The sequence below is a fragment of the Rosa chinensis genome, chromosome 5, assembly GCF_002994745.2.
Source record: "Rosa chinensis cultivar Old Blush chromosome 5, RchiOBHm-V2, whole genome shotgun sequence".
Classification (NCBI taxonomy): Eukaryota; Viridiplantae; Streptophyta; class Magnoliopsida; order Rosales; family Rosaceae; genus Rosa; species Rosa chinensis.
Window position 1 is genome coordinate 87,576,911 of NC_037092.1, and position 72,089 is coordinate 87,648,999.

Genomic DNA, 72,089 nt, shown 5'->3' on the forward strand with positions numbered 1-72,089 from the left:
TGGAAAAGAAAATGAAATTGCACTTACATATATCAACTGAATTGTTGTGGGTGAGATGGAAACCAATAAATGAAGGAAAAACAATTACCTCCAATGGGGGTGCCTTCACTGCTATGTTGAGTTAGGGCGGCGGCCATATCGTTGCGATTACACTTAGTAATGCCCTGCCGACGAGGGCGACAATGAATAGAAATCCGGTTTGAGGAATGAGGAGATGACTGCAGACCAAGTGAGTTGCGTTGAAATTGGTTGGATGCGTATGCATGAAGAATATTATTAGAAGATAAAAAGGAAGAGAAGAAGATCAGGAAGAGACAGAAGCTGCCATGAGCCATCACCATGTCTCCTTTAAGTTTAGAATGATTTCTCAACTAGTATTGCAGGCTATTTATGTATTCACATACAATGGAGGATAAGTTAAATAAGGATTTGAAGCATTTGAGTCAATAGAAAAAGCAATAATATATCTCTGCAGTCCAAATTATATTACGCCAATTGACGTGCATGCGTACCACTGCACGACCAGCAAGTCCATAACCCAATCTGACCGGCATTATATCTTTCGTATTAGTAAAGAGAGATTATATGACCTTCGAACCAATTAAACGAAAATGAAGTATTATGACCATTTGTATATATGTACGTTAAATACCGACTAGCTAGTATGGTCTATGTGAGCATCTTTAGTAATGCTAGCCATTTTTTAGTCAAATTTTAGCCAAAATAGCTCAAAAGTTATTTTGGCTAGCGTCTACATCAATGCTATCTATTTTAGCTAATTTTGAATTTATATTATTTTTTAAATGAAGATTAAATAGTTTAAATATATTTATAAATTACATAAAATAACTTTAAAATGAATGTTTTAAATTATAGAGAGTCTCATCTCGCTCTCTATATTTAGGAGCGAGATAGCTAAAAGTTGTAATGGAGAGCCACTTAAGAGTTTGGTGCAGCTGCTAATATAGATAAAAGACTAAACATGCTCTCTAAAATAGCTCAGGAGCCAAAATAGAAAGTCGGCTAAAGATGCTCTGACTCGCTATCAATTAGTGCATTTGAATGGCCTATTTTAGGAGGAATAGAAAGTTACATCAAGGAATAGAAGCATAGGTTTGCCTTCGTCAAAAACTTTGACCGTCCGAATAAACACTCTTTGACTTGGGGGAAAAGAGTATCTAAATCTATACCAGAAAAACCATTCGGTGTAATCACACCTGTTTTGTTTCTCTTTCATTTGTGCGTTGTTCTTCTTCTTTAGGAGAGGTTTTGGTTGGAGTCTCTCTCCCTTCTTGTATTTTCTTCTTCTTTATCTAAAAAAAAAAAAAAAAAAAACAACAACAACAACGGCGGCACATACCTACAACAAATAATTTTGGAATGATCAAGCTGTTGAGCATCCATGCTCTCCTTGATCGATCTCTTCAACAGAGAATCGGGGTCTAGCTTTTGTGAGAAAACCACGAACTTATTGAGAAAGATGGCATATAAATTGGTTACAACATTAGTGTGACGGTGTGACCTCACCACAGAAGGAAGTAGCAACTAATTTCCACATTGGGGAACTTATCAATCTGGTGATATAGTCGGTAATAAAGCGATGGGCGGGTAACTCAACTAACTACAATAGGTAAGATAGATAAGGAAAACTGCAACAATGAAGTGGTACATGGGGTGCTAAAATTGTAAAGGTAAAATAGATAAGGGAAACTGCAACAATGAAGTGGTAGTGTGGTACATGGAGTGCTAAATTCATTTTTGTACTTCCCTTGAGCACTATTTATATAGCATCAATTCTCATATCTAACAATGAAGTACTATATAGCGGTGTTATTTTCATTGTATGCTGTTATTTGGAAATAATGAGTATAATATTGTCAAAATTTTTATTAATAATACGCTAATTGATTAAATAGAGGAAAAAAATAGAATTTATATCAAAATATATCCTCATCTCTCACAAAGTTGCCACATCCTCTAGCACTGAGGCTCAACTCCCATGAAAGCATTGTTGGAGAGCCTAAGTCCTATTTGGGTCTCACTATAATATAGTCAAATATTTTATTAATAAAATACTAATGTATTAAATAAAGAATTTTTTTTTTAATCCAAATATATCCTCAACTCTCGCAACACATCCTCTAGCATGAAGGCTGAACACCCATCAAAATTCTAACGGAGCCCAAGTGCTATTTAGGTCTCAAACCCCCCCCCCCCCCTTCTATTGTTGAAGTTGCCTTAAGTGGCACCCTAAGAAGTGATTGGAATTAATGAACGATATCCTCATATTTTAAATTCCTCACTAATTCACACAATACTGATGTCCTCAGATTCCAAAACCTAACCACCTTTGTTATTAAACGTGACATTTTATCTCAAAAGGCTTCCATAAAATAAGAAAAAAATTAATAAAAAGCTAATAACATGGAGATTCAAAACCAACAGCTAAAACCCTAGACTAGTAGTACGCGCTGCATGCGCTACAAGTTTTCTTCTTGATCAATTCTCCATCGAGCGGCGCGTCTCAGGATGTTGTCGCTGGACTGGTTATTCAGGGCGGCGTAACCCGACGAGGTCGCTCAACTTGGACGAGGGTGTGGCCACAGTGGGGTACGGTCGGACTCTTTTGATCCATATCGGATCCAATTAGGTTCCTGGGAGTCAAGAAGGACAACAGCATTCAGTGTTGCCGATGGTTGCACGTGGAGTGGCTGCAAGATCCGATCAATGGCGGGGGGAATCTGATACGGGTGTATCCTCCAACTTAGAGGAAGGAAGGCCCAAGAGGACAACTCAAGGACAACCTCCTGCTTATTTGCATGATTACATTAGGAAATAATCATCCTAGTTTCATTATGATTCTTTTCCTTAAAGACGCTTTGTATCAAACATTTAAGTCTCATATCTTTTATTATTACTTTCCAGATTAGGCTAGGTTTTCATCACTATTTATGTTGCTGCTTGTAAGAATTTGGATTATTGAGTTATATGATATAAGAAAACGTGGCTTTGGCTGCAAATACGTGTGAGTTCTTTAAGCATCTTGTTTCTGGTGTCAAGTGGTAGAGTTAGAGATCTGTGTCTGACTTAATTTCCCATTAATCTGGTATCAGAGCCCGAATTCTGTTTGGTGGGATCGATAGTCGGTTTCCATGGCTAACAGACGTGGTAGGGGAGGTTTTCGGATGGAGGGTCGTGGCAATACCAACGACATGGAGGAAATCAAGGGGTTGATTGAACAACTTAGTGAACGCCTTGCTCGCATCGAAACTCAAGGCCGTGATGATGGTGAGAGTTCCGATGGGGAGGAGAGTGTTCATTCTCATGGTGATAGGAGGCATGGTAATAACCATGATCACCATTCTTTAAACTTGAAGGACCTCCCTGAGTTTGAAGGAAGAATGCGACCAGATGAATTCATTGATTGGCTTAACACCATTGAAAGAATTTTTGATTACAAGCACACTCCTGATGAAAGAAAGGTGAAGATGGTGGCGATCAAATTGACACACAAGGCCTCTGCTTGGTGGGAATCCTTGCGATCTCGCCGTGAACGCCTAGGAAAGCCGAAGATCAAGAATTGGGAAAAGATGAAGAAAGAATTACGAAAAAGATTTTTACCAGAAAACTATACTCAAAACAACTTTATGAAGCTTCACAACATAAGGCAGGGGTCGAGAACAGTTGATGAGTTCACAGAGGAGTTCGATCTCTTGACTACAAGATGTGGAGTGATAGAGGAAGAGGAGCAGTTAATTGCAAGATATCTTGGAGGGTTGCGAAAAGAAATTCATGATGTGGTGGTTTTACAACAATATTGGAGTTACAATGATGTTTATAAATTGGCTAGTGAGGTGGAGAAACAATTAAAAGTACGTCAGAAGTGGCCTAGCAATGAGGACTCCTACCACAAAAAAATTGCTGCCAAGTGGGTTGCACCATCTGAGACTGATAAAAACGGAGAACAAAAGATTGAATTCCAGAACAACCGCACCAATCTCAAGGAGGGTGGCAAGCCTAAGAAGTGTTTCAAGTGTTCGGGGTTGGGACATATAGCATCTGAATGTCCTAATCGACGGGTGGTGAACTTGGTTGAGGAAATAGGAGAAACAAGTAAAGCAAGACATGGTGAACTAATGATATCTGATGATTGTCATTATTATAATGACGAAGAAGTTACCTGGAGTGATCAAGGTGAGTCACTTGTGATAAGAAGAACCATGAATGCATCAAAAATAGAAGAGCACCCAGATTGGAGAAGACATAATATATTTCATACAAAGTGCACTTCCAATGGTAAGGTGTGTCAAGTTATCATTGATGGGGGGAGTTGTGAAAACATTGTGGCACAAGAGATGGTAGACAAGTTGAACTTGCAAACAGAAAGGAAGCCAATATCCTATAAGCTGCAGTGGTTCAAAAAAGGTAGTGATGTAGTAGTCAACCAACGTTGTTTGGTATCATTCTCTATTGGAAAAAACTACCAAGACTCACAATGGTGTGATGTAGCACCAATGGATGCTTGCCATCTCTTATTAGGCCGTCCTTGGCAATTTGATAGGAGAGCTCACCATGACGGGTACCAGAACACCTACTCTTTCTTGCAGGATGGAAAGAAAATTATTTTGGGTCCATCTAGAGCAGACTACAAACCAAAATCATCCAAAGCAGAGAGCTGCAGTTTTCTCTCCACAAAGAAGTTTTTAACTGAATCCAAAGAGAGTGGGGAATTGTATATGTTGATGGTGAAAGAAGTGGGCACTGATGATTTTAGTTATTCCAAGGTGTTAGCACCTTTGCTGGAGGAATATAGTGAAGTCATTCCTGAAGAGTTACCTTCTGGGCTACTGACTTGATACACATTTACGCAAGCGTACTTATCATTGTCAAGATAGGGAAATATTATGCCCAAAGTTTATCGTACCACTGGGATTAGTGGCTAACCCACAATCCTTGGGTAATCGGAAATAAAGACACTTAGCAAACAACAAAAAGAAAAAGAAAATAAATAAAAATGTTAATCTAAGGCACCAAGCCTTAGCAATGCTCGGCTTTGATTTTCACCAAAGCCTAATCAAAACTAAGAGCCTAGTGGTGGATATGCACAAATGAGTGGAAGAGTTTAATGTTTGGGGGTTGATTTTAACTTAACAAATAATAATGAAATGTAAAGCAATAAAAAATAAAAATGAAATGTAAACAATAAAAATGAGAATGTCGGGTGTTAGGGAGTTTTCTTCACCCAAATCTCATGTGTCGGAAGCTAATCTAATATAAATGCATATTTCCTATTTTGGCGGTAGTAGTATCCAAGGCGGTTCAAGGCTCAAGGACCTAAATTCCCTTTCATGGTATTCCTACTCCGGTTCAAGGGCCGTAGGGACTCACTTTGCATGAATTAGAGCCGGTTCAAGGGTCACTAATTCACATCAAGAGGTGTAGAGATCGAGGAATTAGACTACTAAGCGACCCGCCCGCGCAATCACGCAACGGGTGTAAATCACCATGCTTATAACCCCTCGAATACGAAATTGAAGGTTTCTAGCTTAGGAATTAGAGGGAGTCAAGCCCCTAACTCCATCCTAGACATGCTCAAAATACACACCCTAGAGTTGACTAGGCTCCTAGACATGCATTTTAACCCAACAAAAATAGATATAAGCATCCATCATATGAAAATTGCATCATTACATTAAATTAAACATCTTTTACACAAAATTTGGGTTAGGGACACAACCCTAAAACCCAACAAAGAAATTACTCACAACCCATAACTATGAACATCAAAGATACAAAATTCAAAGAGAAAAGATTATAGAAGTGTAGGAGAACACAAAGGTAGCCACAATTAGCTAAGGAGCTAATATGATTTCCCTTGAATTACAACTCCCACAAATACCTAAAGCTTGAATCTTGTAGCTTTTGATGACTCCTTGGAGCTTGTGTGAGTAAATCCTTGAAATCTCTAAAATAAAACTAAAGAAAAGAGAAAAAATGGAGGAGAAGGAGGAGAGAGAGAGAGCAGCCCAAAGGGCTGCCTCTGTTTGGTATGTGCGGCAACTGTTGAGTGTCTCCTCGTAGATGAGATATGAGGATAAATATATGTGGTGGCTGTCTGGGTCTTCGTAAAGGACAGAGAGTAGTGTGAGTAAATGGATGGATGGATGATTGCCAGAGGGAGAAGAAACGGAATCGTGGCTGTTCAAAAAGAAGGAGAGGAATTAAATGGCACGTGGTGGTCTGTGAGGTAGAATGGATTAGGCTCAATCATGATTAATCAAACCATTGATTAATTTATGGTTTAATTAATCATCATGCTGTTGATTCCCATTGCTTTCTCACGTGCCCACCATTGTTAATTAAACATTTTGTTTAATTAACACTTCTTTGCTTCTTTTATTTTATTATTTTTTTCTTTTCTCCTTCTTCTTCTCTCTTCTAAATGCATTTCCGCATATATTATCAGAGGTAATTGGATTCCGCTCCTTTGATAGCGTTGACTACGGTTGACCCGCATTGACTATTTCGTCTCTTTCTCGGAAGCTCCAACTAGCTCCAATTTTACATCATTTCCTCACATTTCCGCAATTCCGCTTATTTCCTACACAATAAATAAAAATGGATTAATTACATATTAATTGACACGGGGATTAACTTATTTATAGTGTTTTAGATATAATTACACTCATATAAATGCGTATAATCAGCTACCACCTATGCGTGACATACAACACCACATTGATCTCGTACCAGGTTCAAGTTTGCCAAACAGGCCTCACTACCGCATGAGTCCACAAGAATATGAAGAGCTCAATAGGCAAGTGACTGAGTTGCTACAGAAAGGAGTGATCCGGGAAAGTATGAGTCCGTGTGCAGTACCAGCATTACTCACACCTAAGAAGGATGGGACTTGGCGTATGTGTATTGACAGTAGAGCAATAAATAAGATAACAGTAAAGTATAGGTTTCCAATCCCACGCTTGGATGATATGCTTGACCACTTATCTGGAGCTAAGGTATTTTCAAAAATTGATTTACGAAGTGGGTACCATCAGATAAGGATAAGGCCTGGAGATGAATGGAAGACTACTTTCAAGACCCGTGATGGTCTGTTTGAGTGGCTTGTAATGCCGTTCGGATTAACGAATGCCCCTAGCACATTCATGCGACTCATGAATCAGGTATTTCGCCCTTTTATTGGAAAATTCGTGGTTGTTTATTTCGACGATATTCTTGTGTATAGTCTTAATGAAGCAGAACACTTGAAGCACCTACGAGAGATTTTTGAAGTATTGAGGGTGCAGAAGCTATATGCCAATTTGAAGAAGTGTGAGTTTTTAACTGAAAGCTTAGTTTTCTTGGGATATGTTATTTCTGCTAAAGGAATCAAAGTGGACTCAAACAAAATTGCAGCAATTTTAGAGTGGCCAACACCAAAATCCATCCATGATATTAGAAGCTTTCACGGCCTAGCTTCTTTTTATCGGCGGTTTATTCGCAATTTTAGCTCCATTATTGCTCCAATGACTGATTGTCTGCGTTCTAATGTATTCAAATGGACTGAAGAGGCTAATAAGAGTTTCCATGCAATAAAAGAAGCTATGACCAAAGCCCCTGTCTTGGCTTTACCTGATTATGATAAGGTTTTTGAGGTTGATTGTGATGCGTCCAAGAATGGTATTGGAGCTGTCTTGAGCCAAGAAGGAAAGCCCATAGCTTTCTTCAGTGAGAAATTAAATGACACCAGGCAGAGATATTCCACATATGACGTTGAATTTTATGCCATTGTTCAATCTCTTCGGTATTGGAGGCAATATCTTATATTCAAAGAATTTGTTCTCTACTCTGATCATGAAGCCCTCAAGTTCCTCAATGGACAACAAAAACTTAATAGGCGCCATGCCAGATGGGTCGAAGAGCTACAAGAATACAACTTTGTGATCAAGCATAAAGCTGGGGTGCAAAATAGGGTGGCTGATGCCTTGAGTAGGCGTGGAGCACTTCTATCTGTGATGGAGGTATGAGTTGACAGCTTTGATTACTTAAAGACGTTATATCAAGAAGATGTAGATTTTTGTGAGACATGGAATGAGTGCAAGGAGAAGAACTCTATTAAAGATTTCCATATTCAAGATGGTTTCTTATTCAAGAGTAGCGGGTTATGTGTCCCTAACTGTTCACTACGGCTCTGGATCATTGAAGAAGTGCATGGAGGTGGTCTTGGTGGACATTTTGGGAAGACTAAAACTCTGTCATTAATTGAGAAGAAATTCTTTTGGCCCAGGTTGCAAAGAGATGTACTGAGGTATGTACAACGTTGTCGTATATGCCACCTAGCTAAAAGTAGAAGTCAAAACACAGGGTTGTACACACCCCTCCCACAACCAAAAGCTCCCTGGGAAGAAGTTAGCATGGATTTTGTGGTAGGATTACCAAGGACAAAACAAGGGTTTGATTCTATTTTTGTAGTGGTGGATAGGTTTTCCAAAATGGCACATTTTATACCTTGCAAAAAGACAATGGATGCTAGTAATATTGCCAATATCTACTTTCGTGACATTGTAAGGCTGCATGGAGTTCCTCGTACTATCACATCTGATAGAAATAGCAAGTTTGTGGGACACTTTTGGCGAACCTTGTGGAGAAAGTTGGGTACAAAGCTTCAGTTTAGTACTGCTCATCACCCTCAAACCGACGGGCAGACAGAAGTGGTGAATCGAAGCTTGGGAAACTTATTGAGAGCACTAGTTTGGCATAACAAAGCAAGTTGGGTTGAGCTCCTTCCGCAAGCTGAATTTGCTTACAATAGCTCCAAGCACAGTACTACGAATATCAGTCCTTTCGAAGCTGTATACGGTAGCAACCCCAATGGGCCTTTGGATTTAATTCCATTACCTGTCACGGACCGATTCAGCGGTGATGCCAAAGATATGGCAGACCATATTAAGGAGTTACATGAATAAGTGTGGAGAAGACTTGTTGAGAGTAATCAGAAATACAAGGAGGTTGCTGACAAGCATCGTCGTTATGTTGAGTTCAAAGAGGGTGACCTGGTTTGGATAAACTTGAGCAAGGAGAGGTTTCCACGTGGGAAGTGTGGTAAACTACATGACAGAGGAGGGGGACCATACAAGGTTCTCAAACGAGCTGGTAACAATGCTTATGTTCTTGAACTCCCTGATGATATTGGAGTGTCTCCTACTTTTAATGTTGCTAATTTGCAAGTCTATCATGGTGAGAATGAATCTACTGCTGTGGACTCGAGGGCGAGTCCTGTCCAACCCGGGGTGCCTGATACGGGTGTATCCTCCAACTTAGAGGAAGGAAGGCCCAAGAGGACAACTCAAGGACAACCTCCTGCTTATTTGCATGATTACATTAGGAAATAATCATCCTAGTTTCATTATGATTCTTTTCCTTAAAGACGCTTTGTATCAAACATTTAAGTCTCATATCTTTTATTATTACTTTCCAGATTAGGCTAGGTTTTCATCACTATTTATGTTGCTGCTCTTGTAAGACTTTGGATTATTGAGTTATATGATATAAGAAAACGTGGCTTTGGCTGCAAATACGTGTGAGTTCTTTAAGCATCTTGTTTCTGGTGTCAAGTGGTAGAGTTAGAGATCTGTGTCTGACTTAATTTCCCATTAGAATCTAAATGAGGGTGGTCGGGTTGGCAGTTGGGTTCCCCAGATATCTACTGGATCCGAATTGGTAGAGGGGTGAACAGTCTGCTTTGGCTGGGACAGTGACGGTGGTGCGTTGGCGGGGTGGCCACTACGTTGTTTCAACAGCGGCGGCGGCTTCAAAGTTTGTCAAAGCTTTTGGTGGTGTGGCTACGGTGTCGCGAAGCTGGTGTTCGATCTTCGTCAGTGCACAGTGCACTGATGTCCCTTGTGGTTGGGCCATGTCTTTGGGTCAGCTCAATAGGCCTAATTGGACTGGGTCTTTCATTGATTTGAAGCTGTTTGTTATTGTTGAGTTCATTTATTTTCAAAACGTCTCAATAGGGATGGCAAAAATCCCCAGCGGGGCGGAGCTCCATTGGATATCCTCCCCTAATGGGGGGAGAATTCGGGGACAAATGGGGAATGGGGATGGGGATCCCCAATCCCCGCTATCTAAGATTGGAGATGGGGCGGGGATGGTATTGTCATCCTCATCCCCAAACCCGCCCCAATAATATATACATATATTTAATTTAACTTATTTTTTTTTTTTAATTTTTTTTTTATAATATAAATCACAAATATATACATTTACCACTTTACTTTAATGGCTACACTTTTACTTTAATGGTGTTTTGACTTTTGCACTCTCTAAATTATGATTTATGAATTTAATCATATTTTAAATTTATTTGTTGTAGATTTTGATTTAAAAAAAAGCAATATGAGAAAAAATTATTTTATTTATTAAATTCTTATTGGGGATTTGGGGCGGGTTTGAAGGTTTAGTCCCCAATGGGGATGGGGACGGAGAATCCCCAATATATTTTTATTGGGGATTGGGGCGGGGATGGGGGTAGAAAATGACCCCAGAGATGGGGATGATATTGTGATCCCCATCCCCAACCCGCCCCATTGCCATCCCTACGTCTCAACCAATTTATGGTGGGAGTTAGTGTGCTTCGTTTCGGTCTATGCTCGTTGGCATACTTATTTGTCCGAATAAGGTGGCGAACTATTTGTTTTGTCATATGGTCGTCTCGGTTAGTTTATTTATCTAGTTTAAGAAAAAAAATTTCTCAAATAAAAAATATATCTTTTTTAATTACTAGACTTGTGTTATCTGTAGGCTCCTCGTGAATAGAGACTCTCTAATTGAATTACTACGATACATTATGATTTATGAGTCAAGTAGACAAGTACTACTTGGTCTAGAGGCATAAGTCTGTACTTTGTAAATGAGAAGTTATAAGTTTAACTCACGAACTAGTTTTTAACTTCTCAATTGTTTATTGACGTTTTTACTTGGACAAAAAAAAAAAAAAAAAAAAAAAAACTTTTCCTCTCCCAAAACCGTTTCCCGGTTAAGAAGCCTAGTTCATTTCTACAATAGTACAGAAGAATAAAAAGGGAACTATAAATTTTACACGTCATATATGAAATTATCGGCCTTTCAAACCACCTTAGAATAGTGAGATGGTTTGGCGGTACTATGGAGAGATTGGTACTGAATTTCCTCCTCCAATGATCCCTGCAAAGTACAAAAACGGATAAGGTATGGTATTAGTTTAGTGAGTTTAACACTCGCAACACCTTGGTTTAATTAACCCCTAAAAATGAGAATGGGAACGCTTCAACCAACTAGCTAGTTATCTGATACACTTTTCTGGAAAAGAAAATGAAATTGCACTTACATATATCAACTGAATTGTTGTGGGTGAGATAGGAACCAATAATTGAGGGAAAAACAATTACCTCCAATGGGGGTGCCTTCACTGCTATGTTGAGTTAGGGCGGCGGCCATATCGTTGCGATTACACTTAATACTGCCCTCCCGACTAGGGCGACAATGAACAGAAATCCGGTTTGAGGAAGGAGGAGATGACAGATCTGGTGATTTGGGTTGAGCTTGGTTGGATGCGTATGCATGAAGAATAGTATTAGCAGATATAAAGGAAGAGAAGAAGATCAGGAAGAGACAGAAGCTGCCACGAGCCATCACCATGTCTCCTTTAAGTTTAGAATGATTTCTCAACTAGTATTGCAGGGTATTTATATATTCACATACATTGGAGGATAAGTTAAATAAGGATTTGAAGCAATTAAGTCAATAGAAAAAGCAATAATATATCTCTAGCTCCAGTTCAAATTGAGCCAATTAATAAGACCACATAATTGACGTGCATGCGTACCACTGCACGACCAGCAAGTCCATAACCCAATCTGACCGGCATTATATCTTTCGCATTAGTTAAGAGAGATTAATTATGACCTTCGAACCAATTAAAAGAAAATGAAATATTACGACCATTAGTATATGTACGTTAATTTAGTGCAGTTGAGTGGCGTGTTGAGGAGGAATAGAGAGTTACATCAACGAATAGAAGCCTAGGTTTGACTTCGTCAAAAACATTGCCCGTCCGAATAAACAGTCTTTGACTTGGGAAAAAAACAGTACCTCAACCTGCACCAGAAAAACCAATGCAAGAGTATGTTTCAGTATAACTCGATCACAGTGTCACTTGCTAGCTAGCTCTTGTGAATGGCGGCCTGGCGGGGCATATACCAGATCAAATACCAAATTCCTGTACAACTATGAAGCAAAATCATCAAGCAAAGCACGATTTGTATAATTACCAGTGACGAAATCTCAAAGTTTCGAGTATATTTGCAATTGTTCATTCTCAATTTCTCAATTACCATGGCATGGTTTACTGAAATATGTTGATGGGTCTCATCCTTGCCCACCCCAATTCCACATCTCTAGTGACAGTTCTCTCGTTTCTGATAATACTGGCAAGATAGCTTACTCATCTTCATGATCACAACTACACTTTCTGCAGAAGCTTTGACTTGGGTAATCGGTTGTCAAACATCTATGGAGGTATGGGTTACTCTCAAGCAAAGATATGCTATAATTTCAGAATCTCCTGTCATGAAATTGAAAAGAAATTTGCCATCTATTCACAAAGGGTGTGATAGTATTGACAAGTATTTGCTGCGTTTTAAATCAATTAGAGATCAATTGGCTGTTGCTGGGGTGTGTATTTCTGATCAAGATGCTAAAGCTCTTATTCTTGCTGGATTACCTAGTGAATATGGCCACACAAGACAAATCATAAGGGCTAAAGATAATATAGAGTTGGAAGAAGTTAGGTGTTTGTTGCTTTCTGCTGAGTATGAGATTGAATTAGAACACAAAGCAATGGGTTTATCTCCTTTAGCTGCTATGATGGCTCACAATTATGGCATTTCTGGTGGAAATGTATCTTTACCATGTGAATCTCAAGGGATGCAAGGTACTCCGTATAATTGTTCTATTGCTACTGGGTCTTATTCAAATGCTTATAATGGTTCTATCATGCCTAATTGTGTCACTCAGTTCAGTGCATATAATGCCGTTCCTAGCAATGCAATACCTCAAATTGGGTATGTACCTCCAATGACCACCAATACTGGATTTATGAATACATATGGTATGACTCCTTTTAATGTTTGTATGAATGTTTGGAAGGAGCCTTGTGATATAGTGCAGCCTACGGTTTATAATGTGGAACAGGGATTGAAAGCATCACCTGACTCTAAAATAAGTGATGGCAGATGTGGTCCTGCTGATAATGCTCTAGGATCTTTAAAAGATGCAGTTGTGGAGGAGGTTTCCTGTGAGATTGGCAGCACTGTTGTAGATAATAATGGTAAAGGCCCTGGTGCAACGTCCAGCTTCCTTGATGATCCAAAATATCCTGAAGAGATGTCAGGTGGTGAGAGCTGTCACTTACAGAAGTGTTGTCCTGAGGTCAAGCCTGTAGGCAAAACAGAAGATGTGATTAAGGCTGCACCAGGTGCCTCCGTTGGTGAAAGCCTCTCTTTGGTAACTTTAATTGCAAAGGATCTGGTTGAATCTGCATCTCATAGGCTTGTTCCAAGTCATCCATACTCTGCCATTACTACCTCACAGAAGACTACATCTTCAACAAGTAGATCAAGTGGTTGTATGGCTCAATATAATAGTGGAAATGGTGGTACATACTTATAGTACTCCAATGCTCAGCACACTAATGACTCTAATGATTTATTTACACAACAATTTGGTACAACTTTAAGCAAGGGAACGGGAGCAGAATTTACAAGGCCATCAACTTCAGATTTAGTAGTAGTAACTCCTCTAGATACTACTATGTTGAACTGTAGGCAGGCCTCTCGACCTATGGAGCTATGGCGATCACTAGCTTCCCCTCATTCCTCCGGGTTGACACAAGTATTCTAGGCACTAACTCTGCTGCAAACTAGTTCTTGGTTCTCCAAGCACTAGTTTGAGGGGGATGTTAAGAGTATATGTCAAAATCAACAGAGATGGTCAAAGGTCAAAGTGATAATGTCAAGTTAGTATATATAGGAATTCTATCCTTTACTGTAGGTAGCAAGTCATCTCTGTAAAGATTTACGACGAGAAAAACCATTTTCAGATTCCTCTGTTCTCTCTCATTGTTCTTCATCTTCTCCATCTTCAATTGAGGCTTCTTTCTTAGTTTTCCTTCAGATTTTTACAGAGTTTCTATATTCATCATGAATTTTAACAGCCACAACCAAATTTGCAATTCTTAAGCTCTAAACCTTCTATATCGTGTTGCTGTTTTCTGGGAGTAGAAGGCTCTTGCATGAACATCCTGCTTCTTAGCCGAGTGTTTTCTGTTTGGAGAAAATTCTTTAACCTAAATTTACACTGGAGAATATGTTCCCATTTAAAAGTTAAAAGTGTGTTTTTTTTTGGCTCCTATCATCTTCCTTTGTCTGATTAGGCTTGAATGAATTACTCCATCAGAGACTCTATCAGTCTGTTGCATGCTAGACCTTATTTAAGTGCCAATCGAGATTATGCTAATCTTTGGTGGACTAATGTAGTTTCCTTAATGGTGTTGCAGGTAGAAAGAACTAAATGGAGTTGGAATTGGAAGAAGAATAAGGTGTGCATATGTTTCTATCTGTTGCAAGAATTTTATGCTTGTTGCTCTCAAGTTCTCTCCACACAAGTGGCCTACAGAAGCAAATATATGTGCATATGAATTTCTTGTTAGTTGCCACAAAAAGAAAATAATGTATTGTTATTTCCACTGTGTGCCAACTACAGGCACTGATCTACACCGTATGAAGTAAGTAAATATATGTGGAAGTTTCATGCTTGTCAATGAAAATTTGTGGGAATGGTTTATTATGATTATTACAATAATAGTAGAGTACTATGATTACTATCTAACTTCTAAACAAACCTTCTCTTCATGCTTGCCATACGCTTTGCTCTCATCACATGGAACTTGTTTTGTACATTGTCTAGGAAATGGTAATATGCATACCTCCACTTCGTCACAAGCACTAAAGGACCACAGACTCCCCAAAATCCTGTATTGAACCCAAGTGCAACGAAAACATAAAACCATGAAATTTGATGCTCCTCCGTGTCTGCATCTTGGGTGCTCATCTCAGGTGCATCAGCACCCATTGTTGTCTGACACTCATTTGAAAGTGGGGCACCACAAAGTTTCAGATTCCCCTCAAATGCAGAAGCATTAAAACTTTGGAGCTGAGTGCTTGATGGTATTGGTCCTCGGAGATTATTGTACGAGACATTGAAACGTGACAAGAAATTAAGACCTGTGAATGATGCCGGGATTTTTCCAGTCAAATGGTTCATGGAGAGATCCAGTACCTCAATATACTTCAGGTTAGAAATCTGGTCTGGAATGTTGCCGGAGAAGTTGTTGGCACTAAGATCCAGCAGTTGGAGAAGCTGCAATTGGCCAATCTCAATAGGTATATTCCCACTAAGGCAATTGTGACCTAGGTATATAAATGGGGTATAAAATATATAATTATACTGTAAAGGTTTTGCATGAGCACTAGGACGGCAGTAGATAGGCAGTTCAAGAGAAATTCGACCTACTTGAGCTGCAGTTTTTCCAGATACTAACATAGGTATTGTGCACAATTCCTTTGGAAATTCTCCAGAAAGTTGGTTGAATTGCATCATTAAAGTTTGCAGCCTTGGAAGAGTCCCCAGCCAACTTGGAATTGAGCCAGTGATTCTGTTGTGATTCAGATTCAAGACCTGTAAATTTTTCAGCTTCGATAGCCATGAAGGAATTATACCACTAAGGTTACATGAATTCAGATCTAAAATTTGAAGATTTTGAAATCCATTAAAATCCGCCATTTCAACACCGTTTGGCATTTCCTCACCTAAAAAACTAGATGCTAATGATAGGACTACAAGGCGTCTGCAACCCATCAGTATCTTCACTGCCTCGCTGATATTTGTCAAACGTTTGTTCCAACCAAGTGACAGGAAGGATAGGTATTTCAATGAAAGAATTTCAGGCTGTATTTGAACCTCTAGATTATTGTAGCCCACTCGAATTGCTTTCAAGAACTTGCATGAGTAGAGGCTTCTTGGAAAGATACCAAAGAAGTTATTATGTCGCAAGTCGAGTTTATTAAGTTGGCTAAATTTGGAAAAATTGAGCATGGAGATATCACCTCCCAAGTTGTTGGCTCCCATACGTAGTTCAATAAGGTTTGTGCAATTCATCAGAGATAGGGGCAATGAACCTTCCAGATAGTTGAAATCAAGGAGTACGTGTTTCAACTTGGAGAGCTTTCCAAGATGGAGAGGGAGCACACCATTCAATTGGTTATAGGAGAGGTCAAGGGTTGTAAGGTTGGTGAGGTTGGAAATTCTATCACTCACTGCTCCATACAATGAATTCCGAAGTAGTGAAATCTCTTCAAGTGTGGTAGAATTAAAGATATCTTCTGGAAGCGTTCCTGACAGGTAATTGTAACCAGCACGGAAGACCTGCAGTTTGGAACACTTCCCCAATCCAGAAGATATACTACCATTGAACTTATTGAAGGAAAAATCAAGGTGGCGTAACGAGGAAGAAGAAGGATGACAAATAAAGGATGGGATAGGACCTGAAAAGGTGTTGTTACTGACATTGAAACTAGTCAAATTCCAAGCTTGTTGAAAAAAGAAAGATGGAATTTCACCCTGTAAACGATTGCTGGAAAGATCCACCATCCGAATATGACTGGATGGTAGAGAAGATGGTAACACTCCAAAGAGAAGGTTATAGCTCAAATCTAGGATTTCGAGATCATTCATGGACAAGAAGAGTTCAGTTTGATCTAGAGAACCATAAAGTGAATTGTGGGAGAGATTCAAGTGGGTGAGATGTGTGAGATTTCCAAGTGATGATGATAGAAAAGTACCTTCTTTGAGTTTAAGTCCTTTGGAAGGTAACTGCAAATGGGTGATCCAACCACCCTCATTACATGTGATGCCCTCCCAATTGCAACAGTCAGCGGAAGTCCAATTCAAGTGAGGGGAAGACAGAGTGAGAGCTAAGAACCGCAGGGAGCTGCGTTCGCTTTGGTTGCAAGCATGAATGTTTTCAAAGATGATATTAGAAGAGAATATGAAGAGCAAGAAGAAAAGGAATGCATTAGCCATTTGATGATAAAGCTGCACTAGCAGGTCAGTTCGTTGTTTAGATCAAATTTCACTCATGTTTGTATTTATATTGAACTAAAATGAGGTCGATCAGCATTGCTGAATTAATTGATGATCACATGCATAAGTTCCCAGAAGGATCAGCAAGTCCATAACACGGTCTGACTATCATTTTCATATAGACAAATTATGGAAGATACTTGGCCCCATATTTTTTGTCATGGAATCTATAACCAACTTTTTTGACAGAGTCCTTTCTTTTCCTGATTTTGTGTAAAATTGCATATGTCAGCTTGTCTTCCTTTGCTCATATAATTATCTACTGGTCACTGTTAACTTAGAGAGTACATAGCCTCAAAATTGAAAGAAAATAATAATAAAGAAAAGAATTTTTTTTTTTTTAAAGGTTTAATTATTATGAGAACGAACTGTGCGTTGATCAGTTGAACCCATGTTATGTTTCACTTTGATCAATTGGTGTACTACAACAATAACATTAAAGGGAAGCTGAGTTTCGTCTCTGCAGATGTGTCAGGGATTCAAGCCAAGAAGCTATTTCTTTGGGTTTAAACACAAACTGATTTTTCTATTGCAATTTCCGTGACCGGGATCTGTGTAGAAAAACACAAACTGATGGTGCAATTTTTCTTTGTATTGAATTGTTTTGGAACCTTTACATGAATGAGTAAATATATAGACAAAGAAGAGAGAAAGAAGACTAAGAGCATTCACACTACTTGAATCCTACCTAAACTGATTAATACAATAGAAGAAAGTAAATAAGAAAGAACACCATGCTTAGACTTGCTTTTAGAGGATTCACCACATGCACAAACATAAATTGCAAGTTAACCATATCTTGACCATATCACCAAATCTTCAATAAGTTAAAACTAAGAGAACAAGAAGATTTTGAGGATGAATTCTCTCACACCTTGATTCAATATACAGAGGCATATTTATACAACCTTATACAACCCTAATTCTGGACTAACAAGTAAAGTAATCAAATCACAATTACAATCCCGATTCTATACAATTAGTATAATTCTATTCCTAATAGTAATTCTAAAATATCTGTGACTCACAACACTCCCCCTCAAGTTGGAGCATACACATCTCGAATGCCCAACTTGTCAAGTGAGTCATGAAATACTTTGACTGACACACCCTTACTCAAAACATCTGCTAACTGCTCCTCAGTTGGTACGAATGGGAAGGCAATCAAGTTTACATCCAAATTCTCCTTAATAAAGTGTCGGTCAACTTCCACATGCTTCGTACGATCATGCTACATGGGTTATGTGAAATCTTAATAGCTGCTTTGTTATCACAGAACAACTCCATAGCTCTTTTTGGCTTGAGCCCCAAATCACCCAATAAATTACGTAACCATAACAACTCACATACTCCATGTGCCATACCTCTACTCGGCTTCAGCACTCGACCTTGCCACCACCTTTTGTTTTTTACTCTTCCAAGTGACAAGGTTCCCTCCAACAAATGTAAAGTAACCCGAGGTCGATCTCCTATCAGTAATACAACTAGCCCAATCAGCATCAGTATAACCACTCACCTCCAGGCAGTGATGTTTTGAGAACATAAGGCCTTTCTCGAGAGCTCTCTTTAGATACCGTAGGATTCGCACGACTGCATCCATATGGTCTTCGCTAGGGTTATGCATGAATTGGTTCACCACACTCACTGCATACGCCAAATCAGGTCTAGTGTGACCCAAATAGATTAATCTGCCAACTAATTTTTCATACCTTGCCTTATCAGTTGGGACTTGGTCGGGGTACTCCGCTAACCGGTGATTCTGTTCAATTGGTGTATCAGCTGGCCTGCAATCTAACATGCCAGTTTCTGACAGTAAGTCTAGAACATATTTTCTTTGGCACAAGAAGATGCTGCTACTCCCTCTGGCTACCTCTATCCCAAGGAAGTATCTCAAGTCACCAAGGTCTTTCATCTCAAACTCTGAAGCTAACTGCAGCTGCAACCTTCTAATTTCCTCTCGATCATCACCTGTGATCACCATATCATCAACATAGATGATTAACGCCGTTACTTTACCCTTCTGATTGACCACAACTTCAAACCATATAGTGACTTCTTCAACCTACACACAACATTCGTTTTATCATCAGTCTCATACTCGGGAGGTAGACTCATATACACTTCTTCAGCCAAATCTCCATGCCACTCCAATTAGCCGCTAAAGAGAGAAGCACTCTGATTGATGTAGGACGAGAATGGGCTCGATTTAGCCGGAAAACCATAAAAGTAAAGAAGCAGCCTAAAATCAAGAAGAGTGATTGGAAAATAGGTAACTCACACGTAATGAGGTTACTAGCCGCTGGAATATTCAAGAAGATTTGGTTTTGGACTTTTCGGGTTACTCCTTTAAAAAGTCAGGTTTTGATTGTGAATCAGATTTGATCAACTTTTGGCCAGAATGTCTGTTGGAGACGCATGATACCTTTCCAGAATGGGAACGATGAGATCTTCAAGACTCACTTTAGTGAGCCCTATCAGATTTAGGCCAAAATGTATCGTCTTAATTATCCGATTCGTGATTTAATATTTTTAGGCTAATCTTACATTTGTTTTAGGATTCTATTATTTTTAGGTTCTTAGTTTCTTTTTAAATTTGGATTCTTTAGAATTTCTTGTTAGATTATGATTTTAGGTTTTGGATGCCTATATAAGTATCATCATGCTTTGTATTAGAATCAAGGATTAATTTCAGTTTACCCCCCTGAGGTTTGGGGGTGTCATCATTTCACCCCCTCTACTTTCAATTTTGAATTTTTACCCCCTAAACTTTCCAATTTCAATCAGCCGTGTCCAATTTCTACTATTCCGTCCAAATTGGACGTTAAGTTTGACTTTTGAGGGCTAAATTGGTCATTTCAACGTAAAAAAATTAAAATATATATATATATATATATTTTCTGTTTTTTTTTAATTTTTTTTTCTGTTTTTTTTATTTATTTTTATTTTGTCTTCAACCTATACACCACAAGTTACAATGGGTTTATAAAAACAAAAAAAATACTCCAGGTGATTGAAAGCTGCTCGCTGATCTACGATATTTGTGATATATCTTTGATAAAGTGAAGAATTTTAGGATATATCCCCAATAAAGTGAAGAAATATTTGTAAAAAATAATTTTACACTTTATCTGTAAATAAATATATGTATATCCCCAATAAAGTGAAGAAATATCTGTGTAAAATCATTTTTTGTCTACGATATTTGTGATATATCTCCAATAAATTGAAGAATTTTATGATATATCCCCAATAAAGTGAAGAAATATCTGTAAAAAATGATTTGACACTTTATCTGTAAATATCTGTATATCCCTAATAAAGTGAAAAAATATTTGTGAAAAATCATTTTTACAGATATTTATTTACAGATAAAGTGTAAAATTATTTTTTACAGATATTTCTTCACTTTATTAGGGATATATCCTAAATTCTTCACTTTATCGGAGATATGTCACAAATATCGTAGACCAGCGAGCGGCTTTGAACTACCTAGATTATTTTTTTTGTTTTTATAAACCTATTATAACTTGTGGTGTATAGGTTGAAGACAAAATTTAAAATTTTTTTTTAATTAATTAATAAAATGAAGAAATAGAAAAAAAAACTAAAAAAAAAAAAATTAAGAAACAGAAAAAAAAAATCTAAAAAACAGGAAAAAAAAAATTTAATTTTTTATGTTGAAATGACCATTTTAGCTCTCAAAAGTCAAACTTAACGTCCAATTTGGACGAAATAGTAGAAATTAGACACGGTTGATTGAAATTGGAAAGTTTAGGAGGTAAAAATTCAAAATTGAAAGTACAGGGGGTGAAATGATGACACCCCCAAACCTCAGGAGGGTAAACTGAAATTAATCCTAGAATCAATTTATCATATCAAATTTATTAAAATCTAGAGATTTTTCTCTATTTCTCTGGTGGACTCCAGAACTATGTCTTTTAGGGTTTATTGCTTGTAAGCCCCGTTACTTCCGACTGCGTCACTGATAGTATTGATCTAGCTACGGGTGCAAATGTCTCATCATAGTCTACACCATACGTCTGTGTAAACCCTTTTGCTACCAATCTCGCCTTATATCTACTAACTGAGCCATCTAAATCATGTTTAATTATGTAGACCCATTTACATCCAATTGGCCTTTTCCCTTTAGGTAACACCATCAATTCCCAAGTGTTATTCTTCTGTAGAGCTTCCATCTCTTCTTCCATCGCTTTTTGACCACTTTGGATCTCTTAGAGCATCCTGCACTTTGTTAGAAATAGATACAGAGGAAATCTAATGCACAAACAACTCATATGACTTGGATAACCTATGTGTAGATACATAATTGGCAACCGGATACCTAGACTTAGCTTTAAGACTAGGTTCATATTTTTTTGGTGGTTTACCACGAGTAGAACGAGAAGGTAAAATAGACAAATTGGGTTCAGGTATTACCTCACATTGACCTTCATGATCTTGGAGAGTTTGGCTCGAGGGAAGAGATGAAGAAGAGGGAGAAGTTTCCAGCGATCTTGCATCTCCACCAATTTCTATTTCGTTTTATTCTCTGTCTCTTTCTTCTGTTTCTTTTTCTTTTTCTTTTTCTTCTTTGTCTTTTTTCTCTGTCTTTTTCTTCTCTTTCTTTTTCTTCAATTGCTGCTTTCTCTTTCTTCTTTGTCTTCTCTTTCTTTTTCTTCTTTTCCTCCAGTCACGTCACCTTTAGTTGTGTCTCTTTCTTTTTCTTCTGTCTCTTTTCCATCTTTGTCCTTTAAAATGCCACTGCCACTTACCATCTCTTCAAAATAACCATATTGCTCCCCCTGAAGAGAAGGGTGAGTGGGAAAAAAATAGCAGGCGTCCTAAAAAAATGTGACATCCATCGTCACATAGAATTTTTTGGTATAAGGATGAAAACACTTATACCCCTTCTAATGGGTCCCAAACCCAACAAAAACACACTTCAAGGCACGAGGTTCTAACTTCGAGTATTGGTTCTTAGGAATATGAACTAAGGCTATGCACCCAAAGACTCGAGCAGGAAGATTATGGAAAGAAGGAAGAGATACATGGGACGAGAGGACCTCAAGTGGAATCTGTTAACGCTTGGATCCGTTGGGATCTAATTAACGATAAGTAAAGAGAGAGAGAGAGAGAGAGAGAGTGACACAAGCGAAGTATAGTGGTTCACCTCCCGCCTTAGCGGGAGACTACGTCCACTTGAAAGTGTACTAGTGTGTCGAGCCTTGCGGCCTAACATGATCACAAAGTGTGTTGTCGAGCCTTGCGGCCTAACATGATCACAAAGTGTGTTGTCGAGCCTTGCGGCCTAACATGATCACAAAGTGTGTTGTAATGGAGTCCTTTGAGTTGTGGGAGGAGAGTTCCTTTTATAGGTGAAGGAAGCCATCTCCTCTACATTTTCTTAGATGTGGGACAAGCAAAGATAACTATTCTAGTGTAGAAATGCCTAGTGTGGAGGCAACTTGGCAAGGCCGGAAAGGTGGCTTCCCGGCGACGGATTTGTGACTTCCGGATACCTTAGCGTAGCTTGCACATAGGGCTACAAGATGCAAGTAGCGGTTGGGCCTCACCATGGCTTGTGGGTGTCCCAAAGAGGGTGTTAATTATGCTTGGTGACGTAGAGAACTAGCTTGCTAGTGTAGGTATAAACAGAATCTGATTTTGGAGAACACTAGACGACATCCTACTGATAAGATGAGAGGCAGTGAGAACTGCTTCTCCCCATAAATACTTTGGCACATTTGCACTAAAGAGAATCGAATGAGCAAGTTCAAGAAGGTGGCGATTCTTACGCTCAGAAACACCATTCTGTTCTAGGGTTTGAGGACATGTGGTTTGATGTTTGATACCCTGTGTACAAAGATATTCCTAGAACTCATTGCTCATATATTCCCCCCCCATTGTCAGACCGAAAGAGTTTGATCTGACCATTGTACTGTGTATGAATTATATTTTGAAAATTTTTAAAAGATGGAAACACAGTATCCTTGGACTTCAGTAAAGCAATCTAAGAAACACGAGTACAATCGTCAATAAAAGACACAAAATAGCGCATACCAGGAGGAGTAAGATCCCGTGAGGGTCCCCATAAATCAGAATGAATCAATTCAAAAGGTACAAGGGTTTTATTTGAAATACTCAAAGGGTAGCTAACTTGATGGCTTTTGGCCAGAACGCAAGTTTCACACTTAAAAGATGACTCTGAAATGCCCAAAAACAAAGAGGGTATAGAATTTCTCATATTACTAAAGGAAGGATGACTAAGACAACGATGCCACAACCACACTTCATTCAATTGCTGCTTAGAACTCGAAATCAAGGCTACTAGGGCCTTCTTCCCTAGTTTTATCCCCGCATACATCTGATCCAGATGAAACAACCTCCCCTTCAAATCTCCTCGGCCGATTATCTCCCTTGACTGAAGATCCTGAAAAACCACATACATGGGAAAAAAGGTCACAGAGCACTAAGATTCAGTATTTAATTAAGGAACAGAGATTAAGTGATGTGACAAATCAGGAACATATAACACATTCCTAAGCTCTAAGTTTGGTGTGACTCTAACAGTTCCTATTCCTAATACGGGAAAGGCTTCACCATTAGCATTAGTAACTTTGGACACTGGTGGGATTGAGAGAGAGGTAAAGAATGATTTATTGTAAGTCATATGATCAGATGCACCAGAATCAATAATCCAAGTATCTTCCCCAACAAAGTCAAAGACAAATAAAGCCTTACCAAACTTACCTCTTCCAACAAAAGAGACTGAAGCATTACCCGACTTTTGATCCTTTTCATCCATACCCTGGTAATCCGGGTTTTGAATTAAATTTGCAGTACTGGTACGACCTTGTTGGTTAGCTCCTGATTTATTCCAGGTATCCTGTTGATTCGGATACCCATTCAATCGATGACACATAGTCCTCCAATGCTCATAATTCTTGCAGAAAGTATAGTACGGCCGTGTTCCTCCTTGAGAACTTGGTTGTGGTCGAAGTTGTTAAGGTGGTGGTACATATTTTGATGGTGAAGGCTTGGTTTGGACAGTGAGACTTGATAACTCCGAATGGATTGCTTTGGTGCTATCAAGTTGAGTCTCATCTTTGCGTATATATACAAAGGCATCCTCAAGAGTAGGTGGTGTTCCACGTCTGAGCAACTCACCCTTTGCACTAGCATGATTGTTATCAAGACCATGAAGGAAGATATGCAGCCTCATTAGATCCTTCTCTTCATTGTGTAACTTGATGTCATCAGCATTCTTCATCTTGTTGGGACGCCTTTGATCAATTTCCAGCCATAAGCCTTTGAGGGCAGCATAGTATACTGCCATAAGCCGCCCATCCTGAGTCATCATGAACGCCTTGGTATGAAGCTCATGTATTTGTCCAAAATCTGAGTCATTCAGATACAATTGCTTTAGAGTACTCCAAATTTCTACTGCAGTTTCACACCCAATGATTAATTGTACTACCTCATCTGTCATGGCCTTGTAGAGCACAGACATCACAACACCATTATGAGTTTCCCACTTTGCATATCATACATCTTCTTCATCCGGTGTCTTAATCAATCCATTCACATATCCCATCTTGTCCAGACGGCAAAGATGAGCAGTCGTCATCTTCTTCCAAGTACGATAATTAGTGCCATTCAGCTTGGCACCCCCAAATCCCCCTCCTGAAGATTCTTGATTCACATATACTTCCACCTTTTGCACATCAGAAGTCACAATCTGCTTGGAACTTTCTTCTCCACCCATGATACTTGAACTGCAACAATCTTCTCCCTTTACACTGTGGAAGAAACAAACAATAAACCAAGACCAAAAAATCCGAGATAGGATTCTTGGCTCTGATACCAAGTTAAAACTAAGAGAACAAGAAGCTTTTGAGGATGAATTCTCTCACACCTTGATTCAATATACAGAGGCATATTTATACAACCCTAATTCTGGACTAACAAGGAAAGTAATCAAATCACAATTACAATCCCGATTCTATACAATTAGTATAATTCTATTCCTAATAGTAATCCTAAAATATTTGTGACTCATAACACAATACTCCCCCACAGGCTGGGTCAAGAAGGTTGATTGAACCAAGCTTGCTAAGAATCTTTTGAAAATGAGCACTAGGAAGAGATTTAGTAAAAATGTAAGCCAACTGATCCTCGCTTCTGGTGTAATGAGTTTCAATCACTTTGGATTGAACTTGAGCTCTGATAGGAGCATAAAATATGACGAATGTAGTTTAAAAAGATCAAACTAACTTTGTTATTTTCTTAGGAGGTTTGTGGAGCAACCGTGGAGAAATAGGAGCTCAATTGAGGTAAGTTAAGACTTGGATGTATAATAGTGATTCCAAAGATGAAAGACGGCCATTTATGTGGTCAAAAACAAGAAGGGAAGCTTGTGGAAAAATTCGTTCAAAACAGTTGCCGAGAAGCAAAATATGAAAACTGGAATCTGCCTTATTTTCTTCTATATTTGGACCCCATTTTGAAGACATTTCGAGCGTACTTTGGCAGAAATCCTTGGCTACATTTGAAAACCAGATGGTTCATTGCAATAGAGCCAAAGTAGTGGTCAGAAGAATTAAAGATGAAGTCAGAAACTTTGCACAAAATAGGCATCTTGAGCAGTTTTCCCCCTTCAGTCTTATCTGCGAAGCATATTTGAGGTGTCTTTTGGAGACTTTATGGGGAAGTCCTTTCGAAGGTTATTATTTAGACGTAAATAAATGATATCATAGGGCATTGTAGGCCTGAGAACCATTCTGAAAGATTGCTACAAAGTCGGTCTACAAGCCCATAAATTTGACCAGAAAATATGGAAAATTTGAAAATTTCTGACAGACTTTATTTTGAAGATTTTCAAGGCTGTTTTTGGGCAACGAGTTGAGGGGCTTTTTAGAAGGTTTTTGCATGATTTTGAAGGTCAACATCAAGGCTTTTACCGGCCTAAAAATCACGTTTCAAAGCTGAGATGGAACCTATCTAAAAGAGGGGCTAAAAAGGCAATCCTAAATGAGGTAGAAAAATGAAGTTACCTTTCTTATCTCTTGGCAGATTATTTTGAGACTTCTTAGGGACTCTTTGCTGAGTTGTACACATTCTATATGAGTTGTGAAAGATCTAGAAGTCAAAGAATTTAGTCCAAGAAGAGGAATTCACATTGGAGAAGTAAAAATTTAACTTAATTTCAAGAGTACCCTTGAACTTGTAACTCTTATATAAAGGGCCTCCTTCCTGTTTATGGAAATAGTATGCAAGAGAAGATTGTAGAGAGAATGATTGTGTCTATTCATTGATAATAAGAGCCCTATATATTGGGATTACACAGTACAATTACTTGGAGTACAAGGATTCCTAATCTAACTTGATTTGGGAATCTAGAATCTTATTCTCTCCTATTACAACAATAGAACTAAGCCTAATTTGACCGGCACATCAATAGTCAATATTCTTCAATATTCTCCCTTGTGCCGTTCAAACTTGGTGATGACGCTTTGATCGTTGCCTCGTTAAAAACCTTGCTCGAGTAATAAAAACCATGTGGGACAAAAACAACCTCGAGGAGGAGAAAAAGAGTACAACATGTCCTCACTACTACCAAAAGGCCATCAGATGACGGTGAATTTCTATTGTGTGATGACCAAGCTCACCATGTTCTAAGTGAGTGATGTGTGATTGAAAAATCAGACAACGGTGATCTCACCGTTGTGTGATAAAATTTGTCCAACAGAATACCTATTTCCGTTGTGTGAATTCTGCGCAGGCATGTGTGCCTGCCATGACATGCGGGGGGATGCCTAGGCAAATTCAGACAACAGAAGAAGAAATTTTGTTATTGTTTGAGATTCATAACACACAACAGATATAACTCATTATTTGTTGTTTGAGATTCACAACACACAACAGATATAACTCATTCTTTGTTGTCTGAGATTAATAACACACAACATTTATAATTATTTCTTTGTTGTCTAAGATAAGTAACACACAACCAAAGTGAAATTATCTCCCTTGTCAGTTGATTCAGTCAGACAACATAGATGATTTTATTTATGTTGTGTGTGTTATGAATCTCACACAATAGAATTTTATTTTCTTTTGTTGTTGGTTGTTAGTTCACACAACAACTATATTTGGTTAGCTGTGGTGTGAATATTGTAATCAAAATGGCTAATAACCAATTACTGTTGTAGGAGAAGCCTTAATTTTGAACTCTTTTACAGTCATACAACACATTGTTTTGTATTGTGTTGTATGACTTAGTATTGGACAATAATTGTGAGCCCCGGAAAAATGTATCGAGCTTAGTGGGGATTGTGTGACAATTATTTAACGATCTCGATAATCAGCCAAGCGCTCGAGAAAATTTTCAGAAATTTTCATAATAAAGTACACAACACAACGAGTTTGTGGAAATTTTCGGGGAATTCACCTCAACCCGGCCGGCGCTCCACCGTCAGGCCGGCGCACACACACCATAATCTTCATCTCGTCGTCGTCAACAACCTCCTATCCTTGGATTATCCACACTGAACAGAGAGGGAGAATCGAAGACCTGAAGCTTCGAACTGTCTCCGGTGAGTTATGCAATTCCCGGCGACTCCGGCCACCGTTTGAGCTGCTTGTTGTATGAAACCTCACCTCCTCGTCTTGCTTTACACTCTAATATAATTAGATTTTCGATTAAATCAAGTTTTGACAATTTCATTTCTAGGTTGCTTCTGCCTCTGTCACGGTTGCTCGACGCCGGCGACTTTTCCGGCACTTCTGGGCATGCTTGCTACATGAAAGATGATCCAATATTCGTACTCTACACGCTGGTGTACATAGTCTTCGAGTTCGATCAAGTTTTTGGAGAAGTTGTGTTGGGTGCACTCGGCCTCCACCGAGGTTATGTTCTGGCGACTTCTCTGGTTTGTCCTTCGACTCAATTTGGGTACTAGAATATAGGTTAACGCTTAGTTCTGTTGAATATAGAATTGGAGATTTATACCAAGTTGTGTTTGTCAACCCAGAATTCGTCAAGTTTGGAAACTGACGATAGAGAAGCAAGGGTTCATTGTCGAGTTTCCATCAAGAAGCTACGGTGAAGAAGCTTGAGTTCCAGTCTGTAAATTAGACAGAACGAAGGTAATTTCGAGGTCTCATTGCGGTGTTGTTCGAAAACTAAAGCTCTAACTCAGAAGATAGTTGTTTTGGTAGCTCTCAAAGCTTAACTTTATTCAATACTCAAGGTCGGCTTTTATACAGCCTTTACAAAGTAGGAATTATCACAAAAGCTTCCACGATTTACATGACCTACATCGTGACTGATACTAAGGAAGAATAAATCAAAGGCTAATCTATACCCCACAAACCAGGGCTTTATTAACAAGAATAAAAAACACACGAAACTGTAGGGATAAGTTGTTTAAGACTTGGTCAGTAAGTAACCAGAAATCCTAACAAACCCTCCCTTAAACTGACCCGCATGAAACACAGTCAGTTTACACCTTGACCATCGCATAATCCAAGCTGTTCTCTCATCTTCAAGAACAAGTCTAACTTCAAAGGTTTTGTCATAATATCAGCAAGCTGATCTCTGGACCCACAATGTACCAAATCGACTACACCATCTCTAGTTAAGTCTCGAAGAAAATGGAATTTAACATCGATATGTTTACTTCTACCATGCATGATAGGGTTCTTCAAAAGCTTAATAGCTGAATTGTTGTCACAGAAAATAGTACACTTACATTGCATAAGGCCAAGTTTCCCTAGAATCCTTTGCATCCACACCCCTTGACAAACACAAGAAGCAGCAGCAATGAACTCGGCCTCTGTTGTGGAGAGTGTCACTACTGGTTGCTTCTTGGAACTCCATGTTGCAGCTCTGGAACTTAGCTTAAACACATACCCAGAGGTGCTTTTGCGGTCCTCAATATCTCTCGCATAATCACTGTCAGAAAAAGCAATCAAATTCTCTCATCCCCCTCTCTTGTAATGTACCCCCATCTCAGTTGTTCCCTTCAAATACCGGAAAATCCTCTTCACTGCCTGTTAATGTAATTCAGTTGGCACTTCCATGAAACGACTCACCAAGCTCACTACATACATGAGGTCGGGTCTGGTGATAGTCAGATACATAAGACTGCCCACCATTTGCTTATAAGTGGTGGGATCGACCTTAGTACCTCCTTCATCTTTCACGAGTTTGCATCCTGGCACCATGAGGTTTTTCACTGAATTATAATGCTCCATTCCGAACCTTTCAAGTACCTCATTTGCATATTTTTTCTGATTGATGAAAATTCCAGCTGAACTTTGCACCACTTCCACTCCAAGGAAGTACTTCATCCTTCCAAGATCTGACATATCAAATTCACGCCTCATCGAGCCCTTGAATTCCTCAAACATCTTCTCACATTCCCTGTAAAAATAAGGTCATCCACGTAGAGACTGACTATGAGAATTCTTCCTTCTTCACCACACTTTACGAATAGGGTGTGCTCACTTAGGCATCTTTCAAAACCTTGTTTGATGAAGTAAGACTCTATTTTACTAAACTAAGCTCGTGGGGCTTGTTTCAGCCCGTACAATGCCTTCTTCAATCTATACACTTTGTTCTCTGCCTCCTTTACTTCATATCCTCGTGGTTGCTCAACAAAGACTTCTTCATTAATCTCTCCATGCAAGAAAGCAATTTTTACGTCGAGTTGAAACACTACCCAATTCCTGCTAGTTGCAATTGCAAGTATCAATCTAATAGTGTCCCAACGAGCAACAGGGGCAAATACCTCAGTGTAGTCAATGTCGGCTTGTTGTGTATACCCCTTCGCCACGAGCCGAGCTTTGAATTTGTCCACTTCTCCTTTCTCGTTTAGCTTTGTCTTAAAGATCCACTTTACACCAATCTTCTTAGCTTCTTTTGGCAACTCAATTAATTCCCATGTGCCATTTTTTTCATTGGACTTAATTTCCAGGTCCATGGCCTCTCTCCATGTAGCACTCTTCACAGCCTCTTCAAATGTTGTTGGATCACTTGAAGAGGTAAACATAACCAGCTGCTGCAATTCCTCTTCTTCTGACAAGCCTTCGCCGCTTACGTGGTCCTTCATCCATGGTGGTTCTCTTCTGACCCTCCCTTGAGTAGGATTAGTTGTATGAATTTGAGCTGGACCTGTGTCTTCTGCTGAATCAGTTGTCATGGAAGAACTTGAACCATCTACCTCATCTTGCTCAATCTGTCCTTCTCCTTCTTCTTCATACACAATTTCTTCTTCGTCTCCCCACTCAAGTATGTCACACCGAGCCTCTTCAGCTGTTTTTCCCTAGTTCCATTTTTCTTTTTCTTCAAATACCACATCACGACTAATGACTATTTTCTTTGATTCCAGATCATACATCTGAAAGGCTTTGGATTCTTCACTTGCACCCAAAAACACACACTTGAAGCTCTTGTTATCTAGTTTCTGCCTTTTCTGATCTGGTATATGGACATGCCCGATACAACCGAACACTTTGAAATGCTCCACTGAGGGCTAGTGTCCACTCCATGCTTCTTCGGGAGTTTTGTCCTTCACTGCCAATGTGGGACAACGATTGAGCACATACACCGCCCAGTTTGTTGCTTCTGGCCAGAACTCCTTGGGAACCATTTTGTCATTCAGCATGCATCGTACGATGTTCATTAGGGTTCGGTTCCTCCTCTCTGCAACCCCGTTTTGTTGAGGGGTGAAGGCTGCATTGAGTTGTCTACCATTCCCATTTAAACTGCAATAACTATTAAACTCCAATGAGGTGAACTCCCCACCCCGGTCAGTACGTAAACAACGAATGTAATTCCCTGTTTCTTTCTCGACCATGCTTTTGAATTTCTTAAATGTAGTAAATGCCTCTGACTTAGCATGCAAGAAATATGTCCACATCTTACGACTATAATCATCTATGAAAGTGATTATGTACCTCTTGTGACTATTTGATTCAGGAGTAATTGGACCGCAAAGGTCTGAATGCACAAGCTGTAATAGTTGAGAGGCTCTCCACATGCTTTTCTTGGGGAATGGATCACGGTGCTGTTTGACAATGACACAATCAGTACATAACTTAGATGAGGCTTTGAGTATTGGCTAACCCTTGACCAGCTTTCTATAAGACAACGTCCTCAGCCCTTTCAAGTTCAGGTGGCCAAATCTCCGATGCCACAAGTGCGTTGTTGTATCCTCAGATGTCAATTGAAAGCAAGCTGGTCCTGGAGCATGAGTAGGCATAGATGCAAGCAACACAAACATTCTATTTGCTGACATATTTGTTTGCATAATTAACCCTCTTATTGGATGATAGATTTTGCAGACATTATGTTGAATCTTTTTCTTGAAGTTGACCAATACTGAGTAAATTACTCTTGAGCTCAGGAATGTAAAATACCTCAGTTATTACTTGAGTTACTCTATGCACTCCTATCTTGATAGTTCCCTTTCCCATGACCGTCATCCTTGTGTTGTTACCGAGTTTTACTTGTTGCCTGAAGGTCTCATCTAGTGCCACAAACCATTCCTTGTCACCACTCATGTGGTTACTGCAACCGGAATCCAAAAACCACACTTCCTTTCTTCTAGAATTGTGTATCTCGACATAGGCCATAAGAAGCATTTCTTGTTCTTCATCAAATTCCGCATAATTGGCATGTTTTTCCCAGCTGGGACACTCGTACTGAAAATGTCCCAACTTGTGACACTTAAAGCACTCAATTACAGCCTTGTTAAACGACTGTCTCCCTCTACCCTTGCCTCGGCCTCCTCTGATCACAGCTCTTCCTCTGCCTCCTCCTGCTCTATCTTCATGAGTAATTTTCAGAGCCTGCTCTTCTTCAATACGGCTCTTCATTCTCTGCTCATGAACGAGAAGGCTACTCTGTAGCTCATCAATTGTCATTGTCTCCAAGTTATTGGATTCTTCGATCGAGCACACCACATAGTCAAACTTTGGAACCATGGACCTCAAGATTTTCTCATTAATGACATTTTCTTTCATACTCTCACCACAGGCTTTCATGTTTTTAGCTATAGCAAGAGTATGCCCAAAAAATGCATTGACTGTCTCTCCCTCCTTCATCTTGAGAACTTCGAAGTCTCTGCGTAGAGCCTGCAGCTGTGCTCTCTTCACCCTCGTTGAGCCTTGGAACTTCTGCTTCATAGAATCCCAAATTTGCTTGGCTGTATCATCATGGAGGATGGTTTCCATGATTTCTCGATCGATGGCTTGATAAAGATAATTCTTTATCTTCAAATCCTTCAGCTTCTGCTCCTTAATTAGCTTGATTTGTGCTTCTGTAGGTTCTGCTTCCTCCGGTACTGTCGAAATTCCATCCTCTACCAGGCTCCAGTACTCTTTGGAGCCAAGGAAATTCTCCATCAGCTTTGCCCAATGTTCATAGAAGCCATCAAACTTGGGAATGGCAGGTTGCACATACTTGCCATTGTTGCTTTCTGCCATCACTACTAAAAAAACCACATATAAGGACTCCATATAAGGACATTTTTTTTTTCTTCACCGAGCCCTAATAAGCTTATGACGACGAGTTAAAAAAACAGGAGCAATAGTTTGCTCCCCCGCCTAATTTTTTTGTCAAAAGTTGAACTTCCCACCTTTTTTTTCCAACACATATTCGCACTTTGGCCTCTATTTTTCAGTTGACCCCTCGCTCTCTCTGTGCATCTCTTCCTCGTCGAGCACATTGGAGCTCTGATTCTTCAGCTCTGAGTGAAACAGATCTCACCACAGATGGATATCTCTCTCTTCTTCCCGATCTGTCTACACCTTTCTCTTTTTGCCATATCTATATGCTCTATGCAGATCATAATGTGACGGTGGCTTTCTCCTATATGCTCTTCCCGTTGTCTCTCCCCAAACCTACAACCTAGCCGCTGTCCCTTGACGCCTCCGACCCCCTCCAAGATGCCATTGAAGTGAACGACGAGTTGTACGTCGCGCACACAATTAGGAACCTCTGCTAGATCTTTCCGTTAAGCCCTTCATCAATGGCGGAGCCTCTGGTATGCTCACTAGCTGATCATCCAACCCATCGATACGATCAAGGTGAGTGTTGAAATTCATCAAGATTGTAACTTTTGTGAGATCTGGATTGGACCCATGATTCCAACTCAGGTCTTTGAGCTTAAAGTTGGTTTCTTTTGATCAATTTCAGATCTATGATTTGTGGGTCTATTTCGGATTTTGGTTTTTTGTAGTGGGGAAGAACGAACACAGAGCAGGCATGCCTTTCTTATTACTCTCTGACCATATTTATGTCTTTTGGGTTTTGCTCTAAATGTTTATTGAAACTCTCCGTTCTGTGTTGCAGTGCTGAGAAGGCTGGGAGTGAAGGGCGTGGAGATAAAGAAACCAGAGCAGCTCAAAACCGTGGCCTCACTCATAATCCCTAGAGGAGAGAGCACCACCATGGCTAAGCTCGCCGAGTACCACAACCTGGTCTTTCTATCACTCACCCAAACAATCTCTATTATTTGTTGTTTTGTTTAAAGCTAGCTTTTAACTTTATTACTCCTGGGCTCAATATGTATATGCCTGCTTCTGCAATTGTCGATACTTTTAGTATATCAGTAAATGGGGATTAGATGAAAATGAGGACTGTTCTAGAAATGGTGTAATTTGGCTATATGGGTTTTGTTCTTTGGTGCTTTGGGTATATAGGAGTGGTGGAATTTTGAACTATATCGGCTTGCCTAATATAATCACAAATGACACAGGAGATAAAGGAAATGAAGTAGATTATAGCATTATTTGAACATCCTAGTTCATTTTGTTGTAGTTAGAATTTGATTAGAAAAAAGAAAAGCAAGTGGTTTTGTCTCTCAACAGAATCAATTAAGTCTTTTCAATAGATTCTGAAGATTGGTTTTGTCTCTCAGCTCATCCAAAATCTGCAGCATCCGACTGAGACACAGAACCAAGTCAGGTAGCTTATCTCCTTTTAGTTCTTCATTTCTGAATACTTTCATCCCCATTTTGTTTATGTTTAGTTTATGATGAAAAATGTAGGTGATCTTTATTTTCTTTGATTTGAGCCCTCAATTAAACATGTGCTCTGATTTTGGAGCCATTTCCTTTGAGAAAGAAACAATACTTGGATTACATTATAAAAATGAAGTGCTGCTTCACCTTCCATTTTGTTTAATAATGGTTTTCATGTCTTTAGCAACATGAAAGCTGACGTGAAACTTCAGCATCAATAGATAAGTTCTTTAGTTTTATGTTTTGCTAGTGTTGAATGGTTAATTAGTATATGTGGGGCTTCCTCTTGTCCCGTGTATATATTGATGGTGATGGAGACTGTTGGTATTTACAATTTGACAATTCCAATGTCCAAAGCAGTCTGTGAATTGAAAAATTTATAGATTTTTTTGGCATATTACAGAGTTAACATTCTTTGTTGTTTTCTTTCCATTGCACCTACCTTCAAGTTTTGTATATCAGTCCAATACTCATCTTATTGCTTTGCTAGTTTTGTTTCCAGAGGTTGCTCTTTGTGCAGCTATTGTAGCTAATCTCAACACGAAGAGTTGTATACTTTGCATGATTGATCATTATACAAGTCCAGATTACTGAAGGACCAAATTCTCAGATAAAAAGTTATATTTAGTTTGTGGATCTGCCTGATTGTGAAATTGATGGAGGGTGCAATTAGGTGCTCCACCAACTATGTTCCTCTTTCTCTGATCAGCTTCCTGGAGCGCTCAGCCATAGTCTACAGAGACATACCCTCTATTATGTATGGAGACATCGTCTACACTTGGAGACAGACACTTGAACGATGCACCAGACTTGCTTCTGCTCTTGCCCAACTTGGAATTTCTCGAGGCGATGTGGTAAGAAACTGAGAACTTTTAATGTTTTTTTCTCTGTTTGTCACCATTATTGACTACTTTGCAATTGCATGTTATTGTTTTTTTAAGTTCAGAGTTGGGAAGTGTTGGCTTATCTCTGAATAGCTCGCTAAGAGATCGGATTAGATTGGGTTTTAACTGTACTAATTTTGCAACAAATTTTAACTTGTGAAACATCCAATTAGATATTTACACAGTGATGTAGAGGAGGCTGGTTGTGATTGACAAGTTGTTGGTTTTGTGTCTTCCACATGATTTTTTTTTTGGGCTAAAATCATTCACATAGGATTGGAATTTGAATACCATGATCAAGAACAAACAAAGAGGCGGGGACATGAACCAAAACCCCTCAACCAAAAACAGATGGCATAAAGCCAAATGAGCAAAAAGCCATAAGGCGAATACAAAGTAATAACATGAAGCTTGAAATATGTAAAGCATGCTTAGATCAAAGGTTCAGTCTTACAGTTTGCGTCCTACTTCGGATAGGATAATGAGCATGCATGCTAATAGCTTGTCAAAAAGCTTAGATTAGATAGGTTTTTCCTTTGTTTATCTCTTTTTTGTTCCTATTTTGTTTGAGAATGCTACAACTTGTGCACATCCCATCCGTAAATGATCACTGTTTTAAAGACAAGGGTGGTTGTGATTGGTAGGTTCCTGGTCTTGTTCTTCGCATGTGATTGAACTTTGAAGATCATGATCACTTTTAGTCGTGTGCTACTCATTGCTTTAAGCTAATGAATTTGCATCTGCATCACCATGTTCAGCCTACTTCGAATAGATGCAGCTGAAGTATTTGTCTTTTAAAGTTTGTCCTTAAGGAGTGTTTGACTAAATCACACACAAAATTCTTATTGATAAATGTTGAGCCCTACAGTTGAACCAAACTTGAATACATTACTAACATTACTGTTTTGGACCTTGTAGAATGCATTTGAGCTCGCCTTCTTCGTTTGGGTTCCAGTAAGTTTTTCTTTCCCATCCTCCAGATTTTCCTTTAGGACATTAATATTGAATCTGGACATTAATAGTTTATAGTGATCAACATGACCATTGAATCTTAGTTTTGTTTCTTCTTAGATCCTTCTTAGCTACGCGTTGTACAATTTCTTTATGATTTGGGGATTCATTTGAATGTAATAACTACAGTTAGAACAAAGTTTTCTTTTCAGCCCTAATTCAACTTTCTTTTGCTGAGTTCATTTTTTGGAAATGTCAATTGTATGTTATACAACAATAGAAATCATTAAGTGAAACGTTTAGAAGTAATCTGTCCTTTCAAAGACTTTGTCAGTACTTTTTGAAAGTTAAATAAAATAGAGTGATACTGATAGCTTTTATAGTAACATTTATTGGTAGCTTTTAGAACTTTCTACCCTATGATAACAAACCTGATCTGAAGAACCTTATCATTTTATTCAGTTTAGGTATGTAAAGATGGTGTGGCTGTGATCAGGGTTATCAATAAATGATTGTCAGTGGGTATGATGGTGTAGAATTTTAATTGAATTATATGTGTGAATGCAGAGATGGCAGCTAAGAATCCAAAAAGAGGAATAAAATGGTTCTTAGAGCAAGCTGCTGCTGAGAAGGTTAATGAGAGAAAATCTGAATGTGGTCACGCCAGGTCAAAGAGGTTGAAAACAAGTGAGTATGGATTTTATGTTTTGTTAACTATTGGCATCTATAGATAATGAGGAAAGATAATTGATTGTGTGGAAATATGAAGAGCAGCAATATCTTGATGCCTCTTCTAGAAAACAGACTATGGTCTCGCATAAGCAACCACTCTCTTTAAGGTGATTATCTGACTCCGAATTTTTGTTTTCCCATTCAGCATTTGTTTTTGTTTTTCGTCACTATGAAGCAGAGTAGGTACTATTTGATTCATTTTTGCAACCATTCTCTCTAGAATCGTAGTTGTTCCTGCTTCTTTCATATTAGCATTTAAACAACTTAATTACGTAAAATAGGTGCATACTCATACTAATTAACTATCACGTTTGCAGTTTGATGTATATATTCTAAAAGCATAGAAAATATGCTCGACATGATCATTATATTAACAAAACATTAAATCTTTTCTAGATATATTTCAGGAATGTTGTAAGATGCATCTGAGAAAGCTTTTCAAATATAATGGCCATCTTGCTCAGACTTAGAAAAGTTTTTGTTTGTGTAATGTTGTTTCTTTATTTAACCTTACTATGGTTTTTATATTCAACCAGCTCAGGATTGTTTTTCTCTGTGTTCAAGTATATTTTTGTTCATGGAAATCCTATCACTTGCTCAGGCTTAGAAATGTTTTTGTTTGTGTAACTTTGTTTCTTTATTCAACCTTACTATGGTCTTTTTGTTATATTCTGCTGTACGACTCAAACAAGACGAGATTTAGAGAATGAATTGTTTGATATCTTATTCATCTCCCAGTGGAGGTATATAAAGAGGATTACAAGAATATAATAGGTAAGGACAATATATTCTATACTACGAAATAATTACAATATATTCCATTCCTAATACTAAACCGTGACTCATGCTAACACTCCCCCTCAAGTTGGCGCATACACATCGACCATGCCCAACTTGCTTAGTGAGTCATAAAACGCCTTCCTAGAAACTCCTTTGGTAAGTATATCTGCAAGTTGCTCTTCCATCGGAACAAAAGGAAAGCTAATAATTTTGGCATCTAGCTTCTCCTTTATAAAGTGACGATCAACTTCCACATGCTTAGTACGATAATGTTGTACTGGATTCTGTGATATGTCAATGGCTGCCTTGTTGTCACAATACAACTGCATAGTACGTACTTTTGAGTTTGAAACTCAGATCACGTACCAGATTTCTCAGCCACAGCAATTCACACACTCCGTGAGCCATACCTCTATACTCGGCCTCAGCACTAGATCGTGCCACAACTTTCTGTTTCTTACTCTTCCATGTAACCAAATTACCTCCCACAAAGGTAAAGTAACCTGATGTTGACCTCCTGTCTGTAATATTTCCATCCCAATCTGCATCTGTAATGCCACAAACCTCAAGGATGTTGTTGTGTCTAGAAAACAATACTCCCCTTCCTGGAGCTGACTTAAGGTACTTTAAAATTCTCATAACAGCATCCATGTGACTTTCACTCGGGTTATGCATGAACTGACTCACCACACTCACTGCATATGCAACATCTGGTCTAGTATGATCCAACTAAATCAAGCGCCCAACTAACCTCTGATAGCGAGCTCGATCAGTAGGTACCTGATCTGGATACTCAGCTAAACAATGATTCTGCTCAATAGGAGTATCAATGGGTCTGCAATCCAACAAACCTGTCTCTGTTAGCAAGTCAAGAACATACTTCCTCTGGCATAGGTAGATTCCTTCTCTCCCCCTGGCTACCTCAATTCCTAAGAAGTACTTAAGTTCACCCAAGTCCTTCATCTCGAACTCAGAGGCTAGCTGTCTCTGCAGTCTATCCATCTCAACAGTATCATTGCCAGTAATTACCACACTACTACACAAAAGGCTTCACACGACGGTTTAAAACTGTCGTCTCACGTTTTGCATTTCCGTGGTCTATCGAGGCGTCGTCTGATGAAACGCTGTCAGACGACGGTTTTCAACCGTGGTATACCGATCATTGGGTCGATAGTTTGCAGCTAAATTCGTCGTCTGATAGACCGGCAGATCTGCCGACATGCTGTCGACAGAAATATGTCGTGGTGTGACTTCTACTCATACCACAGTTTTTAGGATTCCAGCGTGGTGTGACTTCTACTCATACCACGGTTTGTAGGATTCTAGCGTTGTGTGACTTCTACTCATACCACGGTTTTTATTTTTAAGACGTTGTGTAAATTGTATACACACGACAGTTCTTCCAGCATAAAATGTGGTGTGATGACTTAAAAATTCAGTGCGTGCGCTTTCACACGACAAATATAACTCTAACCGTTGTCTTGTGACATTTGAGACGATGGTTTTTGCTTACTTGTTGTCTATGTGTGTATCCAACAATGATATCAGTAAGAACCGTCGTCTGAATTGTAGAAATTTTGTTTGATTCCACCCTATAATCCTCATCAGACGACATATTTTTCATTTTAATTTCCTACTGTTGTTTGATTCGGTAATGGTAAGATTCAAATTAAGCTGAAACCAAAAATTGACCAAATAAACAGTAATTTTCTCATAATAAATAGCTATTACTAGCGAGGTACCCCGAGCAATGCTGCGGTTTTGTTTGCTTGCTAAATTTCACATTCAATCTTAAGAAACGTTGAACATTTACATACTCTGAAACGGAGCACATTTACATATGCTTAATAGAGTTTTGCATTTATACTTGAAAGAAGATAAGGAGCGAGCATTTTGTGAAGTCTGCAGATCTGCTCTTGGTTAATACCCTTAAATTCTTCTTCAAACTCCTCTAGATATGCAGACTGCATAAAGGTACAAAATAGACAGCAATCTCGAGCCCACTATCCGTCTCTTCCTACCACATACAAAGGGAACAAAGATAACGTTACGTGCCATGGTGGGAAATGTAAAACCCAAAAAAAAAAAAAGAAGGAAGATTTCATATGTAAGTGTTTGCATTCTTATATAATTTAATGCTATTTGCTTGAACAAAAACAAAACAATGAAAGATAATATTGTTGTCAAGGTCTACCACCTCAAGAAAACTTGATACCAAGAACAAATGAGAAACAAAATTCACAGTTCAGAAAGGAATACCCCGAGCCATATCCTCTTCCTTTATATTTGTGTACACTTTCCTGCAAATAAATTTGTGACCATTGTTAGCAATATACACAATAAATGACTCATTTTCCAAACAAATCGATCAAACAATATCCAAATTTTAACAATGATATTGCATAAACAAGGTTAAAAAACTTCAAACTCATTTTGGTCTTCATTAAACGCAATTCCATAAGCTCTCATACTTCTAACAAATCCTATCTTGTAGAAATCAGGATATGCTGGCTCTAACTATAGGCATGCTAAATTATAAGGTGCACGGGACGATGGATCACATAAAAGAACTTTAGATAATGTTCACAAGCTTGAATCGAAAGTTTGAAACTGACCTTGGTTCAACAACCTGAGAGTGTAAACTTCCCAAGTAACTCAGATAGATATCTGCACAGAAAATTAATCACAACAATCAGTTATGCAAGAAACCAATGAAGCTCTCTTGTTTGACAAAAATCAACACTACTGCAACTAAGAAGCATCAGCAGTTCTTTGAAGGCATGAGCAGATGAAAAAGAGTCTAGCAATAGTGTCTAGCTGGTGAAGGTTGTATTAGATATTCACTACACGAAAAAAATTAATTATATATTTTCAAGAGAGCATATTTTCAGCAGCAAGCAAATCGATATTTATTTTTCCTATAATGGATATAGAGATTGGTATACTTATGAGCCACGGGAGATTTCTCATGTTAATGCTCAATAAACTAAAGCACTCAAAACATCTTTAGAAGGAAATGGAGCAATTGTAACAACCTTGAGTCATGCCAGAATGAACGTTTATCCAATTGAGGAATGACCAAGGTCGCATTCATAATGTGTGCCACAACCACCATGTCTGCAATCAAAAAATTTAAGAGCTGAGATATATGAATGTAACTAGACCAAAACGGATACAAAACTAAAAATGCAGAAGATAGGTGAAAACAGATGTAGAAGTATGGAACTTACAACAAACTATATATATTGCACAAGTATAGAAGAAATCCTAATTTATTTTATTTATTTGATTTGTGATACATATTCATATGATTCACAATGTACAACAAAAATTAGTAGCCAAAGACAGGGATAAGAGAAGAAAGAAAAATGCAAAAGAGTCAAAAACAGATCTATAAAATTAGATAGAAGAAAACTGTGCAAACAAAAGGAGTTCCAAACCTCAACAACATGACCATGGTTATTACACAAAAAGACAATGACCTACACCAAAATGCACCTGAGATGGCCTTTTTAAGTCTGAATCTGTGATGCATTTACAATATCCAACATTGAGAGACTGTAGTCTCGTCAAACCTGCACAATCATAACTCAAATGATTTAAGAACAAAATCAAGGTATATAGAAAAATTATGCAGCAGACTGTACACCTTAATTACGTCTGGAAACAAGATGAAACCATAACTGGCACTTGGAGAAGAATCTCACCCTTAAATGACTACAATTAACTACTGCTTATACCTGCACAACAAACAATTTTGTTAAATACAAACTTTGAAGCAACCAATTCCAAGACAAACTTGATGCACAGGTCTTTACATTTGCAGAAGGCCAAAATAACCAAAACACGATCCAAGGCTTAATACCAAAAGATGACAAGTATAGGATTTTGGGGTGCAATCTATCAAGATACAAATAAGTATATATGACAAATTGGTCGAGTGCAATAAGCAAGCTGCAAATTCATCCTAACGTTGCGGCATCTTTGGACCAATTTCAATGCAAAAAGCTTAGACGAGGTGCCGTCATTAAAAGCTAAAGAAGAAAACCCTTAGCGGTGGGATTCTAAATTTATCTTTCATGTTTAAGCAAATGTCCTCAGTGTGGGAACAAATTCCACAAGTTGACATAGCACAAAGTTACCAAAAAATAAATAAATAAATAAAAGAGTGCAGTGGTCATGTTCCACATTGAAGGAAGAGGTTTTATTGAACAAATGAACAAGATAAAAACAACAAACTAGTGGCTTCGAGTGCAGGAATACAAAATGAAAATCATATACCACAAACTCCCTATATTCATTGCATAACTAACCCAAAAGAGATTTGTGAATTGATCATTACAAATGTTCTCTATTTTTACCATATAACATTCAAGCACACACAAATTTGAAACAACCTGATCGGTTTCTTCCCATTAAACACAACATCAGGTCACAAAAAAGAGGTTTTTCCCGTTTGGTAGTTTCCATGATGTAATGCAACCACTGAATAGATACACATCTCCCTCACTGCAACCCAACAAATTCAATTACCATCAGCATAAAAATATCAACTTTTCATTCCCATATGCAAATTCAGCTACACATTCAATAACCTATTAGTACAAAAATCTCAACTTTTCAATTGCATATGCAAATTTAGCTACAAATTCAATGACCCATTAGAATAAAAAAGTCAAAATTTCATCAGCCTTTTCTAAATTCATCTAAAACGTAAGAACCCACAAATCATTAGAATGTACCTGCCATTTGAACCGGTCAGAACTCAGAACAACCTTGGGTAAGTTTATGTCTTCTTCTGTAAACTACACTCTAGAAGTAGTAATCTTCTTGTGTGAACTTCTTGTGTGAACTCGCCATAGCAATAACTGGAGACCTTTGAAAACAATACTTGATTAAGTTCAAAGGAACAATCGCAATGGGGGACAAGGAGGCTTACTATTTGATGTCAGTAAGCACTTCTGCAATCAAGCCCAAAAGCCAAAATTGCACAAAGTCTGCTGAACTCTTACCCAATTCCTGCATACCAAAAAATGTTAATCATAATATCATATACCCAAAATCATTGACAACCCGAAACCAAGCTCAAAACCCCCAAATTTTTACCCAAAATCAAATGCCCAAACTTTGACACGAAATCAAACACCCAATTGAAGTTACCAGATTCGAGAGGACGAGAATTTATCATATTCGAAGACAAATCATGGATTGGTACCAAAGAGGTTTCGGAGGCGGTGGAGTCATGGTCAAGGGCTTCAGGGATTGGTACCAGAGAGATCTCAGAGGTGGTGGAGTCGTGGTCAAGGGGCTCGGAGTTGGGGATTGGTACCTGAGAGATCTAGGAGGCAGCGGATTCGTGGCCAATGGCTTTGGAGTCGGGGATTGGGAAAGGGAGTGTCGGAGTAGCAGTGGAATTCTGGAAAGAGAGTTAATGCTACCACGAGAGTTGGGGATTGGTACCAGAGAGTCAAGGATTGGTACCAGCGACTTGGGATTGAGGGATTCAGAGGCGGTGGATTTAGGGTTGACGGCTTTGGTGTCGGAGAGAGTCGGGCTCGGTGGAGTTTTGGAAAGATACTGCTGTGCTATCGGAGGCTCTGGGGAAGTCGAAATTAGAGCACTCATCTTGGGGTGGTGAAGATTTGGAGTGAATGCCGCCGTGTGCCTGTATCTAGGGCTGGTAGTGATGGAGTGCGTGTGTTATTGGGGGCTTTTTTTTAAAAATTTTTTCCTCTAACTTGGTCTAAACGTGTAGTGGTTTAGGACACATGGCTAGATAAGTCATTAGTTAATGCATGCATGTACAAGGCATCAGACCATGATTTTTCACATACACGTTGTCTGAATGCCATTTTTTAAATTTTCAGTTTGCCTCCTCTTGTTGCACATGGGAGGGAAATGGGAGAATGGAGGGAAATGTTAGGAGGAATGTTGGTAGACACGTTCTTTCTGCTTCTAAAACTATGGATACATACCACAGTTTTAAACTAACTGTCGTATCACCGCTATATTTAAGTGCTGCCAAATTGTGGGAAACTTGCCATATAAGACATCAGATCACGGTTTTTCACATATATGTTGTCTGAATGCCACTTCAAAATTTTCAATTTTGCCTCCTCATATTGCCTGCTGAGAGGGAAATAAATTTGGGGGGAAGACAATGGAGGGAAATGTGAGAGGGAATGCCAGTGAACATGTTTTGGCTTGCAAATCTATCAATTCACACCACAGTTTTAAAGTAACCGTCGTATAAACACTACATGCTGAGGAAATTTAACTGGTGCCAATTGGTGCGAAACTTGCCGCCTCTATGACAATTTAACCTCACACCACGCTTCCATTTATAAACGTCTTCTGAAGCAATGCATAATTTCAGCATGAAAAACACCCGTTGGTTGAATTCATATTAGAAGACGGAAATTTTACAACCGTCGTCTCAATAATGAGAAATGATTCACACCACAGAAAACAGTATGGCGTCGTCTGAGAGGTGTCGTGTGATTCATTTTCTGTAGTAGTGCCATATCATCCACATAAATAATTAAAGCTGTTACCTTCCCTTGTTGATGCTTGAGAAACAAGGTATGATCTGAGTTGCTTTGTTTGTAACCAACCTTCCGCATGAACTGTGAAAATCTCCCAAACCAAGCACGAGGCGACTGTTTGAGACCATACAGAGACTTTCTCAATTTGCATACAAAATCACTAGGAGAAGCAACTATATACCCAGGTGGAAGGCTCATGTATACTTCCTCAGCTAACTCTCCATGAAGAAATGCATTCTTGACATCAAACTGTCGGAGTGGCCAGTTTAAACTAGCAGCAAATGATAACATAACCCGAATAGTGTTCATCTTGGCAACAGGAGCAAATGTTTCATCATAGTCAATACCATACGTCTGAGTAAACCCCTTTGCTACAAGGCGTGCTTTGTATCGATTCACTTATCCATCTGCATTATGTTTCACAGTAAACACCCAACGACAGCCTACAGCTTTCTTGCCTTGTGGTGGAGGCACAAGTTGCCAAGTATTGTTCTTCTGCAACGCCTCCATCTCTTCATCCATTGCCTTCCTCCACTTTGGATCCCCCAATGCATCCTGCACTCTGTTAGGTACTGATACAACAGATATTTGATTCACAAATGATTCATATGAATTAGACAACCTCCTAGTGGACATATAATTGGCTACTGGGTATTTTGACTTGGCAGTAAGAGTAGGTTCATATCTTTTGGCTGATTGACCTCGAGTAGTCCTACTTGGTAACACATATTGCTCAACATTAGACTCACTATTGCTAGTATTAGTGGGTGGACATACCTCAAATGAGTGATCTTCAGCACCAGCAAGTTGTGGGTCAGGGGTAGAAGTGATAACAGTAGGGGCAGTTGTGTCTTCAACTGCATGTTCAATGATTGAAACTGGTGTCTGGATGTCTGGAGCTTCTATTTCTGGAAGTGATGAGTCAATGCTCTCAACTGGATCCTTCAAAATACCTCCTGCCTGTGCGACTTCTCCTTCGCTTTCTGATTCCTCCCCCTCTCCATGATATAGTTCTTCAAAAAATGAATTCTCCCCTTGAAGAGCTGTATCTGAGGAGGGAAAATAACTCATGTCCTCAAAGAAAGTAACATCCATAGTGACATAGTACTTTCTGGTTGGTGGATGATAGCACTTGTACCCTTTCTGATAACCTCCGTAGCCCAAAAACACACACTTAAGCGCTCGGGCATCCAACTTAGACCGCTGATTTTTAGGAATATGGACAAAAACAACATAACCAAAGACACGAGCTGGCAGGTTATGAAATGAAGATAAGGAAACATGAGAGGCAAGAACTGCAAATGGAATTTTTCCATGAAGGACACTAGATGGAAGACGATTGATAAGATGGGAAGAAGAAAGAATAGTATCGCCCCAAAGATACTTAGGCATATGAGCACTAAAGAGAAGGGCACGAGCCATATCAAGTAAATGACGGTTTTTCCTTTCAGACACACCATTTTGCTCTGGTGTTTGTGGACATGTGGTTTGGTGAACAATCCCATGGGCTTTGAAAAACTCTTGGAAAACATGATTAACATATTCTCCCCCATTATCAGAACGAAGGACTTTAATGGTGCTATGGTATTGTGTTTGAACAAGAGTACGAAAAGTTTGAAAAGCTGGAAAGACTTCATCTTTGGTTTTAAGAAGAGCAACCCATGTCAATCTCGTACAATCATCAATAAACAACAAAAAATATCTCATACCGGACACAGTGGGTTCTCTAGAAGGTCCTGGCCCAAACATCAGAATGAATCAACTCAAAAGGAATAACACTTTTATTAGAAATACTAGGAGAATAAGTAGCACGATGACTTTTCGCCAAGACACATGTTTCACAATGTAGAACAGACTCATCCACACCAATAAACAGAGTAGGCATGGTTTTTCTCATAAGACTAAAAGATGGATGCCCTAAACGGCGATGCCACAACCAAATTTCACTTAGCTTATCAAAATTCAAAGTCAAAGCGGCGCGAGACGGTGCTCCTGGTTTCTCCCCTGCGTATGTCTGATCCAGATGGAACAATCTGCCCCTCAGATACCCCCGACCGAGTAACTCCCTGGTGAGAAGATCTTGAAAAATCACATACATAGGATAAAAGGTTACGGAGCATTTAGACTCAGTATTTAACTGTGGAACAGATATCAAGTGATGAGACAAGTCAGGCACATATAACACATTATGAAGTTCTAAAGTGGGAGTAATACGCACGGACCCTGATCCTAACACAGGAAAAGCCTCACCATTGGCATTGGTGACAGAGGACACTGGTGGGGGAGACAACTCAGTAAAATATGATTTATCATAAGTCATATGGTCAGAGGCACCAGAATCAATAATCCATGTATCAGAACCAACAAAGTAAGAAACCTTTAAAGCCATACCAATTTTACCTCGACCAGCTATAGAGGCTGTAGGAGTAACTCCACCTGCTGTATGATGATCTTGGCCAACTACGCCATAGAAGTCTGGTTCTTGGACCAATTGAACAGCTGCTGCTTTCGCCTTAGGACGATAGCCTTGCTTTTTAGGTTTAAGGTGTGGGTTCAGCTTCCAACAAGTGTCCCGAACATGCCCAAGGTCGTTGCAATAAGAACATTGAGGAAAAGTGCGGTTGGTGAAGCCTTGTGGGAAACCTTGCTGAAGAAGTGGGGATGAACTCTGCTGATGAAGGAACGGTGCCGGTGACTTGGCCTGAATGGCTAGGCTAGATACTTCAACCTGTGCATGTTTGACACTCTCCTGCTGAGACTCATCCTTGCGGATGTATGTAAAAACCGTGTTCAAACTAGGCGAGTCTGTCATTCTGAGCAATTCTCCCTTAGCACTGATATGCTTCTCATCAAGCCCTCTTAGGAATACATGGACCTTTTCTAGCTCTTTCTCCTTCTGGTACCACACAAGATCTTCCGGATTCTTGATCTTGCAAGGACGCTTCTGATCAATTTCAGCCCATACATTCTTCAGCTTGGTGAAATACACAGCTACTGGTTGCCCATTCTGTTGCATATTAGCAGCTTTACACATCAATTCATGAACCTGTATAAAATCAGACTCGTTGGTATACAAATCCCCCAATGTCTTCCATATCGCCTCAGCAGTTTCACATTCTTCCACCATCTGTAGCACATCATCAGTCATGGCTCGAAATAGAATTGACATTACAAACCCATCATCATCTTCCCACTTAGCATAGGCCTCTACATCATCTTCCCTAGGCGCCTTGATTGTTCCAGTCACATGCCCCATTTTGTGGATTCCACGGAGATAAACTGACATAATCTTCTTCCATGTTCGGAAATTGGTACCAGTGAGTTTGGTACCCCCGAAAGAACCACCTTCTGAGCTCTTGATAGAGACCTCAACCTTCTGCACATCATTAGCCTTAGAACTTTGACTGTCATCACCACCCATTGCAATAGTACAATAGCAACAAACACACAAATCTCAAAGTATGCAGCGGAAATAAGAACAGGAAATAAGAACAGAAACAACTCCAACAAATAATAACAGTTTTTTTTTTTTTTGAAACCTGTTGGAGTTGACCGGGTCAAGTTGACCGAGTTGAGTCGACTGGGTCGAGTTGACCGAGTTGAGTCTACTGGGTTGAGTTGCGATTTGCTTACTGCTGTTCGAGGCTGGAGATTGAAGCAGACGACCGGAGGTGGGTCGTCTGGGCACGGCCGGTGTGAAGGCTGACGAACAAAACGTGGCGGAGAAGAGGATCACGGTCTAGAAACACGGATCTGGAGAATCGGTCTTTGGGTGGGTGCCCAAAGTAATTTGCCGGGTCTGGTCTGGGCAAAGCGACGACTGCGACTGGGGTTGGAGCGGCTTGGAGTGTCTGGGCTGAAGACGAAGGCGGTCGGAATTGAAGAGATCGCTGGTCTTGGCAGGTGAGCAACTGACGGTTGTGTGAAGAGATCGCCGGTCTTGACAGATCCGTTGCTACTGATGGTTGTGTGAACTGATGGGTGGACGGTCGCCCCTGGATGAACGACGAAGTCACCTGGATAGGAGGAGCGCATTGGCGGTCCCTTGGATGAAGACGAAGCCGACGTCCGCCAAGATGGGTAGCGACGTCGTACAGAGACCGACCCAAATAAATGGGTTCAAAACACAACTATCTTCTTTGGATTGAGAGAAGACCAAAGGAAAAGACGAAGTCCTTTTCGGATCTTTGCTCTGATACCAAGTCAAACAAGACGAGATTTAGAGAATGAATTGTTTGATATCTTATTCATCTCACAGTGGAGGTATATAAAGGGGATTACAAGAATATAATAGGTAAGTACAATATATTCTATACTACGAAATAATTACAATATATTCCATTCCTAATACTAAACCGTGACTCATGCTAACAGTACGTACTTGCAAAAGCACAGCTTTGACTCTATGTTTATTCTGAAGGCATTCACTTACAAACACTGTTCTAAAAGTTCATCAAGTGATAACATCTACAGCCAATCCAAGCAGCACAACATGGTTTTTTTATCTGAACCCTTCACTGTCAAGAAATCAAATATACTGTAAACAATTAGAATGCTACTGTCGTCTATCCCAAATACTCAATATCTTGAATTATCCTCATTTGTAATCGAGTATAGCAGGAAGATTTGAGATTGTATTGAATTGAATATTGCTGATTTGAAGATGGTTTTGGTTGGCAAAGTCATATGTATTGTGATATGGACTTGAATTGGAGTATAGATCATACTTTTAATATATTTGTTTTAGACAATTTTTAGTTTTAAGGACACAGTTTATGCGTCCTCTATTGTATTTAAGGACATTTACTTTCGGATGTAAGGACACAACTCAAGTGTCCTCTTATACATATATGGACACTGTTTTTGATAATATAAGGACACAAATCAAGTGTCCTCTTATAGTTACAAGGACACTGTTTTTGATGATATAAGGACACAATTCAAGTGTCCTCTTATAGATACAAGGACACTGATTTTTTGCTTTTAAGGACACAGTTTAAGTGTCCTAGTAGGGAAAAGAGGACTCTTTTCCAGTGTCCTTGTAAATGACTTACAATGACTGCAGGATAGAGGACTCTGTTTTCAGAGTCCTTAAATGTATTAGAGGACTCTGTTCTAGTGTCCTAAAATGTGTTTTTTCTAGTAGTGCATTCTCTTTCTCTCAGTGTTTGACTCACACACTCCTCTCTTCCTCACTCAATCAGGCCCAATGATGGGGCTCTGATACCACTGTTAGAAAACTAAAGCTCTAACCCAGAAGATAGTTGTTTTGGTAGCTCTCAAAGCTTAACTTTATTCAATACTCAAGGTCGGCTTTTATACAGCCTTTACAAAGCAGGAATTATCACAAAAGCTTCCACGATTTACATGACCTACATCGTGGCTGATACTAAGGAAGAATAAATCAAAGGCTAATCTATACCCTACAAACCAGGGCTTTATTAACAAGAATAACAAACACACGAAACTGTAGGGATAAGTTGTTTAAGACTTGGTCAGTAAGTAACCAGAAATCCTAACAGGTGTGTATGCCTTGGTTGATTGTTGGTGATGGATAAGTTATTTGTGAGGATCCTATTGCGTTGTCTCGTTTGGAGTTTGGATATTGTTGATGAATCTGTGTTCAAGACTAGTAATTGGCATTATAGTTTAAACAAGATGAATCTCTTTTTTGGCCATTTTAAGGGATTGGTTGTGGAACTCACTTTTTTTTTTATCACATATCAGCATCTTGACCATTTAGTTTTTAGGTCTCCATGAGTAGATCAGTTCTACAAATTTTCATCTAAATTGATAATCGTTAAGGTACCAAACTATATCAAATCAATGAATGAACTGAAGCTGTTAAATCTAAACCATTTAAGTTCCGAATGGTAAATCATGATTATGAATACCTTAACTATCATCAATTTTGGTTGAAAACTTGCAAAAGTAATATACTTATAGAGACCTAAAAACTTAACGGTCGAGATGCCGATATGTGCTCAAGAAGTGGGTCCCGCAAGCAATTCCTTGAAATGGCCAATATATATATATATATATATATATATATATTTATAGAGCTTCTCCACTGTGCACGTTCGCAGTTTTTCTTAGGTACGATTTCCAGTTTTTACCCACTTTTTTATCATATTTTCACATCTTAACCATTATGTTTTTAGGTCCTAATGTATAGATCATCTCTACAAATTTTCAGCCAAATTGATGATCGTTAAGGCATTCAAAACTGCAATTTACCATTATAAACATGAATGATTCCGGTTCGACAGATTCGGTTCGTTCGCGTAAATTGCAAATTTGAATGCCTTAACGATCATCAATTTGGCTGAAAATTTGTAGAGATGATCTATACATTAGGACCTAAAAACTGAACGGTTAAGATGTGAAAATATGATCGAAAAGTGGGTCAAATATGGAAATCCGTACCTTTTTGCTTAGGTGCGGATATCTGCACCTGAGCAAGGTTGTGTGTATACTACGGGTTGTTTTTTTTCCTAAGTTTCATATGTAATAGATGAACATTTGCAATCTAAGAAACACAGACACTACTTAAAATATAATTTTTTTTTGTGTTAATAATAAATTAGCAACAAATGAGATACAACAAATAAATTTTTTCTATGATTTGTAGGAATTTACAAACACAAAGCAGAATTGTTCTCCCTTAAAATATATATATATATATATATATATATTATTTCAGGAAAAAAAAAGGCAGAATTGTAAAAAAAAAAAAAAAAATCTGGTTATGGGTAGAATTGTAATTTGAGTGAAAATCTTGGGGTAAAACCGTCACTTTATTTTGTGAACAGTGGTGAACAGTGTTAGTAGGCTAGGAGCTTTAGTATATTTAGAATTGGGATTGTGTTGTGGAAAGTGGGCTAAGTAGTAATGCAGGTGCCCATAGTAATTCAAAGGAATTACTATGTGACAAAATTTCTAAGTATACTCGAATTTATTTGTTGACGAAATTGGGAATTTGTTATAACGTTGGTTTGCATTAGCATGATGTGAAATGGTAACAAGTAAAGAAAATGAATTAATATGTTGGGTGGCCTTAGTAAATTGGGTGCACTTAATATATTTTTGGTTGATATAGTAACTTCAAGTAGATGTTCGGTAATTTGGATTAATTACCCAAATTACCAAACCTGTCTCGATTGGTCAAACGTGGTCAAATTGGTTAAACGTTGGTCAAACAACGATCAAAATGGTCAATCTTGATCAAACCAAGAAAGGTTGTCGAACCTTGGTCAACTCCTAGTCAAACCAGGAAAAGTAAGCTGGGCGATTTATTAATCATCGAGATTTCGTATAATTGTTCAATAGATTATTAACTATCGAAATGTTGGAACTTAGGACTCCAGTTACCTGAGGAACGGAAGGTTCATGACTCTCGGAGTATGTGAGGAAAAGCATCGTGAGTCCAGGTAGGGATTCAGAACTTTCCTCGATATGCGCATTTACTTTATTAAATTATTTTTAAAGTTACTCATGTTAACTTAGGTGGCTTGGTTAAGTTAAAATGCGAAGCATACTGACTAAACCGTATGATAAATGTGATGGCTTGAGAGCGAAGGGGGCACTGACTTCCCTGGGTTTGATCCCCTAAACCTTCGGAGGGTTAGCTACATCGGTTGGACAGTGAGCGATCGCAATGACGACCTGATTCCGTGTGTGTAGCCAGGTAGCGGATGCTCTCGCTACGCTTACCTGGTTCATAAATTAGTTGAGGTAAGGTCGTGTAGTGGGTTTATGTGACCGACCATCGAGTAAGATTCAGCGCGCATGTCTACTTGAGTATCTTGCATCGATTTTCGAGTCAGAAAGCATTGTTAAAAAGATTGTCGTTCATTGAATATTTGGTTTAAGCATGTTTTCATACTGGGGCCCCAAAGATTTATTTATTGGTTTTAAATCTAGTAGAGGTAGAGTTCTTGTTGAGCAGCGAGGACAAAAACTCACCCTTACAACAGTGTGGATGCAGGTACTGTGCACTGGTGACGGGACGGTAGTGGACGGAGCTGGGTGTGCGGTGCAAGTTCGGTAAACCATCTTCCGGACTTTACTCTATATTGTATTTCTTGAACTTTGTGTTCTGGGATTTGTTGAAAGTCAGCCTTGTTTCAAATTTGTTGAATTCTGATTCTTTGAAGTTCGTAACTTTTGAGTGAGCGTTTCCATCAAGTTCTGGACGAATGAAATAGAATTTTTGTAACTCAAAGATTTACACCTCAAAATTATTTGTAAGCTTTCGTTGTGCGCTTACGAAAAATTTTCAAATAAAATGCCTAGCGGTTCTCTAGGATCTAAACCGAGCATTCGGTTTATGTTTTAGAGACTGGCGGCACTGTGACGTGCTTAAGCTGATGAGGTGCGGCCTGAGGCGTTACAATAATTACCACATAAACAGTACTGTATTCCATATCATTCAAGTACCATTTTTCAAACATCCATACATTTAAGTAACTAAATAATGCACCAAACAAGATAGCATTCCTAACTAGCTACATATGAATACAATTACAATGAAAAAGTTTGACTTCGAAGTTGATAAAACTTCAACATGAGGCAAGTTTGAACCTTTGCGTAATGTTTACATAAAACTTGGGTTTTGGAACGTGAGCCTTTCACTTTTTCCAAATAGCTTTATATGGAGTGATCAAACCACAGCGTTCACAAGGTCTTGTGTCCTTCTGATATGCTTCCTGCACAATAAATTCATTGGATGAGAATACATTGTTGTGGAGGGCCTTCTTTTTCATCAGGAATATGCATCTAACAATGCCAGAACAAAACTCCAAATCATTTGTAGACCCATTGAAGCATAAACAAATATCTACGTAAATCAAAGCTAGAGAGTACAAAAACAGTACCATTCCTAGGATCAAATTGTCGATGCAAAAATAATAATTGAGCCCCATTCTAATGAAAGAGATCAATATGAAACACTTAGAAGAAGCTTAGTACAATTCACACCCAGATGGGAAAATCCAAAAAATGAAGTATAAACTTGTATTTGTGAACAGAAGTGGCTTCATTGTCCCTGCTAGTTGAACGGTATTGTTAAAGATAAGGCTTAGAACACCCAAAGCAAATCGTTCAAAATATGATAATAACAATTTCCTTCTCTTTTCTCACTAACCAAACAAACCTCTCTGTTTTCAACTATCAAATACGAGCTGGTGTATAGCTAAACAAGTACAAAACTTGGAATATATCAATAGTGGCCAGGAGAGAGAGAGAGAGAGAGAGAGAGAGAGAGAGAGAGAGAGAGAGAGAGAGAGAGAGAGAGAGGCCATAACAAATGTTAACCTACCAAACAATTTGAACTCCCACATTACCAACAGTCCTCATAGCCATGGATACCTGAAGTCAGTCACAAGACAACTATATTAGGTTCCAAATGTTATGGAGTTGTTAGCCTTATATTTGTTCTTGGTAAGAGACAATTGTAAACAATACAATATACAGAGAATGATTATAATATTTTGGAACCTAAACTGTTAGGACTAGATGTATATGCAACATTAAGGAGGTAATAACATGATGGAGGGGCTATCAATTGGAAGAGATAGAAGGAATATGGCTTTTTTCTTTCTGGACACAACATGTGTGTAATATATTGAAAGTGGTCAGAGCTTTTTCTTTTCTCCTAGTTTTTCAGGACGAAAAATATGTAAGCCCAAGTGTCATCTACTTGAATAGTTTCAAAACATAGGGAAACTGCAGAGCTAGCTTCATCAATCCCAGTTATGAAAGAGACTGAGATAGTAAGAAATATTGTCTGACAAGGGGAGGCTTCTCACTCCACTTCTGTCTACCTTCAGTAGTCTATTAATCTACTTCTATCTATGTTCAGTAGTTTATTAATTTACTATCTTTTAGAATCCCATGCATATGAGAGATACAGATGAGGATATTATAGTAAGACGGTGTTGATGAAAGGAAGAAGAAAATAGTTATTTCCCAACTTCTCCTATCAGGTCTAGATGATAAAGAAATAGCATGTATGGTTTAAAGTTCCGCTGCATTGATTTAGTTTAATGTGCCTAATGAGGTAGTAAATCAGTATTGCTCTCATGTGCAAGTGACCAAAATATCACAGGGAAGATGTCATATACACCATCATATGCAGGATTCCAAATCACAAAAGTGCATAGGATGATGACAAATAAAAATTGAAATAATAGAAAACAAGCATAGGGAGACAGATGGTAATATTAAAGCAATATTATTGCAGTGCTGTCATTCTTCTGACAGAATTTGATTATGTATTCTCTAGTAGATGTAACATATGTTTGTGCAATCCCTCACCTATAAAAGGTCCACGCTTCTCTCCTCATTAATTACACATTTACTACTTACCTAACGCTATTCTGTCAACATAAATACATTGACTGACTTAGGCATCGGTGTAGAGAAGACCGCCAACCGCGGTCTCCCTCTGACGCCCTGTGTATTTTAATTGACAAGTAGCGGAAGCACCAAGATCTCTATAAGTAGCGACCCACTTCGTGGACCAGCGTTAAAAGAGGTTTAGCTACCGTTGAATTTTAGACATTAACATTGGCGCCGTCTGTGGGAACCCTTGAGCAAAATGTCATCCCACCACAATTCCACCATGACTAACTGTAGCGGGGAAATCACCGACGACCAAGTGGACCAGTCTGCTAACCCCTAATCCACTAACCCCGCGACTAACGTTAACCGCACACTCTTCAACACTCCCGCCAACCCCGGCTTTGAAACCCAGGTCACTCCCCAGGTTCCGTGTACTGAGTTGACAGCGGAAACTCACCCGAGCAACAGTCGCCTACCTCTAGGCCAGGACCTTGCAGCCAAGTATGAGCTAGCACTAGCAGATCTCCATAAGGCAAATAGGGAGCGTGAGCAAGAACGCAAGGAGAAGGCGGAAGCTCAGAAACAAGTAGCCACACTGATGTCAAGATTTGACGAACTAAAAAAGGTGCTGGAGGCAAACGCTAACCCAGCACACAGAGAGCAGTCACAGAGCACTAAGCGTAGTCGCCCTAGCGGGGGAAGGTTGATACCAGCACCAGTCATACAGATGCACATGCCGCTAAACCCACCTGAGCTGGTAGGACTGGGTCTACCTCCTCCGCCACGTTTAATGATAGAACAGGAAGTGGAATCACAACCGTGCACCTTCCGCGGGGCAAGCGGGGCAAGAACCGAGGGAAACCCACCAGCCCCCAGGCAGGAGTTAGCACAGCAGAACCTCCAGGAAAGGCTCGCCGGCGACGCCACCACCCTAATCCTGGAAAGAATTCAACAGCTAGAACAAAGACTGATCCGGGCTGAGACAGGAGCCCTAGTGCAAATCCAAAACCCACTCTTTGCATCAAGACCAGGAATGTTCACCGCTAGAATCTTGCAAATCATCAGGCTAGCATGTGCAAAGATGCCAAAAATTGCGCAGTAGAGCGGCCTCAATGATCCTTTTGTCCATATGGATACTTTCAAGATGGTAACTAATAACAAGGGGTTCGGTGACGCCACCCTCTGCCATCTGTTCAACGAAACGCTGGATAGTGAGGCAATGAGCTGGTTCTTCGAGTGCCTACCCAGGTCCATCGACTCATTCTATGCATTATCAAACTCCTTCCTGTGGCGGTTCATCCTTTTGGCGGCATGACATCACAACACAAGCTAGCTGTTCAACATAAAACAAGGCACAAAAGAAACATTAAAGGCATTCATCACAAGGTGGCGAGCTGCGACATCTCGATGCCGCGACATGGACAAAACGATGGCATTGGCAGCCTTCAAGCAAGGACTCCTAAATGGACCATTCCTCTATCATCTCAACTACAATTACCCAAACGCCGCGTATGACCACGTCATGAGTGAGGCCGTCCTCCACGCGCAGGCAGACTACATCATATATAGGGAAACATCACCGCCTCCACAAACGCCCTCCAAGACAACTCAGCCTTCCTCCAGCCAACAGGAAACCGCTAACAAGTCTCCAGCCACACCCTCAAATGACAAAAAGAGATAGTGGCAGCAGAACAACTACTAGAGCAAGCAGCAAAAGGATCAACAATACCACAACAAGGCCAATTGTTCGTTCCATGGTGACAACCGCAACAAGCAAGCAGAATCCTCCCAGCGGTACGCAGTCTTCATAGTCCTCACAGCTTCATATGAGGAGATATATGATTAGTGCAAGGATCAAATCCCACCACCGCCCCTAAGAAAGTACCCGAGAGTGGGAAAACCGAGGAATATCGACAAGTGGTGTAAATACCACGAAGACAGTAGTCACAACACCAACAGTTGCAATGCCCTCAAAACAGCAATCGAGACCCTGTATTGGGATGGCAAGCTGGAACAATTCAAGGTATGATAGCCACCGCCAGTGGTCACCAACATCAAATCCATGCGTCGCATCAACACCATCGATGGCGACGCTCCCATTAGCAACATGTCCCACAAGGCAAGGAATCGCTATGCTCGTGCCAACCACCCTAAGGAAGTTTGAAATATCCGATATGAAAGATCCTCTAAACTATCGAAAACTAGGTGGGAACCCATAGCTTTCTCCTAGGAAGAGGAGCGTGGTGTACATGTCCCCCACGATGATCCATTGTTGATTGACGCAATACTTGACAAATGGTCAGTGGGGAGGGTTCTAGTTGACAGCAGATCCACTGTCAATGTCATCTGCAACAGTTGCTACAACCAGCTCCAGCGGAGCAGAAAGCTACTACAGGACCATGAACTGCTGCTTAGCTTTTCTGGTGATATCACGCAACCACTAGGTTCTAACTATATGCGCCTATCATTCGGCGCTAGCCCCTGCACAACGGAAGTGCACACCGAGTTCATCGTCGTTGACTGATTTAGCTCTTACAATGCCATCATCGGCCGACTAACACCAAACAAGTTGAAGTGCATCATTGCCGGATACATGCATCTTATGAAGTTTCCTACCCCCAACACCACGGGCTGTGTAAAAGGAAGCCAACAGTTGGCACGAGAGTGCTACTCAACAATAGTGACTATATCGATACGCCGCCACGAGATCCTAACTGTAGAAAATCACTTACCGCTAACGAATAAAATTGACGACCCTAGAAATGACGAGAAGAAGTATGTTAAAGAGGAACCTGTTGACCTAGAGACATCCCTATAGGTCATCAGCATCTCTAACGAGCACCCTGAGCGGACAGTCAGCATTGGCCCCCAACTCTCCCCTAAGATAGCCGCGGAGTTCACACAATTCCTATGAGAGAACGCCGCTGTGTTCGCATAGTCTTACGCTAATATGCTAGGCATATCCCTCGACATTATTACACACAAGTTAAGTATAAAACCATTGTTCTATCCAGTCAAACAAAAGAGAAGGGCCTTCGATGAGGAAAGGTATCGAGCAATAGGGGAAGAGGTAGCCAAGCTACAGAGCATTGTATTCATCCGCCAAGTCAACTATCCTTAATGGATCTCCAACCTGGTAATGGTAAAAAAGCCCAGCCACAAATGGCGAATGTGCGTGGACTTCAAAGGTCTCAACAAGGCATGTCCTAATGATAGTTTCTCACTATCATGGATTGGTCGACGCGACAGCGGGACACTAGCTGCTCAGCATGATGTATGCTTTCTCTGACTATAACCAAATCAAAATGAACCCCGGTGACCAAGAATGCACCACATTCACAACTGACAAGGGTCTGTACTGTTACAATGTCATGCCCTTTGGACTGAAAAATGCCCGAGCAACATACTAACGGTTGATGAACGCCATGTTTCCAGAACACCTCGGCAAAATAATAGAGGTATATGTGGACGACATGCACGTCAAGAGCATCAAAGCCAGCGGACATGTGGCAAACCTCCGTATCATATTCGTCATTCTCTTGGCTTATGGTATACGCCTCAACCCCGAGAAGTGTTTCTTTGGCATCACCGCTAGTAAATTCCTAGGCTACATCGTTAGCGAGCAGGGCATATAAGCTAACCCCGACAAAGTACAAGCCATCCTCAACATGAAGTCCCCAGAGTGGAAGGTGCATGTTCAGAGCCTCCAGGGTAAGCTAATAGCGTTATCTAGCTTCATTTCCAAGCTCACTGACAAGTGCCTCCCATTCTTCAAAGCCATGAAGAGGACCTATAAAAAAGAAATTGATTGGATGCCGGATTGTGAAGCGGCGTTCCAGAGCTTGAAGGAGTATCTAGCGACAATCCCATTTCTCTCCATACCTGTATAGGGCGGGGTACTATATATATATCTCGCGGTATTCACATCAACAGTAAGTTGCGCCATAGTGTGAAGAGAGGGGCAGGAAGAGCTCCCAGTATTCTGCGCCGGCAGAGCAGAGACAAGATACACCCCCCTGGAACAACTTGCCCTAGCACTCATCGTCGCCGCTAGATGCCTCCGCTAATACTTCCAAGCTTATACCATTCATGTTCTGACAAATCAACCACTGAGGCAAGTAATACAAAACCCTGAGAACTCAGGCCACCTAAGCAAATGGGCAATCGAGTTGAGTGAGTTCAACATCGAATACAAACCATGAATTGCTATGAAAGGCTAGGCGGTAGCAGACTTCATTGCTGAGCCCACTGAGCGCCAGGAGGAACCCACTATCGGGGCAGAAGAGAACAACACCTCACAACCACCGAGGGACCCACTACCAAGCAACAGTTAGAATGGAATCTCCATGTCGACGGCTCAGCCTGCGCAAAAGCCTGTGGAGCGGGAGTCATCCTAACAGGGCCAGGGGGATTGAACGTAGAGTACGCGTTAAAATCCAACTTCAAAGCTTCCAACAACATGGCAAAGTATGAAGCACTCATTGTAGGCCTACTCCTCGCCATAGACTCAGGCACTGATAGCATCAATATATTCAGCAACTCCCAACTTGTCATCAACCAAGTCAACGACAGCTTCCAGGCCAAGGATAAGCAGTTAGCAGCATACCTAGGGTATGTGAAAACCTTACTTAGGAAATTCAAGTTTCACTCCATCACATAAATCCCCAGAGAAAAGAACGCTAAGGCAGACTCTTTGGCAAGACTCGCAACTGCTCAACCACACCAAAGTTCGACGGACACAAGGGTGGAATGCCTTGACAAGCCAAGCATAACCAAAACCCTGGCGGAGATATTCAACACTGAAGTCAATCCCAGCTGGATGGATGAAATAATAGAGTACAAACGCAATGGAACACTGCTAACTGACAAGGATGAAGCACGGCAACTCAATCGAAGGGCAACCCGCTATAACATACAAAATGACAAACTTTACCGCCAGGGCTTCACTCACCCAAATCTCAGATGATTAACAACGGAAGAAGGAAGAGTGGTACTGGCAATGATACACGCAGGGGAATGCGGGAATCATTCCGGCGCTAGATCTTTGGAAAATCGAACCATGTGGCAAGGATACTTTTGGCCCACACTTGGCTTTGACGCCAAGGAAGTCTCCAAGTTCTGCCACAAGTGCCGACAGTACACAGACCTCCCACATGCGCCAGCGGAGCTCCTTTCGATAATTATCGACCCATAGATCCACTCCACTTGGGGCCTCGACCTCGTTGGAGAACTACCAACCACTAGAGGGCAGTTCAAGTACATCATCGTCACCATCGATTACAATAGGAAATGGATAGAGGTTGAACCGCTAACGGCAATCACAACGGCCAAGGTCACCCATTTTCTCTAGAAAAACATCTATTGCCGCTACGGCGTACCCCACACCATTATCACAGACAACGGGGCACAGTTTAACAATGAGGAGATCATAGCCTTTACCGCTAACCTAGGCACCAAGATGTGCTTCGCATCTGTGGTGCACCCCCAAACAAATGGGAAGGTAGAAGCGGCAAACAAGATCATCAAGAAATTGCTCAAGAAAAAGCTCGATGACGCCAAGTGCTTATGGCCTGAAAAGACAACAAATACTGCATCTCCTCGGGTATTGGAAGCAATAGCCCACACTTCAGCTGATATTCATAAATACACGCCCACCCCATCTCCGATGGCTAAAAAACTTGCCTTCCCTGAGGGGGTGCAACAACACATCACCTGGGATCTCCCAAGTAGCCCTCATATCATCAATCTGCTCCTGCGTCATGCTTAGATCGGGCTGGTCAATCAGCATATCGTCAGGAGCAAGTAGCAATCGCCCATGCGGCGATTAAGGAATCTCCAACACTTCATACTCCTCAGACCTAGCGTTCTTTTCATCTAACCCCCCATGCGAGAGGCCTAACCTAGCCTGGTCGATCAGGCCTCGGGAAGCCTAGTACCACCACTACCGCAGCGAGAAGACCCTTGCCCCGCCACGAGTATGTCGCTCCTGATCCATACTGCGAACAGTACGCCTAAGGTTAGTCAACTAGCCAAAACTACCTATCGCCTTCTCCACCCAGCCCCACGACAAAATTTTTCAAAATACCAAAGGACAGTCCTTTGGAGCCATAATACCTAGGCAAATACAAAACCCAAAACCCATATTCCCAAAACTCACCACAACAGAAAAAAGGCCAAAATTCCCCAACCAAGACAAACGCAAACCCATTCATACCCACATTCTCCAACATTAAACAAAGCAAAAGCACAAAACCTAGCAAAGGGAGGAATTATTACCAGCCTGTATTTCTTGGCGTTCTTCTTGATGGAATCTGTTGAAACAGGCAGCAATTGCGAACATTGAAAACTTTCCTCACCAATCAGAAGCACTCACACAAGAAAAGACCCAAACTTTTGGGTATTTCAAAACCTAAAACTTGAAACCGGCCTCTTTCCCAGAATATGTGGTCAGAATATCAAACAGTAGCCATCTCCATCTCTTTCCTCAGCTTATATAGGGACCGCGAGTGCACAGGGACCGTTGGACATGAAAGGACGACACCGCCAGATCTCGCCACGTTTCAGACACGACTGACATAACTATAGACATACGTTGTCGCCTTGGTGACCACCATTATGACCAGTTATGGAATCCAGTACACCAAACTTCCTGCACACGAAATACAAATGACAACAAGACACGTGTCTCCATGGCATATAGAATACGCCAAAAAGACTCATGAAACCCTACTCCACTGTCCCGATAGCGATGTGTAAAAAAAAAATAATAAAAATAAAAATCTCTCGAACCCTTTCACCTTAGTCAAGACTCCTCTTAGACGGGGACTTGGGGGACTGGGGATAGTACATGTACAGAAGTCACGCACCAAAGAGCCTCGCCTTGCACTTCTGATATTTCTACCATGACAAACTCGCCACCCAAGAGAACTCTTGACCGGGGACTTAGGGGGACTTGTTGGTATACATACCTCCTAAGCACAAATACCGGAAGCACAAGGCTCATCTAGCAACAAAGAACGGCAAGAATACTGGTAGATAAGGGTCACGATACCTCCCCTTAGGTAGTATTGGGAACCTAAACATCCCACACCAGAAGCAAGGGAAATATTCCCCCAAATCCTCTACAAATGGTTCATCTCCAACATCCTAAAGAGGTAACTGTTCACTGTCGCTCTCCACTTTCTATATCCTATAACTGTACTTACATGAGCATTTGCAAAGCATAATTAGCTATAATGGGCCACGCTCATACTACCGCTAGCAGTACCAACAACCATAAACGGTGTGACCTATGGAAACATCGCCAAGCGGGATAGCACTTGAGCCCCGGCTCACCCCCAGATCACCGCTGACGCGCCGTCACGTGCCTCCCCAAGATAGCCTCGCTGAAGCATTAGAAGCTATGAACTGAACCATATCAGTCCCACATCGAAAAAAAGGAAGAGATCAGTCTCTTCCCCACCTATAAAAGGTCCACTCTTCTCTCCTCATTAATTACACATTTACTACTTACCTATTGTTATTCTGTCAACACAAATACATTGACTAACTTAGGCATCGGAGAAGAGAAGACCGCCCAATGCGGTCTCCCTCTAACGCCCTTTGTATTTCACTTGAAAGATAGCGGAAGCTCTGAGAACATCACAGGTAGCGGTTCGCCCATCGGACCCGCGTTAACCGAGATTTGGGCTACCGCTCAATCTTAGACATTAATATTGGCGCCGTCTGTGGGAATCCTTGAACAAAAGGCCATCCCACCACAACAATCACCATGACTAACGGTAGCGGGGGAAACGTTGAAGGGTAGACGGACCAGTCTGCCAACCCCCATCCCACCAACCCCGCGACTAAGGTTAACCCAGTGGTTAACGTTAACCGTGCATTATTCAACACTTCGGTCAACCCTAGCGTGGAACCCCAGGGCACATCCCAGGTACGCTGACTCAAACTGCAGCGGAAGCCCTACCAGGTAGCAGTCGCCCACCAGGCTAGGATCTCACCGCTATGTATGAGCTGGCATTGGCAGACCTCCACAAGCCAAACAGGGAGCGCGAACAAGAGCGCAGAGAGAAGGCCGAGGCCCAAAAGCAAGTGGCCACGCTGATGTCAAGATTCGACGAACTGAAGAAGGTGCTGGAGGCAAATGCCAACCCAGCGCAAAGCGAGCAATCGCAGAGCACCTGACGTAGTCGACCCAATACAGGCAGATTGGTACCCGCACCAATCATACAGATGCAGGTACCGCTTAACCCACCCGAGTTATTGAGAATGGGACCACCTCCCCTACCCCGACTAATGCTAAAGCAGGAAGCGGAGTCACAACCACACACCAACAGCTCTGCGACCAGGGCTAGAACTGAAGGTAATCAACCTGCCCCCAGGCGGGAGATGGTGCAGCGGAACCTCTAGGCGGGGCCCGCCGGCGACGCAACCGCCTTGATCTTGGAAAGGATGCTGCAATTAGAACAAAGGCTAATCCGGGTAGAGGCAGGCGCCCCAGCGCCAACTCAAAATCCGCTCTTTGCATCCAGACCAGGGCCACTCACCTCCAGGATTCTGCAGGCCGTCAGACCAGCACATGCAAAGACGCTAAAAATTCCACATTACAGAGGCATGACTGACCCCTTCGTCCATATGGACACATTCAAAAAAGTCACAAACAACAAGGGATTTGATGACGCCACCCTCTGCCACTTGTTCAACGAAACGTTAGATAGTGAGGCAATGAGTTGGTACTTTGAATGCCCACGGGGATCCATCGATTCATTCCACGCACTATCAAACACTTTCCTATCACGGTTCATCCTATTGGTCGTCGGACATCACAACACTACTCAGTTGTTCAACGTCAAGCAAGGCACAGAGGAAGCATTGAAAGCATTTGTCACTAGGTGGCCAGCGGCGGCATCCCAGTGCCGCGATCTTGATAAAACAATGGCATTGGCATCCTTTAAGCAAGGACTCCTAAAGGGACCATTCCTCTATCATCTCAATTACAATCATCCAAACGCCACGTATGACCATGTCATGAGCGAGGCAGTCATCCACGCATAGGCAGAGTTCATCACATACGGAGAAACCCCACCACCACCGCCAACGCCAGTAAAGTCCACTCAACCTTCCTCCAGCCAGCAGGAGACCGCTAACAAAACCTCTGCTACGCCGCCAACTAATAAAAGGAGAGAGTGGCAACAAGGCAACTACTGGAGCAAGCGGCAAAAAGATCAACATTACAACAAGGGCAACCGCTCATCCCACGGGGACAACCGTAACAAACAAATAGAGTCCTCCCAGCGGTACACAGTGTTTACAGTCCTCACGGCCTAGTATGAAGAGATATACGACCAATGCAAAGACCAGATCCCACCACCACCCCCAAGAAAGTACCCAAGAGTGGGAAAACCAAGAAACACCGACGAGTGGTGTAAATACCACTAGGACAGGGGTCACAACACCAACAACTACAACGCTCTCAAAACGGCAATTGAGACTTTGTATAGTGATGGTAAGTTGGAACAGCTTGAGGTGCATCAGCAGCTACCCGTGGTCACTAACATCGAACCCATGCGCCGCATCAACACCATCGATGACGGTGCTCTGATCACCAACATGTCTCATATGGCAAGAAAGTGTTATGCATGGGCCAAACACCCCAAAGAAATTTGCAACATCCGCTATGAGAGATCCGTTAAACTCCCAAAATCTAGTTGGGAACCCATTACCTTCTAGGAGGAGGAAGAGCGCGGAGTACATCTACCCCAAGACCATCCATTCTTGATCAACGCCATGCTCGATATTTGGTCAGTGGGAAGGGTCCATGTTGACAGCGGATCCGCCATCAACGTCATCTTCAATGGCTGCTATGACCAACTCTAGCGAAATAGGAAACTACTCCAAGATCACGAGCCCCTGCTCAGTTTCTCCGGTGACGTCACACAAGCACTAGGTTCTGACTACATGCACCTGGTCATCGACGCTAACCCATGCACAGCGGAGGTACATATAGAGTTCATCGTGGTCGACTACTTCAGTTCATATAATGCCATCATTGGTCGACCGACGCTCAACAAACTAAAGTGCATCATAGCCGGGTACATGCTTCTCATGAAGTTCCCTAAACCAAATGGGACAGGCTATGTGAAGGGAAGTCAGCAGCTGGCATGAGAGTGTTACTTGACAACTGTGGCTCGGTTAACGCTCCGCCATGAGATCCTAACGATGGGAAACCATGTGCCGTTGACGGACGCAATTAAGGATCTCAGGGACGACGAGGAGAAGTATGTAAAAAAGGAACCTGTCGACCCAGAAACATCCTTGAAGGTTACCATCATTTCCAACGAGCACCCTAAGCGGACAGTCATCATCGGTGCTCAGCTAGCCCCAGAGATAGCGGCAGAGCTCACTCAGTTTCTACGAGACAACGTTGCCGTCTTTGCATGGTCCTATGCCGATATGTCGGTCATCTCCCCTGAAATTATCACGCACAAATTGAGCATCAAACCATCTTTCTATCCAGTCAAGCAGCGGCGAAAGGCATTTGACGAAGAAAGATATCGTGCAATAGGGGAGGAGGTCGCCAAGCTCCAGGGTATTGGGTTCATCCGCCAAGTCAATTATCCTCATTGGATTTCCAACTTGGTAATGGTCAAGAAGCCTAGTGGAAAGTGGCGGATGTGTGTAGACTTTAAAGGTCTCAACAAGGCATGCCCTAAGGACAGTTTCTCGCTACCCCGCATTGACCAGCTAGTTGACGCTACAGCGGGACACGAATTGCTCAGCATGTTGGACGCCTTCTCAAGATACAATCAAATCAAGATGCACCAAGGTGACCAGGAATGCATTACCTTCACAACCGACAAGGGCCTATACTTCTACAATGTCATGCCCTTCGGATTGAAAAACGCTGGGGCAACTTACCAACGGTTAATGAAAACCATGTTCGTGGAACACCTTGGCAAAATAATAGAGGTTTACGTGGACGACATGCTAGTCAAAAGCATCAAGGCTAGCAGACACGTAGCGAACCTCCTCATCATATTCGCCATTCTCTTGGCCTACAGTATGCGCCTTAACCTAGAAAAATGCTATTTTGGAGTCACCGCTAGCAAATTTCTTGGTTACATCGTCAGTGAACGAGGCATAGAGGCTAATCCTGACAAAGTACAAGCCATCCTCAACATGAGGTCTCCTGTGTGGAAAGTACACATCCAGAGTCTCGTGGGCAAAGTAACCACAATTTCTCGGTTCATCTCCAGACTCACCGACAGATGTCTCCCATTCTTCAAGGTTCTGAAGAGGACCAACAAGAAAGTAATTGACTGGACCCCAGATTGTCAAGTTCCTTTCCAAAGCTTGAAAGAATACTTGGCGGCAGTCCCACTTCTCTCCATTCCTGTACAGGGTGAGGTACTCTACATATACTTAGTGGTATCTCCGTCAGCGGTAAGGTGCATCATTGTACATCTAGAAGGACAAGAGGAGCTCCCGGTGTTCTACGCCGGCAAAGGCATGAATGGGACGGAGACAAGATACACCCCCCTGGAGCAACTCGCTCTTGTACTAATTGTCACCTCTAATACTTTCAAGCTCATACAATCCATGTCTTGACAAACCAACCGCTGAAACAAGTAATGCAAAACCCTGAACATTCTGGGCGCCTCAGCAAATGGGCCATTAAGCTCAGCGAATTTGACATTGACTACAAGGCAAGAACCGCTATGAAAGGCCAAGCGGTGGCGGACTTCATCGCTGAGCTCACTAAATGTCAGGACGAAACCAATCTCGAAGTAGAAGAGGCCAACACGGCAATGGTAACCGCAGAGGAGCCAGCGCCCAAACAGCAATCGGACTGGAATCTCCATGTTGACTGCTCCGCTTACGTGCCGGCGTTATCTTGATAGGACCAGGAGGAGTGAACGTGGAGTACGCGTTGAAATTCAATTTCACAGCCTCAAACAATATGGTGGAGTATGAAGCGTTCATCGCAGGCTTACTCCTCGCCATCGACTCAGGGGTTGACACCGTCAACATATTCAGTGACTCCCAGCTGGTCGTCAACCAGGTCAACGACAGTTTCCAGGCCAAAGACCAACAGTTAGCGGCATACTTAGGATATGTCAAGACGCTCCTCAGGAAATTCAAATTTCACACCATCACATATATCCCTAGAGAAAAGAACACCAAGGCTGATTCACTGGCAAGATTAGCAACCACCCAACCATACCAGAGTCCAGCGGACACAAGGGTGGAATGCCTTGACAAGCCAAGCATCACCAAAACCCTAGCGGAGATTTTCAACATCGAAGTCAACCCCAGCTGGATGGATGAGATCATTGAGTACAAGCTCAATGGAACGCTGCCAACAAACAAGGTCGAAGCACGGCAACTCAAGCAGAGGGCAACCCGCTACAATATCTAGAATGGCAAACTTTACCGCCAGGGGTTCACCCATCCAAACTTCCAGTGTCTGACCCCAAAGGAGGGAAAAGTCATTCTTGCAATGATACACGCCGGAGAATGTGGAAATCACTCAGGTGCCAGATCTTTGGCCAATCGCACAATGATACAAGACTACTTTTGGGCCACGCTCGGCGATGACGCCAGGAAAGTTTCCAGATCTTGCCACAAATGTCAGCAGTACGCTGACCTCCCCCATGTCTCGGCGGAACCCCTTTCTATAATCATCGGCCCATGGATTCCCTCCATGTGGGGCATGGACCTACTTGGAAAATTCCCAGCCGCTAGAGGTTAGTTCAAGTACATCATTGTTGCCATATACTACAACAACAAATGGATAGAGGCAGAGCCGCTGACAGCAATAACTACCGCCAAGGTAACTCACTTCCTCTGGAAGAACAACTATTGCCTCTACGGAGTCCCCCATACAATAGTCACAGACAATGGCATACAGTTCAACAACAAAGAACTCATATCTTTCACCGCTAACCTGCGCACCAAGATGAGCTTTGCATCTGTCGCCCACCCCCAAACCAACGGCCAGGTCGAAGCAGCAAACAAGATAATCAAGAGGCTGCTAAAAAAGAAGCTCGACGACTCCAAGGGTTTGTGGGTGGATAAGCTGCCAGAAGTTCTGTGGGCTATCAAGACAACCCTAACATCCTCTACCAGGGAAACACCATTTTGTATGATGTTTGGGACTGAGGCCGTATTGCCCATCGAGGTCACCCAACCTACAGCTAGGGTCGAGGGCTACTGCTTCGAGACCAACGACGAAGGCATCAACCTCGACAAGGACCTCCTCGAGGAGAAACGCCACAAGGCCCATTTGCACAACTTGCAAAACAAGCAACAGGTATCGCGTTTCTACAACGCTAGAGTAAAAGTCCAGAACCTCCAACTAGGGGACTGGGTCATGAAGGAAGTCATTCCACCGCTAACGGCACTCCGTTCCACTTGGGAAGGACCATACAAAATAGTGGAAGTTGTTAGCCCCGACACCTTCTACTTAATGGACAAGGATGGCGTCACAACGACCTACCCTTGGATTACCGAACACCTTCAATATTATTACAAATAGTCATGCCACTACCCAAGAGCATCTTGACTTAGCTAAATTTTTGTTCAATATTTATCTAAGGGAAGCTACCCAACTGGTACAACCTCGCTTTTGTAAACGCTGATCTATCAGCTATCAATGAAACGAGGAATTATTCAAACCATTGTCACCAAGTCCAGCACAAAAGTTAACTGGCAACGCCAGCAACATTCGTCGAACCATGTCCACTACATCGTGCACTTGGAAAAATTTTAATTCCTTTAATGTTTCATTGATTAACAAAAGCAAAGTCAAAAACGCTAGCGGTATATTAACATGCAAACAACACAATTATGTTAACAGCAACAATCTCACACTTAGCAAAATTTCAGAAAAATATCGATCCTTCATATATTTAGGGTCTGGACTCCTCGCCCAAAAATATTGTTAAGATTACATATAAAAGAACGCCCTCAACGGCGGGAACAACAAAAGCAAAATAAAAGCAAGCCTACGAAACTAAAGTAATCTTCAGGGATTGTGTGGTGCAGCGACAACATCTTCACTGTCAACTAGCAGCTGATTGATGGCCACGCGGCTTGTTTGGTCAGAGCCATGAGTGGTGGGGCTCGGCGTCACCATGGTACCATCTGCACCGCTATAGGCCGCAACGAACTCCGCACGGGACACTTCCAACTGGGTAGGCAGTGGAGTCCGCTGCGAGTCGTTCGCCGGACCATGGCCGCTTTCACTACTACCAAAGTGCATACCATCAGGCTGGTTGGCGGTAAGCCCACCTACTGGCGCTAGCTGCTGGCTCGATGCACTGGCAGGCCTGGGAGCCTTGTCCCTGTTGATCGTACCTTTCTGGTTCAGCATCTCAAAATTAGCCGTTGCACCAGCCTTTGCCACCTCCATCAAAGCTTGCTTATACTCTGGCGATTGTTTATAGGCCTCAACGACAGCGAAATTGGCACAGGTCCTCTCTGCTTCTAGCCTTGCAATCTCACCCTCCAGCTTCTTTAGCTCCGCTACCTTACCGGTAACCTCACGCTGAAGATTCTCTACCCGTCAGCTCTTGGAGCCCACTTGCTCTTGCAGCAGGGCGATGTCGAGCTCCAACTGCGCCACCGTGGCATTTCGCTCAACATCCCTGTCAATAGCGACAGTAAGCTTCCTACGCACGTCGGCCACGGCCACCTCAGCCTTGGCGCGGAGGCCCTCGTTCTCCGCCAGCCTCTTCAACGTCTGCTCCCACTCCTGCTGGAGGCCTTCACCTTCCTCCCTCAGTTGCTGCTCAGCGGGTGACGACTTTGACGCCGCCATGAAAAGCTCGTGGAGCTCTTCGGACAGGTGCCCGAAGGCCGAGCTAAAGGGCGACTGCTGGAGTGCAGTCGGGGGTACAATCCCATCCATCCAACCAAATCCAAGCCTCTCATAGAGATGGAAGAGGAACTCCCGCACGGGATCGGTCAGAAACTCCTCATAGGCAGCAAAGGAATCCAGACCGCTCGACGGCACCTCCCCGGCGACAGCCAAGGTTACATTCTGCGAGGCCTGCCTCGCCTTCTTCTATTGGAGGGCCCCGATTGTCACCAGGTCTTCCGCCTCACCCTCTTCCGCAGTGTCATTCTACTGCCGTTTCCTTAGCACACCGCCTTGAGCGGCACCGACATTGGTGGACCTCGGCGGGTTTTGCGGCTCCAGGCTCGCAATCATAACTGGTTTATTCGCCTGCACAGTCCTATCCCTCTGGGACCCATGATGATTCGCGGGCACTCTTTCCTTCGCCTTCTCGGGAGCGGCAGGAGCTTTTCTCCCACCAGCAGCCCCACGCTCGGCTTTCTTGCACCGTGGTCAGACCAGCAACACCTAGATGTGAGTGATGCGGCATTGGCATCACCACCGCGGTCTCCGACTGGCTCACCACCAGCGTTTGCGGATCGAAAACAGTTTGCTGAGGGGTGAGCCAAGTGGCATACATGCCCTCGATGAAATTATTCAGCTCCGCACGATCTATTGCCTTGTCAAATGCGTCGCGGCTGGCTTTGGATCTGAACAAACAATCGCACAAGGCAAGTTAGCGTGGAACAAAAAAAAATATATATATATATATATATATCAGCAAAATTGGCGGAGAACACCTACCAGGAAGACGGGTTAATTTCAGCTTCGCCAACAGCTCCCAGCCTGTCAACAGCTGGAGGTCAAGCAGATTGCGATTTTGCCAACACCCTTTAATCCTCTCCACACGGCACTGCTCCTCGCGCCTCATCGTAAATCGCAAGCCTGCTACACAAAAACAAGAGCGATTAAAAGTCAGAAGAAATACAAGGCAACTAAGAAATCATGACAGGAGGGCTAGCGGGGGTAGCGACAACCTCGGATAGGCTGGAACTCGGACTTAATCCTAAAACTCGGGGCTTGTGTGTTCACCCCGACGTCGAACTCCCGACCCTCCATGGCGACACAAAAGGTTGCCAACCAGGGGGACATGGAATCCTTCAGGTTCTCGATCAACTTAGGCCCCCCCCTAACGGCGAGTTAGATTCACTTGCCCGCTACAACCCTGGTGCTTCACATACACGAGCTCGTAAAAGTGAAGCACCTCAGCCACCGTCGGCCCTTCACATCCAGACAACCGCCAGAGCGAGTTCAGCGCCATCAGCAGCCTCCACATGTTGGGGCAAATTTGCCCGAAGGCAAGGTTAAACTCACACAGTAGGATCTAAAGGTTAGGCAGTAGCGGAAAGGTGATACCTTGGTAGAGCACGGCCTCATGCTTAGCGGCTTACCACGACGCCTTCTAATCTTTCTTCAGTGAACGAAGCTTCACCACGCCAGGCAGGCGAAACACACTCTTCATCTTTGTGATGGCCGACGGAGGCATCGGCCCTCCCGCCTCGTCAACCGGGGTGCCGTCTCGAAGAACCCATGCTGACTCTATTTCCTCTTCAGCAACGTCACCCCCATGAGCGAAACCACTCATAGCACTGTGGCTAGCCAGCCTATCCTTCCGTAGCTCGCACTCAGCGGTTTCCTCTCTCACCACTGACGTTTCTGGGCGACCAGCACGAGCCATCGCTAAATCCCACTGTATGGTCTGTAAGGGTTGGATATTTAGCAGTTCCGATAATGAGGTTCCTGCACGGGCAGACGGATGCAACGAATCAATAAAAAATCTATCGGAACCGCTGAGCGACACGTCAGACTCGGAACCCTCACTACTCAAGATCTCTATGACGCTATCCATCGCAAACACCCTAAAACCTAAGTAAGTTAGTTCCAAAATGATCTAAACTAACCCTATGTCAGTTTTCATCCAAGAATACCAAGAACAGTTACCCAGAAAAACCCAGAAATAACCAAAACAAGAAAACAACAAATGCACACCCAAAACCCTGATTCGACCATCTAGCAAACATACAAACATCAACTCTCTGCCACAAACACCCAAAATCACCCCCAAAACCTTTCTAGACCCTCAGACACATCGCGGAATAGCAACAATTGCTTCGAATGAGCAAAAATATCAACTGACAGAAACAACGAACCAACAGATAATCAGAGGGCTCAGATAACCAACCTGAAAGATGGGAACTCTGGTGAGCTTGATGATGCTCATCTTCGTTTCAAGAGGTCTCCGTCCTCTAAGATAAATAACCTCACACAATTGGCAAAACCTTCTCCTCAACTCTCAAAGCAAAGCTTGAAGACGACGATATTAGTTCAAGGAGCAGAAAGTGTTAAACCACTTGGTTTCCCTCTCTTTTATGTCAACATCAAACAAATCTACACCGTCCGCTTAAAAACGACATCACACGATAGTCGTACACGTGCCTCACGATCGCAGTTACTCTCCGCAGTTACAAAATTGATAATTACTCACATTAATAGCGAAGATATGGGCATGCTGAGGAGACATTATCCCACACGCTAACCCAATGCATGATGGCCACGTGTCGAGCAATGTCAGACGAAGTGTCTATCCGAAGTAACCGTAAAAGAGCAAGTATACCAATCATCGAGATAGTCTCCACTAAGCGCAACACCGCTAGCGGAACTTCTCCCTTTCATCTTGCAAGCGAG

General features: G+C 41.3%; 3 protein-coding genes and 1 long non-coding RNA gene across 9 annotated transcripts in view; 2 read left to right on the top strand and 2 right to left on the bottom strand.

The window, feature by feature from the left end:
* Window positions 1-367, bottom strand: part of LOC112201501 — a 717-nt gene extending 350 nt beyond the window's left edge. Inside the window, exon 1 of the long non-coding RNA XR_002936782.2 lies at window positions 89-367. This is a non-coding gene — a long non-coding RNA (uncharacterized LOC112201501). The remainder of the gene's footprint in view (window positions 1-88) is intronic.
* Window positions 368-12,021: 11,654 nt separating this feature from the next.
* Window positions 12,022-17,208, top strand: LOC121049022. 6 transcript variants are annotated; one of them, XM_040505430.1, is made up of 3 exons: window positions 12,022-14,053; window positions 14,594-14,635; window positions 15,004-17,208. In XM_040505430.1, exon 1 carries the CDS (start codon window positions 12,490-12,492, stop codon window positions 13,705-13,707), a length of 1,218 nt encoding a protein of 405 aa, XP_040361364.1. In that variant the 5' UTR covers window positions 12,022-12,489; the 3' UTR covers window positions 13,708-14,053; window positions 14,594-14,635; window positions 15,004-17,208. The 6 variants fall into 6 exon arrangements, with proteins under 6 accessions (XP_040361364.1, XP_040361365.1, XP_040361361.1 ...); XM_040505431.1 differs by having other exon boundaries at window positions 12,022-14,034; XM_040505427.1 differs by having other exon boundaries at window positions 12,022-14,088; window positions 14,594-17,208.
* LOC112164397 (receptor-like protein 2) lies at window positions 14,929-17,178 on the bottom strand. The gene has a single exon (XM_024300593.1). The coding sequence runs from the start codon at window positions 17,176-17,178 to the stop codon at window positions 14,929-14,931; it is 2,250 nt and encodes a 749-aa protein (XP_024156361.1).
* Window positions 17,209-34,754: 17,546 nt separating the features above from the next.
* Window positions 34,755-36,770, top strand: LOC121053080 (probable acyl-activating enzyme 21). The gene is made up of 3 exons (XM_040519454.1): window positions 34,755-35,123; window positions 36,072-36,107; window positions 36,672-36,770. The coding sequence occupies exons 1-3, from the start codon at window positions 34,926-34,928 to the stop codon at window positions 36,702-36,704; spliced, it is 267 nt and encodes an 88-aa protein (XP_040375388.1). The 5' UTR covers window positions 34,755-34,925; the 3' UTR covers window positions 36,705-36,770.
* Window positions 36,771-72,089: the final 35,319 nt, after the last annotated feature.

Excerpts from the sequence above, each read along its gene's own strand:
- LOC112164397 (XM_024300593.1), bottom strand. The coding sequence starts at position 17,178 with ATGGCTAATGCATTCCTTTTCTTCTTGCTCTTCATATTCTCTTCTAAT.
- LOC121049022 (XM_040505427.1), top strand. The coding sequence starts at position 12,490 with ATGATCACAACTACACTTTCTGCAGAAGCTTTGACTTGGGTAATCGGT.
- LOC121053080 (XM_040519454.1), top strand. The coding sequence starts at position 34,926 with ATGGAGGGTGCAATTAGGTGCTCCACCAACTATGTTCCTCTTTCTCTG. Across the intron at positions 35,124-36,071 it reads GAATTTCTCGAGGCGATGTG|AATGCATTTGAGCTCGCCTT; the intron begins GTAAGAAACTGA and ends TGGACCTTGTAG. Across the intron at positions 36,108-36,671 it reads CCTTCTTCGTTTGGGTTCCA|AGATGGCAGCTAAGAATCCA; the intron begins GTAAGTTTTTCT and ends GTGTGAATGCAG.